We start from the raw sequence: 72,089 nt of genomic DNA on the forward strand, positions 1-72,089 counted from the left end.
CATTCATTAAACATATCTAAAACGGCTTGTGCTTTCTGCTTGTCAATCAGAGTAATTGTTTGGAAGAAAACATGGCCAGAGATAATCATGGAGCTTCTGAGAAAAGCAAGTTAAGTTTTATTACATATGCATTGCACGTTTTAATCCGTAAATCTAGCTGCATAGGTTTACTTAGTGTATAGAACTGTAAAATGTAAGGTATGGAGAAAATAATGGGTTTTGACATATTCTATTTACATACCTTAACTATGGCATCGGCACAGAGGTTCGACTGACTCATAGATTGAAATATTGCTTGTAAATTCATATAATATGAGGTTTGAGAATCTGGAATGCCTCATTTAAAGGGACAGCCAGCATATATATACCATGATGCTTTAATGTCTCCTTTAAATTAACGGTTTACTTACTCCTCACTTCTGTGACATGCAGGAGGTGCATGTAACTAAACCCATCTCCTGTTTAGCAGTCTGCTGGCTTGCGTGAACTTTATGGGGGGGTCTAATGGGACCCCCTGCAATTCATGTGTAGAAAGTGCTTCTACTGATTTAAATGGGAGTGTTTTCCTGCCAGTAGCTGTCCTGGGAGCTGCAGCATATTAGGAAGGCCATTTATTTTTATTACAGGAATTATAGAATGCATATTACAGTACTTACTAAGTGCTTTAAGCTGTGTGGTTTTTTTTTTATTTTATTTTATTTTTTAGGCTGTATGAGACATTATATTGACACTCAATGGGACATGAGAGGTCTTTAGATGAAAATATCCTCGGATATATTTGATAAAGTATCTTCCAAGTAAAAAGCAGACTTGTCATCTATGCATGATATGGTCATTTTAAAAGGTCTAGTTTAAAGATTGATTTATAATAACCAATTGGTTTAATTGCTTAATTAAGATTAATTAATCTGAATTAGTGAAAAAGAAAATGTTCAGGGATCCCTTTTTCAAAAATGTTGAAGATTTTATTATAAAATCCCAGCCTATCCTGCAGTTGTCATGTATATTATTGTCTAAAGAAATCTATGCTGGGAAAATCCCATGCATTCCAAATGATCCCCATAGATACAATGTAACTGGCTATTGCTTTCTAATAAATAACAGCTGTAAGCGACTTCTTTCTTTTTCAATGATGCTTAGCCAAGATAATTTAAAGTAGACCTGTCACCTAAACATGACATAAATTAGCAGGGCATTCGGATTCGTGTTGTGCTGACATTTATTTAATACACCATCTGAGAACCCCAAAAATTTGTTTTATTACCGTATAGGCTGAGATCTTTAATTAAACAATTCTCTATTACATGACATGTAAAAAAAAATAAACACCAAAAAATATAGGAGGTTATTAAACTACTGATGTAAACCTGCCATGTATAACTTAGCACTTGAAAGCAAGACAATAATTATTTCAGTACGGGGAGAGTGCAAATTTAACAATAATGTTAAAAATAATGACGTCGACATACTGGTAAAGAAGGAGAAGACAGGATTGAGTGGGGCTGCTTGTTTTGACTGTATCAAGGGGGATGTGGAGAGGTCAGGGGGGGTAGAGATCTCAAATGTAGGGAGGACTTATGGTTTCTTTAAGATGCTATTTGAGGGTATTAGGAGGGTAGGGAAGGGAGCAGTTAGGAGAGTACTTGTAGATAAGAGCAGATTTTTGGGTTTTAGTGTTAGGGGCTCTGTAGGTAAGGGTCAGACGTTTAACTTTAATTGTAGAGGCTATGGGCAGCCAATGGAGGGCAGATACAAATATTAAATGACTTCTGTTTTTTATCTTAACATTTTAGGATAGCACAACTTTACATGTTCTCTGTAATGATAGTGTAGCTCACCCATTTTCATGGGAACTGTCTCCTCTATGTCATTATACACTGTTTGCTCTGCAAATATTTTACTGACCAGACACTGTAGTTTCCTACCAGGGTCTGACCAGATGCTTAAAGAATAAAAAGCGGATTGCAGTGTAAAATCTGAGGGATGCCCATTGAAACAGTCAGTGTCATTGAATCCCTATATATTTATACATATATATTGATTTGAAATTGTAGACTTGAAGTTATGACTGAGTGGCACTGAAATGCAGGCATTATCACATCACTTCACTATTTCTTAAAACTACCATCTGCTGTAAATTAAGGTGCAGAAAAACATGTGCATTTATTTGTCTCTTTTAATCAAATTTTCTGTTATTACAACGAGGTTTATAAAACCAGTTGATATTGTTTATGTGCCAATAGAAATAGCATAGCATTCAAAAAGGAGACATTATCAATACGATGCTAAGAAAAAAAAACCCCACAAAAGACTAAACTGACAGTTATCATACTTCATAATGAATAGCGGGGTGAAATGGTTAAAACCACAGCTCTCCAGTTAGTGAATACGCCAGATAATGTGAAGAATGAAAGGGTGATTGTTTTCCACTATAAATTAATTTCAATTCACGGTCCTAGGTTCTCTGACATACAGTTCTGAAATACTCTTTCCTGCTGGAACATACACGTCTAAGCTGACACAATGCAGCGATTTCCATAAAACAGAATGTAATACACAACAGACAGCAAATGGTTCTTTGGTTGACCAGTTAATAGAGTAATTACTTAAGCAGAATCTGTCACCAATTTCTTGGGAGACATATCAGTTTAACTGTATTTGAAAAACAGTTCAAAGAATAAAAAAGGGAGAAAAGCAGTGCAATTTAATAGTGCAAAGTTTGATTTGTATTTTGTGAAATTAATCAGATCAATATTAAAGATTGAACTTGGGATGTAATACACAATATGATACACACACAATATGAGCAGGTTGCATTTTAATGACGTAAACTATTTTGTCATTGCGTATGCACTGATATACAACTGCAAGCATATGACAATATCCACATCTGACCTGATTTCGCATACTGTGGTCCACAAAATACCCTCATAAGCAGAAACAGCTTAAGTTACATACTTTACTAAACCTTGGGTTCCCTACCAAGTGTGTGGCTTTTCTGGAGGCTATGATACTCCTACTACAACTGTTATAGTACTACAGGACAAATGCTTTTTAAGATATTTAATGAGACTAGGCAGGGGTTCCTTGTTTCTCCATTATTGTTTTGAAAAGCTGTATAAGCAGAATTGACAGCATATTGGATCCTATGTAAATGTCTTGTCGGCCTCCTCAAGGCTATAACCTCTTAAGGAACATGTACAGAATCTCTGTGAGCAAGTCCTGGGGCAGCCTTAACAAGGGAATCATAGCTTTCCAAGCCATAGACAGCCCTTCCCAACCTGAAATCTAACATGTCCACAAAAAAAATATATGTAGCCTCCTACCAGGCCATTGCAGAATGCTAAGTGTAACTTAATTTTCTATCACTGGCACTCGTAAAAAATAATGATGCTCTATAGAGTGGACATTCACATCTTTAATACATCAATCTCCACGTTCTTAATTTCATTACAAGACCTGGTCCCACTGGTGGTCTAACCTACAGGTAGGTGAAATGTTCTTACAAGGACACCAGTGTCCATGGCAAAGTTTGTGAAGGTCTATGGAAGAACATTAAATTGTCCACTCCAAACCCCAGTAAATGTCCACCATGAGCAAAGTTGGTGCGTACCCCGTTCCTTATATGAAGGGGCACTCACCTGCCTCGTTCCTCTCCTCTTGAAATATCCCCAACCTTTTGGCCCAGCTTGATCTCAATTTACCATGAGGAAAAATGGTGCAAAATAACTATCTATCTGAACGTCTCTGACAAATCCCTGCTCGGTGGCTATATTGTAATTATTTACATGCACTTTTGTTTTTCATCCTTGTCATTTCCTTTTATAATTCCATAACTAAAATAAATGAAAAAGTTAGAAAATATAGAGAATGTTTGGGATAACATACAGTTTAATTCTCTAAAATGAAACGATCAATCTAGTAAATTCAGAACACTTTTAAGACTATTTGTCTTTGCTATTATAAAAAATATATATAAATATAGTAAATATAATTGACAATAATCTATCTTGCTGTTAATTTGGGGTCTGGATTTTATAGTTTGTGTGTTTACAAATACTTTTTAAATATATAAATATGATAAATATAATTTAGACATAATATTTATATGTGGGTTACCAAGGGCAACGATTTCTTGTTAGTGGAGTATCTCACAAATCATTAACCTGGGAAACTGGAAAGTAAATTAATAAAACTGCCCCTGAAAATGAAGGGAATGAATGGCTCTTCACTGCTGTTAAATCTCTATTTTTAATCTCAAGTGCATAATCGTTCACTGATTCAAACATATAAAAGCTCTTTTAGCCACAGTAATTATTAAACAGTGCCAATTAGTGATTTCAAACATTGTTGCAAACATGCATTTGATTGACGTAAAGAGCATTGGTTAGATGAAAATGTTTTTTTTGTCCTTTAAAAACTAGGACTAATTACTCTGTCCATATTTACATACTTTCAGATGCACGTGTTCGAATAGCCCACATTGTTTTTTTTACTCGGTCAAACACTAGTGCATATGATAGCAAGACGCCATGCAAAGCATGCTGGCTGAGTAAACAGACACCGTTTCCACCTTAAACCTACTATCTAAGAGTCATTGGAAGCAGTTGGCTGCCTACAGGGGCCTGATATACTTGGCAGCTACTCTGTATCCCATTAAAGAGCTAGTAATCCCCATATCACATATATAGCGCCAACAATTTACACAGCACTCCTTACAATACATATATTAAAGGGGTATGACAAAACTAGAATTGACAGATTAAGACAAACTCATAGAGGGCCCTGCAAGTGTACACTATAGAGGAGTTGATCTATTTATGTAAATATGGTATGTGTATATTTTTAGGATTATTGGTAGTTTTCATAGCAGACAGGGGACATTATTTTCTTATTAGTGCCTTTCATGGTCAGCGACTAAAATTTGTTACCTAGCTGTCTTCTGATTGGAAACAAGGAGCCAGTCAGCGCTTGGTTTTACTTTAAACTTCGGTAGCGTTTGGTTTGTAGCTGTTTTTCTTTTCAACGCAGGATCACTTGCAGCAGTGAAAGGTAGGTTATTAGAGTTTTACCCTTTACATGCTTATTTTTTTCTGCTACTGTGACATACAGCTCCCATTATGATGAGCCATATGCTTGCCATGCAATATGGGAGCTGGTAGTACAGAAACAGGTATTTTTTGGCTATGCTTTTGCAAACTTTGCCAATATGTGCATGAAGAGGTGAAAAATTTTATATACAGAATAGGGCAAGACATAAGAAGAAAAAAGTTTGCTTTGTATTAAACACTTAAGCACTGAACAGTGAGACACCAGAGGACAAAAGGGGTCACTTCAAGGTGAGAGACTGTGTTCACTCTCAGTAGAAGAGACTAAAAGGTAACAGTCACAAACACAGCTTTGGGCATATTTACCATATTAATATACTGCTATATATTTTTCAGTGTATTTTGAAAAATAGATTAACCTTTTAAAAAAAAATGTTTGAAAGATGGCAGCTATACAGAAGTTCGGGCATTCTTTCTTGGCAGCGAAACAACAAGGATGTTGCTGAAAAGACTGAAAAAAGTTCCCAGCAGATCTGCCTACTGCTGGGATCTTTGGAAATAACAATAAAGCACAAAAAAGTAAAAAAAAAGTTTAAAAAAAAAAAAAAAGCGGGAGTCCTTTACCTGGTCCAGAGGCTGCCATTGTTGTTAGTCATAAGATATTTTGGGTGACTTTCCCTGCTTAAAAATCACTCTGAGCTGATTGTTTATGGTAATGCTAATGAAGTCCATTCCCCCATGGACCTTAATTAGTCATAATATCTGGTTGAGTGATTAAAACAGAGCCATTCTATTGTTTACCATAGGTAGTATGACGAGTCAAGGGTTTTGGCTGCGATAACAGAGCTAGAACACATACAAATGCAGCTACCTGGAAAAAAAAACTTTATATTATTCAAAATCTAGTGATCTTTTAGAAAATAAAATTTTTCAAAAATGTATTACATCTGTTACTAGTAATAAAAATGGCTAGTTTCTTTTAAGATTAAATTGCAATGTTCTTTGTATGAAAAAAAATATTTACTGTTCTTTTCCCCAAAGGTAAACAGACTTTATTAGATTAATTATTCTAAAAGGTGAAACTACTCCTCATATGAAAGCTTAACTCAACAAATAGGGCAATTTTCTATCTCTCCAGAACAAAATTGCTTTATTTCACACCTGGTTTTACAGGGGGGGGGGGGGGTAGTCTGTACAGGTTTCACTTAGGAACCTCTATAGCTCTTAGTTCACTTTAAAGAATTGGTCATACCTGATAGTTTTAAAAATATGCAAATATAGTCCAGAACTTAAAACAAGTATTTGTCCTCTGTTTGTTGCTTATTTGTCATATTGGTTTGGGGCAATCCATTTTGTGGCTTTTTAGTAATCTATTCTGTCTGGAGGAACAAATATCAGCAATGTTAGAGGCTTGTTTGAATTGATGTGCCAGGTAATCAGATGGGAAAGGTATCGTCCCCCTGTAAACTCAGTCCAATGAAAGAGGTTATTAGGGCCAGGTGTTTGTAAGCCATGGTGAATAATGAAGCCTCATTTTAGTCAGCCCTGCCGAATATCAATCCATGGCCATCAGACTGAAGTTATTCCTTGGGGAGCACTTTGCATATATATATATTTTCAGCATGACTGCACTGTTTAAAAGAGAGACTGAAGTTATCGGCACACAAGGTCCCTAAACCAGATAGTGGGAAGTTCAAAAGCCATTTCTGGAAAATAGTTGATCTTGTGTAAGAGTCATAGGTTTGTAATGCTCCAGGTCTTCACCTTCAGTCATTTTAACCGAAACTGCAAAAGTTGGACTGTAGGAAATACTCCCAGGTCATGAAAAAAGCCACCTCTCTAGACTCAGATTGGCAGAGACCGAAAGGCGAGGTTGGCAGTTACTGTACTTGGTTATTCTATTCAAAATTTTAACCAGAATCTACCAAAGCACTTTTAATTGGAATAAAAATTCACATCAGAGACTTGACAGATTTTGAAAAATCTATTACAAGAATAATATCAAGTTACAGAAACAAAAATAGAAATGGAACAAGGAACCATTAGAGAATATCTTGTGATTTGTTATGTGTTTTAATATCATGTACATTACAACCAGGTCAGCTAATGAATTGTTACATAATCAAACATATGATACAGAAATCACAATCTATGTAGTAAACACTGTAATATGTTATACTTCATTTAACAGAAAAAAAACACAGCGGAATGCAGCTTGTCCATGTCTGGAACCCCATAAACATTCATTTAAAAACAGCAATGATAAACATTACGGAACAAACAAAGTTATAGAACAGATTATAAATGATACCAAGGAAAATGTTAATTAGTACAATGTATATTTTCTCCTTAACGCCTGCACATTAGTTCCCAATCACTATATGATGTTAAGGAATTACTTGGTGTATCTCAGTACAGTGCCGATAATGGTACTTGGGGATAGGTTCAGGAATCTAAGGTCTAGTGTGCAAGGATCAGTTAAATTAACTTTAATTGAATAGGATTTCTACAAATTTGGGGTGAAAAGGCAGGAGATGGAGCGAGTAAAAAACGTAACACCGGCAGATCACATCGTACAAGGCACATCGTTGTGAATTAAGGCCAACATGGTTTGTATCTAAATTCAAGGCCTCTCTCCCCCATTCACCACCCAATCTCATTCAAACCGTTGCAGCTGAGGTACAGCCATGGATTACAATACCATGATGTAGTTCCAGCAGACAGTACTGGAGTGCGATATGAAGCCTTAATGTGTCCAATATCCTGAGCAGCAATTTTGGATTGAGTGCGAGTCTGCACACTGTTCAATCCATGATATTTCATTTGTTTTTACATTCTTTATTTGGTTTATCTCATTTAAACAGTCCTTGGATTTTAAGGGGATTTTTGTTAAATTAGTAATAAAGAGGTTTATCAAACCTTACTACCATTACAGTGTTTGAAACCTTTATCTAATTGCGAAAAAAAGAACAGATAAAGAGACCCCCCCTCTCCTTAGGGAGAGAGATCCGACAACTCAAATGTACATGTTTGAAGACATCCTCTCCCTACCGCAGGAGAGCCGCACTGCCCTCCATGGAGTGGCTGGCAGAGATAAGTTTCTTTTGCTTTTTTAGAGCATGCTATTAGTTAATTTTAATAATGCAAGATGTGATAAAATGTTGTATTAATAGTATAATGGCTCTTTAAAAATACATTATTAAGGGACAAAAAACCTCAACCTTTACCATGTTTACACAGAAAGCCTTAGAGAGGGGAGGAGATAGATATAGTTTTTATGGGAAAGATGATGAACTAAGTTAAAATAAGAATCTTAGACTATGTATTAATATAGTTGACAGACATTCTAGTTAATATTCGTATTGCTCTTCAAAAACTCTAAACCAACTATGGTCATAGGAACTTGTTTTTTTGGATATATTTGGAATGACAATTCTTGGTAAGTTCAGGCGTATATGATGGAGTTATGTCGTGTGGGCATTTACACTAATGAATCAATAAGACAAATCTAGAACTGTTCTATATGCTACAAGGGCTGACTTGGTCAAATGCATTCAGGGAAAATGTACCGCCTCTTCCCCTTTCCCTGAAAATTAAACTTGAAACTCCAAATAACAAACCAAAATACCTAGAACTGAGCTACAACAGATTTACTGTGGTATACAACTAGTCTACTTCTGTTTACATCTATTGATTGTCAGGCTAATTGTATCTGTAACCCTCTGAACCATATAGAAAATTTGCTTAACCTCCTAAAACCTCCTTGGCTCTCCTCACAGATGTTTTAGGAATGGTCAATTCACTACCCTGCTTTAGCTGGCATCAGGTCGACCCATAATGTAACTGAACCACCAAGAGTAACGACCAAACTAGCATCTGAAGTAGGGGTAGACTTGGGAGTGCACATCCACTGCTATGAAAAACTATTGTTCATGCTATGTGCAATAAAAAGCTGGACTTGGAGGAACTCTCTGCAGAATCAGCATAGAGTCTAGACTTGTTTGAGATCTGCTGAGAAAGTATAGGGAAGTAAATTTGTCAGTGACCAGCTCGTGGATTCACAGTTTGCACAAAGTTTGGCCCCAATACGGAACCGTTTGTCCAGCCACAAGCTACCCGAGTAGCTATTAATAGGGTTCAGTAAATCAAACCCCCCCTACATCTGAAAGACCATTATAATGTGATGTTCAGCAGTTTGAGTGCTGGGGAGTAATCTAAGTAAACAAAACCTTTCTTTCAATCTGTGGAAATTGCATTTTTTCTTATTGTACTTTCTGCAGTAACAAGGCCAATGAACAGCTGGAGATGTCCTCGGGCCATGCTACTGTAATAAAGTCCTCAGGTAAGGGGCAGCACTCCTGCTAGTTGCACAGCTCCCAGCCAGCTGGTTTATCTTAATTGCTTTATATTTACAGGCTTTTAAAAAAATCTTATTTGTATGAATTTACAAAATATCTGCACTCTTGCCTTTTTAATAAAAACTCAGTTACATAGAACTCCTCACAGAAGCCTGATATAGATATATAAAATCTGATGTTTGATAGAAATCGTTTAACTACCCTTTGGAAACATTTCAATTGGCCACTATCTGGGCCACAAAAATGGTCGTTATTTATTTTGGTTTTCAGTGCAAAGACATCATTTTACCTACATTTATTGTACAAAAAAAAAAAGTGTTCCCTAATTAAATTACAGAATCTGCGCCTGGATATATTAAAGCCCCACTCCACCATTAATAAATTTGATTGTTAAAGTATGACAAAAAGGAAAACGTGAAAGCTGTCTGTAAGAATCCATAAGATTCTGAGCCCCCTTTCTCAAGTTAAATTTATCGGCCCTGTGTAGACAAAGCCTTCTTGCTTTGAAGTCTGATTACTGCTCCTCCAGCCAGGATGGGGCGTCCGCTCCTGGAGTTTTCAATTTGACGTGGAATTGCTTCAACGTCTGTTCGAGCTGCTTCTGGTTCCCAGCAAAATACGCAGCGATCGCGTTGTGGAAAAGGACGAGCTGATTGTGAAGAACCTTCACCTGCGGGTGGAGAAACAGAGGCTTTGTTACAAGTGTCATTATTATTATCCTTTATTTATATAGCGCCAACAGTTTACGCAGCGCTTAATACAATACATAAATTCAAGGGATATGACAAGACAAGAATTGACAAACTAAGACAAACCGATACATTTGGTGGAGAGAGCCCTGCTTGCAAGCTTACAATCTAGAGGGAAATGGGGTGACAAACATAAGGCATAGAGAAAGGGTGAGAGGTATTGTGGTGGTTGTATCGATGACAAGGAAGTTCTAGCAGCTAAGATGGTATGCTTCTCTGAAGAAGTGGGTTTTTAGATGTTTCTTGAATGTAGGGAGGGAGGGTGAATGCTGAAGGTTCCTTGGGAGTAGATTCCAGAGATATGGGGCAGCTCGAGTGAAATCTTGTAGATGGGAAAAGGAAGAGGTGATGAGTGAGGAGGAGAGCCTTAGCCCATGGGAGGAACGTAGGGATCAAGTATTTGCTAATGAGTTCAGAAATGTACGGAGGAACAGTATTATGGATGGCCTTATATGTCAGTACCAGGATCTTAAATTTAATTCTAAAGGTAATTGGGAGCCAGTGGAGGGTTTCACAGAGGGGGGAAGCAGAAGAGGAGCGACATGCAAAGATGAGCCTAGAAGCGGCATTTAGGATAGACTGTAGAGGAGAGAGTCGAGACAGTGGAGTGCCAACCAGAAGAGTGTTGCAGTAGTCAAGACGGGAAATGATAAGTGAATGAACCAGAGTTTTTGTGGATTCTTGGGTGAGGAATGGGCGGATACGAGAGATGTTTTTTAGGTGCAAGCGGCAGGATCTGGCGAGGGACTGAATGTGAGGCATGAAGGAGAGGTTTGAGTCAAGGATGACCCCAAGGCATCGGGCCTGGTTAGTAGGAGAGATAGTCGTGTTGTTAATGATGATAGAGAATTCAGGTAGTGGAGTGGAGATGGAGGGAGGGAAGATAATGAGTTCAGTTTTAGAAAGATTAAGTTTCAGGTAGTGTTGTGACATCCATGAGGAAATAGCAGACGAGCAATTGGTAATACGGGACATGAGAGATGGAGAGAGATCAGGAGAAGACAGGTAGATTTGGGTATCATCTGAATATAGGTGATACTGGAGGCCAAATGAGTTGATTAGTTTGCCAAGAGAGGAAGTATAAAGAGAGAAAAGCAGAGGGCCAAGGACTCTTGACAGTTGACAGAGAAGGAACGTTAGACAGATATGAGGAGATCCAGGAGAGAGCTGTATCTCGAATGCCTATAGAAGCAAGTGAGTTTAGAAGAAGGTGGTGATCAACAGTATCAAAAGCAGCAGAGAGATCCAGTAGTATTAGAATAGAGTAGTGACCTTTTGCTTTGGCAGAGAGCAAGTCATTGGAGACTTTTGTTAGAGCTGTTTCAGTAGAGTGAAGGGGTTTGAAACCAGACTGTAGAGGGTCAAGGAGGGAATTAGAGGAGAGGAAGTTAGTGAGGCGATTGTGCACAATCCGTTCAAGCAGCTTAGAGGTAAAAGGAAGCAGAAAGATAGGGCGGTAGTTAGTCAAACTGACAGGATCTGAGGAAGGATTCTCTAGAATTGGTGTGATTAGCGCATGCTTGAAGGCAGATGGTACAGTTCCAGATGATAGAGAAAGATTAAATAGGTGGGTAAGTGATGGACCAAGGGATGGACTTTGTGAGGTGTGAAGGGATGGGGTCGAGGGGACAGGTTGTTGGGTGAGAGGAAGAAAGAAGAGTGGCTCTCTCTTCTTCGGTTGTAGGGGAAAAGCCAGTTAGTATAGTAGGAGTGGAGTGAGTGGTGTAGGAGGGAGTTGTAAGGAAGAGAGGTCTTTTCTAATAGTCTCGATCGTCTCTTTGAAGTGGGTAGCAAGATCTTGGGCAGTGAGAGAGGTTAGTGGTGTGGGTGTGGAGGGACAGAGAAGGGCGTCGTGGGTTGGAAGAGAGGATATGAGAGTGGAGAAGTAGAGCTGTTTGGCGAGAGAGAGGGCAGAGTTGTAGGTGTGAAACATGAATTTATAGTGGGGGACACCTGCATTTGATACATTTTTTTTAAGCAATTTATTTTGGACATCATATTTTGTTTACCTAAACCTCCTCCCTATTAACCCCTGGACAGCAAGCTGCAACCAGACTAATGAGGAGCCAACAACCTCAAATATGTGCAAACAGGGAAAAGAAAAAACGTCGGTGCGCTAAGCTAGTCACAGGCTCAAATAATACAAATGTATAATACGAGGCCTACCAAACAGGTGTAAGCATGCTGCAAAAACAGTGTATTGGCTGTACAATGTATACAAAAAACAAAAACTGTCTGCGCTTTGTGTGCCCACTATGTAGGAGGTGAGCGTAGGTTCTCACCCTATTGAGAGTGTGCCTTGACGTGGCGGGTGAGCTTAATTATGCTTTGGCCAATTCATATAACCAAAACCTCTCATTTATATTATGTTTATATATTTGTTGCCAACTTTATTAGGGTAAGAAGCGCAGACAGTTTTTGTTTTTTGTATACATTGTACAGCCAATACACTGTTTTTGCAGCATGCTTACACCTGTTTGGTAGGCCTCGTATTATACATTTGTATTATTTGAGCCTTAGACTAGCTTAGCGCACCGACGTTTTTTCTTTTCCCTGTTTGACATAAAAAAAGAAAGCTTTTCCATGAAGTAACTAAAGCACAATGTTACTTCTTTCAAAGCTTGCAGAGCGTTCTGATCAAATGGTGAATTTCTAGTCCTTATAACAATGCATAATCACCAAAAAAAACTCCCCACCTACAGTAATTAATAAATAAAGGTGCGGGGAGCAGACAATTGACCACAAGAATAAAAGCAAGTTATGTGATTTTTTGGGGTAAAAAGGGGTGTGTAGGGAGTTTAACATTTTAACCAATGCAACCTCCCTCTTGAGATGTTTTGTCTTTATGAAAAGAATAAATGGAGGCCCTGCAAATTCTACCAGAACACTTTGTCTGAGGTTAAAATATAACGGAATACATTTATTTAATCGGCTTTCGGGATCATCAATACAGCCCTTCCCTTTCCCTTAATGTAATTAGGCTGCTAAGGACCAGTAAGCTTCTTGGAATGATCTGTGTGTCCAAAACAACTGAGTTTCTACGCTAATAACCACCGAGCTGCAGGGGGAAGCTTTGTTCTCACTGACCCTCTGCCTCTGCCTTTTGTGAGAAAAGAGTCGCGTGATGTCACCGTTGAAAGTTCACACTACCTCACCAAAATCGATTTAGGGGCAGAGTATGGATTAATCGTAGTAGTAACTAATGTTCTCTTTAAAATAAATGTGTGGTAGATACGCTGAAAGGGTTATAACTGCACCAGTTGAATTTACTATCACATTTTAAAAACTCCGGTAAAGTGGAACGGCTCTTGGATACCAAACGACATTATGATGTACAAAAGATACCTGCATCAGATATTCTGCAAATTGCTATCAATAATTTCAAGCAATTTATTTGTTTAATATATATACATATATTTTTTTATTCCCATGAAGCAGTTACATTAGCGCTAGGAGGTTCATTTACTGATCTTGCCTATAGCTTGTAATTTTGTGTTGCAGTCAGTGAAACTCTTTTGGAGATATTGATTTCATAGTAAAGCACTACTTCACCTCAAAGAATCTAAGCTTTCTGGCAAAGCTAATGTAACAATCTACTGTCGTGAAGCCTACCCGAGTCATTCTTCATCATCATGCAGATCCTAAAGAGTAGAAGTCACTTACAATGCTGAACAAATAAGGATGCTTTCCAATGTGCATTTTTTATAAAAAAAATCTGTAAATACCATTATGTAAGTAAGTTCATAAAATGGTAAAATACATGATTTGTGAATGTCACACCTCTAATCACAGAAAGTGGCTGACAAGACGGGCCCAGGGAACCAATAATATAGATGTTGGCATTTTAGAGTCTTTCTACAGTATAAGATCAGCCCCTGAAGCTACCGTCCCCGTCCCAGCTGAATGTTCTTTGACTGTACATGCGATGCCGTTAAGATGGGGAAAGTTAAACACGCAGGCTTCCTCTTACAGTGGAGTAACAACATTTCCCAATTTATTCCCCATGTTTCCTAAGGGGGTAACCCTAAAAAAATGATATGAGTGTGATTTACAATTCACACCCTGCTCATCAATTCATGGGAGATCGATGCATCAACCAAACCCATGTTTAGTGGAAAGAAACCTTTTTACAATTTAAAAGCACCCAAATGGGTCCAACGGATCCCCGAAGAAACCTGAAAGGCGAAACACGTCAGCCTAGCCTGAGCATCTATTTTTCCTTGTTTGATCTACAATTCTTTCAAGAACGATTTCAGAACCTGCTGAATGCCAATGTTTGTTTGTTTTTTTGTTTTAGACAGGGACTCCTAAATCTTAACATGTACCTTTTTCCATTAACAGGCATTTATAAAATAACCTAATGTTACAAACTCAAGATGGGTAAGCAGAAACCACTGAATGGAAGCATCCCTCCAGATTTTCCAGAACGAGCTCCTGAGCTATTCATTTGTTACAGCAACTCGCCAGCAAATACACAATACTTACGTATACATTGTCACTCACAATATAAGATAGGAGCTTCACGGCCCAGTCTGGCGGGGCTGAATTGTTAAGGCTTTATTTTAATGAATTAAATAAAGATTATATTGTTATTTATAGATAGGTAACCTTTCCCGATCAGTTTAGTTTTTTCATTCCTCTTACAGTGAACAGAACCGATCAATTGTAGACCAAGAGCTTATTTCTTTAGCATAATCATGGAATTTAACCCCTTCTTATGTGTGCTTGCCTTGTGACCTGCATAGACTGTGTGTGTGTGTGTGCACATTCATGTACAGCCACATATGCTGCATACATTTGGCCAGGGGTATCATTTCACGTGCTTGTCCCACCTTAAACTAGGCAACTATGAATAGCTTATCTTGAAGATACTAATCTTCTCAGAGAAATTGGTATTTAAAAGCTAAAATAAAAAAAAAATAAGTACAAAAAAATACCAGAAGTAAAAAGCCCTTCCCTGTTGCTGAACAAACATTTTATTCCAAGGGAGGACATTTTTTTCTGCAGCATATATTTAATATTTCAGCTATGTGCTTTTACAGTCTGCTTCACACGTGTTAACATTTTTCATTCCTGAGAGAATCAACACAGCACAATGTTTTCTGAAGATATGTGACTAACGTCTGCGCTCAAAGTGTCTTAATCGCAGACTTCCACGTTGTTTTGTGCAGTAAGGCTGAACGTGATGCCGATCCATCATAGCCTACATGTACAAAGCATACAATGTTTGGTCTTTGAAGATCTGAAATTTTCATACCTCTGCTTTGCCTGGCTTAGCTCAGATGCATGATTTTCTATGGCAACATTGGTGTAACTCTGCGTTCTCCCACAACAGTCTCAATCCCTCACATTTTTTGGTATCTACATCTCGTCACGTAAACAAAACATTCTTGGAAATCTGAAAGAGCTTTCTGTGCCGGCATGTCTTCCTATGAAGTTATTTGCTTATCCTTCATGAGGACCATTTCAAGAGCCGCTATACATTTGTTGGTGGGCATCTATGGATAAAACTGTTCGAAGGAATGCTTCGTGCAGAAGAATGATATATTCAAAACTGGAATATACATGTCTCTTGGATAAGTGGAGCTACTGTATTGTGATTGTAAGACTAATTCTCAGCAAATGGGAAGACACTGGGCATAAATTGAACTCCTGAGATGTAAAGTGAATCGCAAGTTAGCCTGCGTCACAATTACGGTGCAGTTTTAGACGTCAAACAGTGCAGATTACTTTGATCAGTGTTTATCAGTGTTCACACACTGTTGGAGGTCAATGTAAAGGCTACACCTGCTGAGTTTTTGCCAAGTGCCACCTAACAAGTGAACAGAAGTGACTGGTATTGAAGCTATAAGGGGTCAGAACCCCTATACATTACCATTTAGAACGTCAGCCAAAGGAGAACAACACGAGCACACTGCGTTTCAACCTGTTAGTATCATTTATTGAAAGCTGCCAGCTAAAATGACCCGAGGCAGATGGGTGTTGCTTGCTTTTGGAAGAATAAAAAGGCATACAATCACCCTAGTACTACAGTGAAACAATGTAAAAGGGAGTATCACCTAAACAGTGATTTCAATGTCAATGTAGAACACAAGAAACATTATCTACTGTCTAGCAATAATTGCAAGTAAATGTATAGATCCCGCATCGTCTCCAGTCCTATACATATTCAAGTTGTATTGTATCAGGTACTTCTAGCAAGGTCAGGGAGAGAGCAAATTTGAAATCTTGCGTTATAATGCAACCTAATTTCAAGCTAATTGGTCAGCTAAGTGCAGAACAGAGCAATGCTAAACACACAAAAGCATCTTGTATGGGACACACACACAATGTCAGGCAGCAGGCAGAGGGTGTTTTGGTTTTTTAAACCTATGCACAATATGGCAAATTACCTTGTTCTCCTCCAGAAACTTTAGTTTGATAGAAACATCACTTCGCATTCTGTCATACTTCTCCTTGTGCGCCTGGAAAAGCTGCTGCGACTGCTCAATCTTCGGCATCGTGGTGGCATCTCGGGGCCCCATATTCAGTTCTTCCAGGTCTGTGCGATATGCGTCATACTCGACCCTGTCATGTAAACAAACCGCAGACCAATCAATCTCTATGTTGGTTATAATCTGAGGGATTAGCAAATGAGCTGGCTATTCAGGTAATATAAAGGACGTGAGAAACGGCAGCTTTCATCCGCATGTGCCTTGGTGAGAAAGTTGTCAAACAAAAAGTTAATCAAGGTGCCTGGTTAAAACAATGTAATCTTCTGCCACTTACAGGGTTAATTTTATATTTATGTTCAATGTAGATCATACAGACATTTTTTCGTTTTAGTGAAATGACTGTTCTCAAGGTTGGATATACTGTGAAAATAACGCTTCACGTTTCAGGTTTATTTTCCCATTAATTACAGATTTAACGCTCACCTAGCGAGATGCACGTGTTAGGAGAGTAATACTGGTTTAATGTATGGGTGTAACAATGCTAGACTTAATAAAACTATAATTATTTGGCATAGTGAAGACAAAGGAAAGCTAATCATCCCACCTAGAGCCTTTTGTCTGTATTAGAGACAAAGCCGACGTCTCAGTCTCATAAGACTAACAAAGCCGTCTGAACACCGCAAACCGATGCCCAGAATTCACATTTGTGAGAGCGCAGCATTCCGAACCTCATTTCAATTTTTTTCTTTGTTCTATGCTTCCATATAAGCAACCCTTCAGTAGAAAACCTGTAGCTCTCCACAGATTCAGCCACCATGTTGGTCATCTTAAGCCAAAACCTAAGGGTGCGCCATTTGAAACCAATGGTTGAACCTGGTTGCCATGCCAACATTATGGGGTCAGCAGTATAAGATTTTAAGGGTCCTAGCTTCTCCATTCCCTTTACATGGGTCTTTTAATATATATATATATATATATATATATATATATATATTCTTTCAAATTAATATCTATGCTTGGACACGGTTATATCAATTAGCAGTCCGACTGACTTTTTGTTTGTTTCTACAAGTATATGCTTTGTTCCCAACAATGCTTTCTCAAGGATTTATTTACATAAAATAGATCTAAATAAACGATAGACTGTTCTTGATGTGTCCTTACCAAGAAACAATTATTTACATGAGAACCGAGCATGAAATCTCATTGCTCATTTGTAATTGTAGACCGATTAACAGGTTCTTGCTTCCTGTTACAACTGAAATTGACAAATGAAGCAGAATTTTTTTTTGTGAAACATGCCCAGTCTTCACACGCACACACCCAACTCATTTCCATTACCAATATAAAAATTAGGCTGATGCTAACAAAAATGCAAATATTGTTTACCACGAGCTGAATTAAAATCTGGAAGAACCACAAAAGTATCCATACGGTTCTGTTTTAAAGACTAAATATCATCGACGCGATCTGAATTCAGAATCCCTCTTACAGAATGACGGGATATGTCCTGATTCTTTGCAGAGGTCAGTGTTTTACTCATCTCCAGGTCTAGTGCATGAAGGTGCACGCCAGGCATTAAGAGCACACAAGCTGCTCCCAATGCATTTTCCGCTAGTAGCAGGGTCAACCATTCCACAAACACAATGAGACCATAATGTCATCTCAAAAGGGGGAAAAAAATCCCTCTCGACTCCAAGGCAGCCGGACTCACTCTGGATCAGCATTTCCATATCTACTTTTACTTGTGATAACCCTGAATACATTTCATATCTAGTAAAACATGCTAAGTTTTTTTGAATATATTAATTGAATTGGCCAAAACACTGTTCCGCAATTGAACAGCCCACTATGTTTACGATGAAAGCTCTTTTCTTCCAATCTTAAGGGATGACCACTAGTTGTCTGGATGGTATGAATTATAGAGACCTCCAAAAAGATCTCTTATTGACTTCGAACATTCTGTGAGTGTCTGAAAGACAGATATCTGTTACACAGTGAAGCACCTACAGAACTTACTGTGAGAGCACAAAATAACTATTTTAACCCCCCTCCCAGCACTGGAAACCAAAAATATAGACTGTTACTATGACGATTGCTGCCTCTATTTGTGAAACAAAATACAAAAGGGTTAAGTGAAACCCTTATTTTTCAAGCATCCCAAAGAAGGATTTATGATTGTGGCATACAAGCATTACCTCATCGAATTCCTACATAGAATCTTTACCTTTTGAAGAAACTTCACCGCCTATACCCTTAGAGTGTTGGGTATATATGGAAGATTTACAGGAGAAACCCTAAGGAAGTCATTTAGTGTTCAGAGTGGGCTTCTAAAAAAAAAAAAATCACAATTTCTGATGCCGCTTTATCTGAAAAGCTTTTTTTTCTCACAGCCCGGGCCGGCCCAAGGCAAAATGCCGCCTGGGGCGAATTTTAAAATGCCGCCCCCCCCTTATGTACCCTTCCTCTCCCTCCGTCCCTGCCGCCCCCCCCCTTCTTGTACTTACCTTTCAGCAGTCCTGCGGCGAGTCTCCCTGTTCGGTCTCGGTGCCGGCTTGCAATGCTGAGCGCCGGAAATGAGGTAATCTTCCGGCACTCAGCATTACAAGCCGGCACCTAGACCGAACAGGGAGACTCGCCGCAGAGGAGAGAGCGAGGGGCGCCGAGCGGGTACTGACACCGGCGCTTCTTTCTTTCTCTTTATAAAAAAAAAAAAAAGGCTTGGGGCGGCGAAGTTCAAGAGTGCCGCCTGGAGCGGTTGCCCCACTCGGATCCATTGTCGGGCCGGCCCTGCTCACAGCTAATGCGGTTTATCTGCATGTCTCCTTGTTGGTTATTTGGTGACAAAGATATGTCCATGTACCTCAGTAAGTATAGGACCATTCTTGTTATTGTTTACATTTAGTGCCTCTTTAACCCCTTCGTGACAAAGGCTGATTTTACTTTTTGTACCCTTCGTGACAATGGCCGTTTCTTCGCTACTCGTGTTTAGCTGTAACGTGCACCTACTAACAGAAATGCTGAAACAAAACTCATTCTTTTGTAGAAACAAGTTTTACTGAAATCCACTAGTGAGAAGGCGACGGTTCTGTGATTAACCCCTTCGTGACAAAGGCCTTTTTAACATTTCTTCGCTACTCGTGTTTAGCTGTAATTTTCTTCTTTCCCGTTTACTGAACCCACACACATTAGATATTGTTTTTTTTCAGGACAAGAAGGGCTTTCTTTAGATTTTGTTTTGATTGTATCATATTATTTACTATTAAAAAAAGTATAAAATATGGTGAAAAATTTAGAAAAAAATGACTTTTAGTTGAAAAATCTTTTACTCATCTATAAAAGGTAATGAAAAAACCTGCTAAATAGATTCTACTATTTTCCTGAGTTTAGAAATACCCAATGTTTTTGTTTTTTTTCTTTTTTCTACACATTATGGGGCAATATGCACAGGTAGCGTTTTGCTATTTCAAAGCCATTTTTTCAAAATCTGGTAATTCTTCCCCCCATGTGCCATTTCGGGTATCTTTGAAGCCGGCAAGTGCAATTTACCCCATCAAGTCATATATTTTTTAAAACTAGACAGCGCAGGGTATTCAAAATGCTAGTATTTTAACCCTTTCCAAGCACTAATTCTACCATCAGCCTTTAGCAAACTTTATGGTAGTAATTTTTTTTGCATTTGTTTTTTCACACACATTTTACTTCAGGTATAAACAGGTCCTGGTATATGTCACTATCATAAAACACCCCAATATGTGTTTAGCAACATCTCCTGAGTACAGCGATACCTCACATGAATGATTTTGCCTGGCTGTTTGGGGGCAAAAGGGCCACATTTGGGGCATGCGCATTTTTAATGTTGAACTTTGGCGTTTGGCGATCAACTGCCCATGTCCTATTTGGCACATCTTTGAGCCGGGCCATTTCAGTGTGCCCAATAAAGCCATATATTTTTGAAAACTAGACACCCCAGGGTATTTCAAATGCTAGTATTTTAACTCTTTCCATGCACCATATCTACCACCAGTCTTTGTCAAACTTTGTGGTAGTCATTTTTTGCATTTGTTTTGTCACACACATTTTACTTCAGGTATGAATAAACAGGTTCTGGTATATGTCACAATCATAAAACACCTCAATATGTGTTTAGCAACATCTCCTGAGTACAGCGATACCTCACATGAATGATTTTGCCTGGCTGTTTGGGGGCAAAAGGGCCACATTTGGGGCATGCGCATTTTCAATGTTGAACTTTGGCGTTTGGCGATCAACTGCCCATGTCCTATTTGGCACATCTTTGAGCCGGGCCATTTCAGTGTGCCCAATAAAACCATATATTTTTGAAAACTAGACACCCCAGGGTATTTTAATTGCTGGTATTTTAACTCTTTGCATGCACACATTTTACCACCAGAATTTTTTCAAAGTCTGCAGTAGTATTCTTTTGTGTGTATTTTTCCCCCACACACCTATGTTATGTATAAATTTACAGCTCCTGGTATATGCCGCTGTCACATGACACCCCAATATGTGTTCAGCAACATCTCCTGAGTACAGTGATACCCCACATGCATGGGTTTGTCATTTTTTGGGGGAACTAAGAGGCCACATTTGGTATTTGGTGCATTTTTCTAATTGGAAATTAGATGTGTGGCCATCCTTCCCCCCGTGTTAATTGGGACATTGTTGTACCCGGCCAATTCAATTTACCCCATCAAATCATACATTTTTTTAAAGTAGACACCCCATGGGCATTTAATATGCCAGTATTTTAACTCTTTCCATGCGAAAATTGTTTTAAGCTAATATGCTAATTTTTTATATATATATTTTATTTTTTTTGCCTTTTTTTTAAAAAAAATTTTAACATTTTTTTTTCAACTTGAAGGTTCCCCTGATAGTGACATCAGTGGGAAATTTTTAAAATTTTACTGTTTTTTTACTATTTTTTTCTAATTATTATTAATTTTATTTTTTAATTTATTTTTACTAATCACACTGTGATTAAAAAGCTGGGCTCCATTGACTTGCATGGTTGAATGCAGTACCTGTATTCAACCTGCAAGTGCAGCCAGAGTCTGGCGACCATCTAGCGAACTTTTTCATCTTTATTGTTTTTTTTCCCGGGCCGCCGCCATCTTGCTGATGGTGAAGATCACCGGCAGCGGCGGCTGTGACCGCTCTCCGGAGCGGTCACAGTCCATCCCGAGGTAAGTGTTTGGTGTCACTGGATGCCTCCTGATCAGACAGACATCGTTGATTGCCTCCTAAACGCTTTTAAAACAGGCGGATGTTGACGACCAAGGGAGGGGCCAGAGATGGCCCCTTAGTGCCGATCGTGGCGTGGCTGAATGCCTCGAGGTCGAGACATTACAGCAACGCCGTTTGGGTGCAGAAAGCGAAAGTAGCTCGCTTTCTGCACCCGTTTAAAGGCGTGCCAGTCCTGGCACGTCAATTGTCGTAAACGACATGTTTTTCCGTGAGGTGCCCGGACCGGCAATTGTCATCAAGGGGTTAAAGGGACAAGTCAGCCATCATATACACTTATGCATATATATATATATATATACACACAATGCATATGATAGCTGAGAGGTCCCTTTAAGTCCATGGTGGCCACCTTGCAGTACATAGGGGATTCTGCAGGGCATGTAATGGATGGAGTTTCAAGCAGCAAATCAGCTGAAAAAATGTCAGACAACGGAGAAGGCGGGAGCTGCAGCTTCTCTCTGAGCCAAGTATTTTTTCATCTTTTTACAATGAAGAAGAAAGTGCGTACAAAGTACTTTATATATATATATATATATATATATATATATATATATACACATATACACATATATATACACACATTCATTGTTCTGGGGCTCCCTGGGACACCAGCATGCCTTGTGTGATGTATCTTATGTTTTATCAAAGAAATTGATGTACAGATTTTAGGTACAAAAAATAAGATGTCATACTTTGAACAAATGCCTTATTTTAATGCATGATACTAAAAAGACAGCTGTGCTCCATCGCACCATACATTTGCATGCCCAAATATATCTGCACGTGATCTGGAGATGCCATCAATCACAGATACTCAGGACTGTGACTGTGTCAAGATCAGACTTGAGAGGGCAATAACATATTTTTACAACTACGAAGCACATCAACATTAATTATGGGAACCTGTTACATGGTTTCACAACATGCTATTAAACTTTACCAGAACCAGTGCCAAAAACATTATTTTGTATTATTTGATGTATTAAATGAATGGGATGTGGGTTGAAGAACACCACACTGAAATACCGGTATATATATACACATTAAGGCAAAGCTGATTCTTCAATACATCGAAAGAAAACAGGGAATCGGTTCTAAAGTATGCACAGAAGCAAGGGTAGCTTAGTATACAGCACTAAAAAACCCACACAACTTTTTACACTGATATTCAGTGAATACTATAAAGAGATAAGCGCTTATAGCTACAGCGTCTCCAAGAAAGTTTAACAGTTATGACAACGCAACTTGTCGGATGTCATAATGCACGGCGTGTGACAAATCTATGCTACAGCCAGGAGAGAATATATCCATAGAGATCAATATAAAACAGCACAGGCCATTAGGTGTCCTACCTGCATGGGATTTGTGCAACCTTGACCAAGGGTCCAAATGTGACATTTGACAAAAATCAAATACTTGTTCAATCCAGAATTAAGCGTTGGACAAGGGTCTTAATCAGGCTTCAGAATTGGGCCATGAGAAATTGTTACTTAACCAAATAGTGGTCCAATTGGCACTTTACTGAAAACAGAAGACATCACAATGATCATCATCAATTTTATCCTTATTTAGAGTGGGATTACTCCAAATAAAGTGGTAAAAATGCTTTGTTTTTCAGGGATTACACTTAAATGGGACCCTAAAAAAGTATCTCAGGATGTAAAAGAGGGGTAAATTTACTGATAAACAAATTGCTAGGAGCTAAAAAAAACAAAACAAAAACTAATTGCCTTGTTCCTTATGCAGCATTAACCGCTAATGGGAATGGAAACAAAAGACTTCTTTTCAGATGTGATAACGCATAGGGAAAAACTGATCTCATCAATGAATTAAAAGGAATCTAATTAGCTAGATGGTGGGTTTCAAAGCTTTTGAGTTCAAATTCAATACCAATTTAGGTAACAATATCTTAACATATCTTAACAAGATTCTGCAACTGGTATACCAATTGACCCAAAGGTGATATGATCTCCAATAACTACAATATGCTGGAGTCTGCAAAAAATTACCTACTCATCAGACTAATCTCCTTTTTTTAGAGAACAATTTCACCCTTGTCGCCAAGGACATTCACGACGCAAGGCAGGTACAAGTTAGCTGTAAATGCTCTTCTTGTTACTGCCTGCTCCATGGGGGAGACATCCGCAGCAAAAGCAAACTTTTTTTGGTAACTACAATGTAATTTCACTCCTGGCTAAAGCTTCGTTACCTTGGTTAGAAAAAGCTCATCTTTAAAAGCGGTGAGTAATAATAAAACGGTGGCCAATATTATGCGTGTTTAATGGCATAATTAGATCCAGAATGCCTATTATAGTCTGGTTTTATGTTGACCTGTTTTAACCAAGCATTCTCGGCTTAACTAGTGAAAACCTTCTCTACGTTACAACTCTGGGATCATTTACATTTCTTAAAGTTCTGTTGTATCCATTCTCATCAAAGCTGAAAGAAAAGATTGCTAAATATCTGGATGTAGTTTGCAGGATAAAATATACCTGTGAGGAGCGGAAGTCTTGATTTCATTAAGAAATTTGACACTTTCCCTAACAGAAGACTTTGTTGCAGTGTTGAGCTGTTGAATGGATAAGGCAATGGTTGGGTGATCCGAGGCAGACGATTCTAGTTAATGGAGTATATTCAGAAAAAGGACTTGTTACTAGCGGGCTACCTCAGCGATCAGTACTAAGACCCATACGTTTTAGTATTTTATTAGCTATATTACAAAAGATCTTAATGGCATGTCAAGCAGAAGTGGTAGAGGCTAATACAGCAAGTGAGTCTTATCTGTCAAATTAGGCATCTATCTGCACCTGAAGCGATTAAATCATTAGTTTATACTACTTATATTTTAAAAATAAAATTAAAAAAGACCAAAAAAACTCTCAGCTGTCACTTCTATCAGGAAACAATTTATTTTGAAATCCACTTTTGAGCAAGTTGTTACAAATCCTACAACGTGGACGCTTAGATGTACAGAAGGCTTATTTAGGATTATCCATGCTTTTATCTTCCTGGCGGCTTTCCATATTGTTCTCCTCTTGTAAACATATTAAAATAATGAGTAGCATAGAGCGGAGCCAGCAAGGAGGAGGCACAGAAAAGGTGCATTTCAGCTCCCAAAAATTGAAACTATTATTCAACCCTAAAAATGTCCACATTGTATGTAATGATTATAAACTCAGGCCAACAGTTTAAAGTCTCTGTAGAGCAATTGTTATTCCTTTAATACCTGGCTATGTGCAGAGCACCTTGATTTAATTTAGGCAAATATACAGATAAGGACAGAGTGCTTCTGGTTTCATACTGTGAGAATGTTTCATTATGTACTGCAAATGTTCTACTACTTGCATGAAATCCTTGAAAGAAATGTATAAACCTCTAGCTCTGTTTACATTGAGGGTAAGAAATGTACCCGCTGAAAGCCTTTTTTTTGCGAGAAATGTCATGGAGGCGCAGAACTAACATTGGTGATCAGCAACCTCTGTAGCTCAGCTAATAAATGACAGTTCTCACGGGAGATGGCTGCCTTATTAATCTTCCAGCTTTTACAGGAAGTCAAAAAGTAAGAAAATTGATTCTTTATTCTTTCTGGTGCCCTACATAAACCGCACAGGGGGGGAACCAGGGGAAGTTTAATCATTGGTCATGTTATGGTGCATCAGGAAGGCATATCTTAATCAACCACCTGAAGAGTGACGTCGATAACCCGGTGAAGGCTACATTTCAGTAAAAATAATGAACCCACTGCTCTACCCATCGATTTCTAAGTAGATAACCCAACAGGCACGTGCACCTACTAACAGAAACGCTGAAACAAAACTCATTCTTTTGTAGAAACAAGTTTTACTGAAATCCACTTGTGAGAAGGCGACGGTTCTGTGATTAACCCCTTCGTGACAAAGGCCTTTTTAACATTTCTTCGCTACTCGTGTTTAGCTGTAATTTTCTTCTTTCCCGTTTACTGAACCCACACACATTAGATATTGTTTTTTCAGGACAAGAAGGACTTTCTTTAGATGACATTTAGTTGACATTACTCATCTATAAAAGGTAATAAAAAAACCTGCTAAATAGATTCTACTATTTGTCCTGAGTTTAGAAATACCAAATGTTTTTATGTTTTTTTGCTTTTTTCTACACATTATGGGGCATTATGTACAGGTAGCGTTTTGCTATTTCAAAGCCATTTTTTCCAAATCTGGTAATTCTTCCCCCCATGTGCCATTTCGGGTATCTTTGAAGCCGGCCAATGCAATTTACCCCATCAAGTCATATATTTTTGAAAACTAGACAGCCCAGGGTATTCCAAATGCTAGTATTTTAACCCTTTCCAAGCACTAATTCTACCATCAGCCTTTAGCAAACTTTATGGTAGTAATTTTTTTTGCATTTGTTTTTTTCACACACATTTTAATTAAGGTATGAATAAACAGGTTCTGGTATATGTCACAATCATAAAACACCTCAATATGTGTTTAGCAACATCTCCTGAGTACAGCGATACCTCACATGAATGATTTTGCCTGGCTGTTTGGGGGCAAAAGGGCCACATTTGGGGCATGCGCATTTTCAATGTTGAACTTTGGCGTTTTGCCATCAACTGCCCATGTCCTATTTGGCACATCTTTGAGCCGGGCCATTTCAGTGTGCCCAATAAAGCCATATATTTTTGAAAACAAGACACCCCAGGGTATTTCAAATGCTAGTATTTTAACTCTTTCCATGCACCATATCTACCACCAGTCTTTGTCAAACTTTGTGGTAGTCATTTTTTTGCATTTGTTTTGTCACACACATTTTACTTCAGGTATGAATTAAAAGGTTCTGATATATGTCACCATCACAAAACACCCCAATATGTGTTCAGCAACATCTCTTGAGTACAGCGATACCTCACATGAATGATTTTGCCTGGCTGTTTGGGGGCAAAAGGGCCACATTTGGGGGATGCGCATTTTTCAATGTTGAACTTTGGCATTTGGGGATCCACTGCCCATGCCCTATTTGGTACATCTTTGACCCGAGCCATTTCAGTGTGCCCAACAAAACCATATATTTTTGAAAACTAGACACCCTAGAGTATTTTAAATGCTGGTATTTTAACTCTTTGCATGCACACATTTTACCACCAGAATTTTTTCAAAGTCTGCAGTAGCATTCTTTTGTGTGTATTTTTCCCCTACACACCTATGTTATGTATGAATTTACACCTCCTGGTATATGCCGCTGTCACACGACACCCCAATATGTGTTCAGCAACATCTCCTGAGTACAGTGATACCCCACATGCATGGGTTTGTAATTTTTGGGGGGAACTAAGAGGCCACATTTGGTACGTGTGCATTTTTCTAATTGGAAATTAGATGTGTGGCCATCCTTCCCCCCGTGTTAATTGGGACATTGTTGTACCCGGCCAATTCAATTTACCCCATCAAATCATACATTTTTTTAAAGTAGACACCCCATGGGCATTTAATATGCCAGTATTTTAACTCTTTCCATGCAATAATTGTTTTAAGCTAATATGCTAATTTTAGGACTTGCTCACAAAAATATATTTTTTATATATATATTTTTTGGTTTTTGCCTTTTTAAAAAAAAATGTAACATTTTTTCTCAACTTGAAGGTTCCCCTGATAGTGACATCAGTGGGAAATTATTTTTACATTTTACTGTTTTTTTACTATTTTTTTCTAATTATTATTAATTTTATTTAATTGTTTTAATTTATTTTTACTAATCACACTGTGATTAGAAAGCTGGTCTCCATTGACTTGCATGGTTGAATGCAGTACCTGTATTCAACCTGCAAGTGGTTAAAAGCGTGCCGGTCCTGGCACGTCAATTGTCGTAAACGACATGTTTTTCCGTGACGTGCCCGGACCAGCAATTGTCATCAAGGGGTTAAAGACTGTTCCATGAATAGAACATGGATCAACCGCTGCTCAACGTGCTTCTCTACAACCCAAAAGACAGTTCAAAATCAAACCAAAAGGGATAGGAACAGCTGTTGGAACCTTTAATTCCTCAAATTGATTTCTGAGGTATTAGTAAATCACTATTTAAGGGGACACTTTAATACACATCACAGCAGCGAGGTCCATTTTTCAAATGCAGAATCCCCCCAAAGTATTTGTCGTTTCGGCTGGATGCATCTCCATGCACGTGATATACTCACCTCCAGTTAGATCCAGCGCTGGTTCTGCTAAATACAGCATGCCGGGGATTGTTTAGACCCCACCATGCATGTATGAAGTCATCCCATTGATTTAAACGGGAGCACTTTCCTGCCACCAAGTGGCAGCTTAAGCTGTCAATCAGTGAAAAGACATCCTCCCCATTGAAGTACCGCATTTGCTCGATTATAAGACGACCCCCAAAATCTGAATATTAACTTATGAAAAAAAGAAAAAGCCTGAATATAAGACGACCCTATAGGAAAAAAGTTTTACCAGTAAATGTTTGTTCATGTAAACTATGTGAACAATTGTTTGTTAATAAAAGCTATGATTGAGAAAAATATTTTGTTTTTATTTCCTTTTTTTTTTTTCAACCTGCCCCCCCAGTTATGCACATCTGCCCCAGAAATGCCTTATACCCCATATATGCCACTGTGCCCCATGATATGCCTTTTAACCCTCTAAATGCCACTGTGCCCCATGATATGCCTTTTAACCCTCTAAATGCCACTGTGCCCCATGATATGCCTTTTGACCCCCTATGTGCCACTCTGCCTCCAGAAATGCCTTATACCCCTATATGCCACTCTGGCATTTAGGGGGTTAAAAGGCATATTATGGGGCAGAGTGGCATATAGGGAGGTAAAAGGCATTTCAGGAGGCAGAGTGGCATTAAAGGGGTTAAAAGGCATTTCACAGGGCACTCTGCCTCCAGAAATGCCTTACACACCCCATTTAACACTCCCCCCTCCCTCCTCCAAACTTACCGGTGCTTCTGAGTTGGGGGGCGCATAACACAGGAGGATCCAGGTCCCCTGCATCTGAGCCCCCGGTGCTTAGTCCGGGCAGCATGTAGAGCTCCACGCGAATCGCGTAGAGCTCTACACGCTGCCCAGACTAAGCACCAGGGACTCAGAAGCACCAGTAAATTGGAGGGGGGGGGGGCATAACACAGGAGGATCCAGGTCCCCTGCATCCTCCTGTGTTATGCCCCCCCCTCCAACTTACCGGTACTTCTGAGTCCCCAGTGCTTAGTCCGGGAAGCGTGTTGAGCTCTACGCGATTGTATCGTGTAGAGCTCTACACGCAGCCCGGACTAAGCACCGGGGACTCAGAAGCACCGGTAAGTTGGGGGGGCATAACACAGGAGGAGCCAGGTCCCCTGCATTGCTGCGGGGGATCTGGATCTTAGTCTCATAATCAGACCTATTTGAGGTCTGATTATAAAAGACAACCCTGATTATAAGAGTGGTATTTTTCAGAGCATTTGCTCTGGGAAAAACCTCGTCTTATAATCGAGCAAATACGGTACTTACTACCACTGATTGACAGCTTAAGCTTCTGTGGGAAAAAATTCAGATCATAGAGAAACACATAAGATTTTGCAGTTTGACAATTCTGTCAGTAGGGTTTTTTTTTTTTGTTTTTTTTTTGGAAGAATGCATATTAAAGTACTCAGAGTACTTGCATATGAATTCTTCTGTAGTGGGGTTTCAAGGATAGCAGCCCACCCCATTAAGTTTCAGCTTTATTGGTTAAACCATATTCTTGCTAAAACTAAAGGTGCACCCCGTGGGTTTCTGTGCACCAATGACGAAGCTAAGCCTCTTCGCAGCTGTAGTATTGGGGGCTAAACAAACCTATAGCACAGAAAGAAAACAGATCTGCTAATTCAAAACTCTGTTAGGGTAATCAGTAAAAGCATGAAATGTATCTCAAACATTAATCTTAACATGCCTGTATGAATGTATAATGTAGTGAATGCACATCCTCTAGATTGTAAGCTCTTTTGAACTGGGACCTCCACACCCGTTTCTGCGTGTTATCTTATGTTATATACTAATTGTCATGTCCTGTCTACCCTTTGTACAGCGCTGCGGACTCTGATGGTGCTATATAAAATATTAAATGATAATACTGGCGAGTTCTATTGTCGTTGGGTTTGTAAATCGCAATTCTATGGCTTTATCACCACAATAACCTATGTAATGTTCTTGTTGAATGGTATATCGCAGAAGAATCAGTTTGCATATTAACACTCCTATTTACACAACCTTGAAAGTATACTACTGAAATCTCATCATCCTTGTCTCGCGAGAGAAATCTTTTTTTAATTTAAGGTAGAATCGCCAAAAAATATGTAAGTTTATAAACCTAATGTCCTAAAACAGTTCATTACCTGGCTGTTTCATACTGCTTGACAGTAACTAGTGTGTCTTCTATGGTCTTGTTTACCAGGGTGTTTACGCTATTGATGAAGAAGTTGATGGCTCCAAGAAGCGTTTCCCCATTCTTTGCAAGTAGTTTCTGCGTGTCTGCGTTGTATCCAAACTCCTCCTGCAAGAAGAGTCAAATTAATAAATGTAACAAGGAACTATACACTACTTCTAATTGTGATATGGATCACTCATTTTACACAACTTGGAGTGCCACAAAATCAGAACAAATAAACCATATAGATTGCAGGAATATGTGTGATACTATTTTATATACTTGTAATATATATAGTATTTCATAACAGGAATAAATGGAAACTACCAATCAGGACAAGCTACAATTGCCTTATGCATCAAAAATAGAATGAAAATGTTGCAAGCGAAGGTCTGCAGCTGGTATACAAAGGCAGCCAAACTCACTAATTCTTAATTGATTACAAATGGAAAGTAAAGATTTAATATTAGTATCTATAAATCGTCCTTGTAAAAGGAACTTATTGCGACAAAATATTAAATAAAATATAAAGATAATATTGCCACAGTTCATGAAGACTAATATGGAAGGGACATTCCGTTATGCCATACAGCCACAAACACTTAGCTTTTAAAGAAGCTGCAGCTCCAGAGATTGCTGGCAGCAAGTATAGGACTAAACAGGAGAAATGTTTGGCCAAACAAGTCTCCTGCCGGCCAAATAAGTTATGGGGCGTGAGAAGGGGACTCCGATGAACCCCTCCATATAGTCGCCAGGGGAAAATATTTAAAGGGGATGTTCTTTTTCATACATAGATAGCTGGACTATCCCTTTTATTCAATACAAGGATCTGTGTTACAATATGTTACTTTGGCAGTAATTGATTTAGTATTATTTTGGCAGCACTCCAGACTCCTTGCATTTACCATCTGCAGACATTCGATTTCTACGTTTTAATTCTTCATTGTATCTACACACAGAAAAATCACTTTTTGCAAAAAGCAGACTAAAAGGATCCTAGGAATTTCTGTGCTGTGTCAGACCAAAAGCAAGCAGGTGGACTCTCTTTCATGTCAGGGACTAATGCATGTACAGTCACGTTCAGGCCACCCACCACACTTTCCTTCATGTTTCTGTCCAATAAAAAGAAAGCCAAATCTGTGTATTTACAAAGTAAAAATGCCAGTGTGTTATTTTGTCAATTTGGATTGAGGCGGATAGTAGTCATGTCTAAAGTATCTGATTAACTACAAACCAGTCCTGCTACAGAAAATACACTATATGGACAAAAGCATTAGGACAACTGACCATTACACCAACACGGACTTTTATGCCATATGATTCTAAATCCACAGATGTAGTTGGTCCCCCTCTTTGCTGCTATAACAGCTTCCACTCTTCTGGAAGGCCTTTCCACAAGATTGTTAAGTGTTTATGTGGGAATTGTTGCCCATTCATCCAGTAGAGCATTTATGAGGTCAGCAATGATGTTGGATGAGAAGGCCTGGCTTGCAATCTCCGTTCCAATTCATCCCACGGGTATTCAATGGGGTTGAGGTCAGGGCTCTGCGTGGGCCAGTCAAGTTCTTCCACACAAAACTGGACAATTCTATGCTTTCACCTTAGTGGGGAAAGTTTGGGGAAGGCCCTTTTCTATTCCAGTGCACAAAGCGAGGTCCATAAAGACGTGGTTGGATGAGTTTGGTATGGAAGAACTTGACCGGCCCGCACAGAGCCCTGACCTCAACCCCATCAAATACCTTTGGGATGAACCGAAACGGATACAGAAAAACTCTCCAAAATCTGGTGGAACCCATTCAGAGAAGAGTGGAAGCCGTTATAGCTACAAATGTCCCTGTTGGTGTAATGGTCAAGTGTCCCAATACTTTTGTCCATATAGTGTAGCTTCAGCCATCACTGCTCGATGTGGAGGAGGTCTCTCTTTGTATCCATACACAGAAAATCCAGAGAGTCCTGACTCACTGTCTATAGCTGTTTATCATTCTACATTAAAGTCTAATGACAAAGCAAATTGGCGATCGTCTGCAACCTGTGTTCCCTTCTTATTTTGAACAGTTATGAAACACCAATAAATATTACTCTAATTAGTCTTCTGCAGATTTTAGGTCTGGACAAATAGAAAATGTCTGTACATTTCAGTTGGCTGCACAAAACCTGTAATAAGCTCCTGAGAATGTGGCAAAACATACCGTATTTAATGTGTCAATTTATTCTCTACTCTTCATGAATGTATAGTATACAATGATTACGTTATGTGTAGGGTAATCACTATACATGCTACTACTTCTGGCAAGAGTAACATTTCTATTCTCATATAAACAATTATCTTAAATGCTAAATAGCTCAACACTAATTGCTGCAAAATTACTGGGTATAATAGAAAAAGATTTAACTTCAGGATTTAGAGAACCCCATAAGAGCACAGAATCCCATGGGAAGAAACATAAAAGAGAATGTTCCTATTAATAAAGACGGGTACAGTGTCAGTCAACATTTGTACATTTAATAGAACTTGAAATGTTACACAGCAAGAAGATCAGAGACGCTGATGTCATTTGTGCAGTAACACGGAGTGAGAACAATAACAGGGGGTGGGCAGGCGGACAATTATACGTGATCAAAGCGAAGCTCAGATGTCAAATAAATCATTTCTTAAAGCCTAAGGAAAACAAACCATGACAAGAGCTTCAGGTACAACAGGAGTGAAGGGAGGCACAGTGGCTAGCTGGCACATAGCCAAGGCAACGAGGGAGCTCAACTACTAGAACAGGATCTTCCCAGCAGGTCCCGAGGATAAGGGTGGGGGCCCAGGAATATCCATTTAAAACAGGGGTGTGGAAACTGGCAGAGAATGGAAAGATTCCCAAAACTGGAACACAATAAATTGTAGCCTGACAAGAGCAAGGCACTGATACACTTTAATGCCAGCATATCGTATGTCTGCTCATGCCCTGTAGGACTGCAGACTCAAGTTGAGATGTACTCATGGGGGCCACAGCTTCAGGCCTGATTCGTTGTGTCCTGTCTACCCTTTGTACAGCGCTGTGGAATCTGATGGCCCTATATAAAACAATAGGTTGCACTCTACTTTAACCCCTTCGTTACAAAGGCTGATTTTACTTTTTGTACTCTTCGTGACAATGGCCTTTTTAACATTTCTGCGCTGCTCGTGTTTAGCTGTAATTTTCTTCTTTCCCGTTTAGTGAACCCACACACATTAGATATTGTTTTTTTTCAGGACAAGAAGGGCTTTCTTTAGATGACATTGTTTTGATTGTATCATATTATTTACTATTTAAAAAAGTATAAAATATGGTGAAAAATTTAGAAAAAAATTTCAACTTTTAGTTGAAAAATCTTTTACTCATCTATAAAAGGTAATGAAAAAACCTGCTAAATAGATTCTACTATTTGTCCTGAGTTTAGAAATACCCAATGTTTTTATGATCCACTGCCCATGCCCTATTTGGTACATCTTTGAGCCGGGCCATTTCAGTGTGCCCAATAAAGCCATATATTTTTGAAAACTAGACACCCCAGGGTATTTCAAATGCTAATATTTTAACTCTTTCCATGCACCATATCTACCACCAGTCTTTGTCAAACTTTGTGGTAGTCATTTTTTTGCATTTGTTTTTCACACACATTTTACTTCAGGTATGAATTAAAAGGTTCTGGTATATGTCACTATCACAAAACACCCCAATATGTGTTTAGCATATCTCCTGAGTACAGCGATACCTTACATGAATGATTTTGCCTGGCTGTTTGGGGGCAAAAGGGCCACATTTGGGGCATGCGCATTTTTAAACGTTGAACTTTGGCATTTGGGGATCCACTGCCCATGCCATTTCAGTGTGCCCAACAAAACCATATATTTTGAAAACTAGACACCCCAGGGTATTTTAAATGCTGGTATTTTAACTCTGTGCATGCACACATTTTACCACCAGAATTTTTTCAAAGTTTGCAGTAGTATTCTTTTGTGTGCATTTTTCCCCCACACACCTACTTTATGTATGAATTTACAGCTCCTGGTATATGCCGCTGTCACACGACACCCCAATATGTGTTCAGCAACATCTCCTGAGTACAGTGATACCCCACATCCATGGGTTTGTCATTTTTGGGGGGAACTAAGAGGCCACATTTGGTACGTGTGCATTTTTCTAATTGGAAATTAGATGTGTGGCCATCCTTCCCCCCTTTGTTAATTGGGACGTTGTTGAACCCAGCCAATTCAATTTACCCCATCAAATCATACATTTTTTTAAAGACACCCCATGGGCATTTAATATGCCAGTATTTTAACTCTTTCCATGCGAGAATATTTTCTATATATATATTTTATTTTTGCCTTTTTTAAATTTTTTTTAACATTTTTTTTCAACTTGAAGGTTCCCCTGATAGTAACATCAGAGGGAAATTATTTTTACATTTTACTGTGTTTTTACTATTTTTTTTCTAATTATTATTAATTTTATTTTATTTTTTAATTTATTTTTACTAATCACACTGATTAGAAAGCTGGGCTCCATTGACTTGCATGGTTGAATGCAGTACCTGTATTCAACCTGCAAGTGGAGTGAGAGTTCTCTAGAGGGTCTGGAGACCTTCTAGCGAACTTTTGCATCTTTATTGGGTTTTTTTTCCGGGCCGCCACCATCTTGTGGATGGTGAAGACTGCGTGCAGCTGCGGCCATCCTAGGGTAAGTGTTTGGTGTCGCTGGATGCCTCCTGATCGAGGCATTCCAGCGACACCATTTAAGTTTAGGAGGTGATCGTTGATCGCCTCCTGAACGCTTTTAAAACGGGCGTCCGCCGCCATACATTGTATGGCGGATGTTGACGCCCCGGGGAGGGGCCAGACATGGCCCCTGGTGCCGATCGTGGCGTTGCTGAATGCCTCGAGGTCGAGGCATTACAGCAACGCCGTTTGGGTGAAAAAACTGACGGTCCTGGCACGTCATTTGTCGTTAACGACATGTTTTTCCGTGACATGCCCGGACCGGCAATTGTCATCAAGGGGTTAAATAAAAGATGCTATGTATAAATGGGCCAGTTTGAACAGAGACTTTTAATGCCCCACATAGGGCAAACAAGCCCAATAGTAAATATGCTCGGGTGATGACACCCCACAGATTTGGTCCAAAATTAATGCATTGTAGGAGTAGCAGGGGCAAAACAGGAGTTTCCATAAAGCCAAACCCATATGCTTCCTGCTCTGCTCATGAAAAATACTCAAACCCCAAATATAATACAGATTTCTCTTCCTTTTTTACATACACAGAATGGGGTAAATTATAAAGCCACTAAAAAGTTACCATGTTTATTATAATTCACATATAAAAGGTAGTTTCTGCATTTTCAGAATTTTTCACATCTATAATAGATTTTCCAAGTTGGATATCCCTCTACATGTGCTAGGGCTCAGAAATAACACTTTCTTATATCTGTGTTCTTTGCATGGCTCTGTATTTTTTAACACAGTCCTTCCAAATCGTAAAAAGCAAATTAATCGTAGCAGTGATTGGAGAAGAACTATAAAACGTAGAACCGGTTTGGCAACTGAACAGCTAATCACTGGAAGCCCGTAATTGGCATTAAGAAAAGCGATTAAAATCTTGAAATGCCAGACTTGAGGAGCAAAAACATTGTCTGGTTCATACTTTTTTTCTAAAATATTTGGCTGTCTCTACTATACTCATGGCAAAATAAAATGTAAAATTGGAACACGCAGCAGGTAACGCTAAAATAATTATGTAATAACCCGGTTCATAAAAAAACTAATAGAACGAGATGGAGCTGCAGTTCTGCCTATTACTAACACTAAACGCAATATTGAAGACATCATTTTTTGTACTGTTGCCCAAATCGTTAACCAAAAAGAATTCTTTGATGATAAGTTTTGCCTCATTTATATTTTTACTGGGGACATTTAATTATCATGTGACACAAAAGCAGGCATTGATTCTTGCCACTAGTGTCGCCGCAGGAATTGTGGTGCACAGCTGTCACGGTTTGTAAATGGTTTGTAAATTGTGAGCCAGTCTCCCACAGGATGGTCTCTCTCTATTATTTTTTGTAGGGGGTAGGAATCAATCTCAGTTTGTTTCAAGAGAGTTGACAGCTTTATGTGTCAGAACTCTCAGTGGCATTTTGTCATGGTGGGCTTTTATCAAAAAGGGGGGTTACAGACTCATTTCTTTGCTGCCTTAAAAGTTCTGCCATTTTATTCCGGAAAAAAAAATAATCTCTGAATGAACGTTGACTTAATTCATTATGACGGAATATATGCTTACATGTAGTTCTAAAGACTTTAAGCTGAGGTCTGAAAAAGCATCTCCAAGTTGCCTCTGGGTCTGCACCATCTGATAGAGCTGTGATGACAGCGTCTGGGCCAGCTTCAGTATATGCTCGTACTTCTTCTTGTTGTCCCGAAGAATTTCTATCTGAGCCTCCAGCTCTAAATCCACTGTTCTTGAGCCTCGTCCCAGTTTTTCCGAGATAATCTGGCGGGTGCACTGCACATGGGATAAACACAGGAAAAACAAATAATGTAATTAAACCAATATATCGCAGCTCAGCGTCTCTGTATTCATGCGCAGGGTAAAAGCGATCAATGCATCTTCAATCGTAAATCTAACCACTCTGCAAACATACAGAATTTAGACGAATTCCACTCTTATCTGTCCTGCGTCAGACCCCAGGAAGTAACGTGTGAGAAATACCAAAAAAAGAACCAAAAAACACTGAAAGCCAAACTTGTAAAGGGCAATTCTGGAACAAAGGAAAGTAGGCAACCAGCAAGTACATTCCTCCGTTTCCATGGTGATCACACCAGACTCAAACTTAGCACCAGAATTTTGCTTTGGAAATCTAAGAACTAGCGTTCTCGCTAACTGGCTGAAGAGAGAAGGACATCAACTATTCTGGAATTTGCAGTTTATAACAATTCTCTTTTTAAGTGGGAATTACTTAAGGGTTAAATCATTGCAAAACACATTAACTGTAAATGATAACATTGCGATAAATACACAGCATGCTTAGACGCAGGACGTGTATCTCTGGCTGAGGTGTTTAACCACAGAACATTTTTGGGTGCAAACACTATCATTCCTGCATGCCTTTATCTTACAAGAACGTGCATGTTGTGCGTGGCGAGGAGAATCAATACCAGCTCACGCTTTCTGACAACCGTTCTCGAATTTTCCTTAGGCTGCATGTTTATTAGCCATCAGGGTCTGAATCAAGCCTCAGCAAGCACATTTTGTTTATAATTAGATGGGCTAGATAGGTAGCGCGGTCCCTTGGGTTAAGGATTAAGAAGAACATCTAGTGACGGCCATGGGAGGGGGGGGGCCCATTACTGACTGATGCCTGCAGATTTAAAATGTTCATAGATAAAACGAATGCATTCAATGCTTCGTGTAACGAGATTTTTTTTCATAATTGATATATGAACAAATAACAGAATAAAAGTAGATTAAAAAAGCATTAAAGTAAAATGGTGGGCGAGCAAACAAAGTAAAAATTTAAATCTATGCACCGGTACAAGATACCTACACTTAGTTGTTTCAAATGGTAATCTTGCCATATGACATTAGCTAGAAAGACTAATTCCAGGGCATCTCAGTGATGTTAAAACACACACACACACACACCTCACGGTGGGTCTGGGTTCTGGTAATTTGTTCCTTGTTTTTAAATACAGCATATTCTCACATCATGGCTGTCGCAGCCTAAACTTGGTATTAATTAGCATGCGCCATACTTACCTTGTATGTGTTTAAACTCCATCTTCTTACTAGCTCTAGCTTTTCAATTGCTGTACTTTTTTGTTCATCAAAAAGGACAACTGGGCCACTTTTCTGTGGTTTTCCCCCTAATGGAAGATACAAAATTATAAAATGTCACAAAATGTCAGAATAATGACCCAAAAAGGATTGATTCAAGTACTTCTGCCACCCATTTCCAATTAAGACAAAAAAAAAAAACCATACTGACAATAGCTAAAGCAATAGTTTTGAAAAAAGATTATACCTGAACATAGAAACTATGGAGTCTATTCACTAAACCACAAACGAGGGATCTGGCAGGACAACTTTGACCCAAAGGGCAAGAGAGGTACTAATGTATCGCCGCCACCTGCTGATCTAGACTTCTGCTGTGTTGGTTTCATCAATTAATCACTAATTTTGGATACAGACTTCTTGTAAGTGCACCCTCCATACTTGTGGTTTAGACAAGGGAGCTCTAGAAGCGTGAAGTAATACCAGATACACATGCTAGCATTGGGCAATCACATTGGATTACATTGACCTGCAGTTACAGCTCGGTTAGAATGTGTCCATAACACAATAATGTCTTCCATAACCATCAATCATCGTTAGGTGTACTAAATATGTAAAAACAGATGATTACCATGCATATTATAAAAATCAAAGAAAAACAAACATTCCTTCATTGAAAAAAAATTAAACATTTGCCTGATGCGAAAGCATAGATGCATTAAAGGGACTTATCCCATTTTAGAAGCATTAGGATAAAGAGTAAGGAAAGAAACTAGGAATAATAAGCAAGTTTAATTTACATGGGATAAAGGGATACACACAGGTAGAATATTTCATTATAACTTCCATTTATCACAGCTTGGGGCGTGTGAGGGTTATGAGAGCAAGAGTTCACCAGGCTCAAGACGTCGCCAATAATTAACGCTCCATATTTTGGAAAAAATTATTAGACAGTAAGTTAATTAACTTGTAAAAACATATATATGACCATGCTTGCCATAGTAGCCAAACCAGGTCCCATTCTCATTAACTATTAAAACTGTTACCGTCGTGTTTTATTTCTAATCAATTCAGAAGGGTCAACGGTCATCTGCTTTTTCCCCAATCATCACCTTGAGCTTACAACAACTCAGTTTTACACAAAAGCAGCCACTTTTAGGACCAGAATAAGACTTTGTTTGGTGTTTCTTCAATGGCAACAGGTGAAATACTGATTCAAATGCTTTAATCAGTGAATGCTTAATTCATTTTGGAACAGGATTAATTTTCAGACGTGCAAAAAAACAAAGGCGTGTTAAAGAAAGGAAGAAAGATTAGTGCAGAGCCAGCAGATCCAGGGGAGTTATCCAGTGTGCGTGGCTGGTACCTGGGGGAACAATTATATCATCTCCTTGTCCAGCCAGTCTGCTAGCTGCTGTACTACTAGGAGATATTACAGGAGACCGGGGTGTGGAGAGGGAACCTGGAAAAAGCACAAGAGTCATAGACAGACAACACGTTACTCTTAAAGGATGGGAACCCGTGACAGTTTATATATGCTGCGTAGACATTTATACATTGGCTGCCTGCTGCGGTAACTTGACTTCAGTTCTACGACGGAATGGCAGCATTCGATAGTTACCTATTGGCAGGTGCTGAGAGCTGTAGGATTTGAGGATTACAAACTAAATGGGGTTGGCAATATAGTACATTTTAGATATAAAAATATGGTATATCCCATATATAAACACACAAGTGCATATAACATTTTTTAAGCATTAACAAATAAACCTTACCATTCTAAAACTGAAGGGGTTATGAAATCTATATTTGTACTTAAAATACAGGAAACAAATTAGTTCAAACCATGTTTTTGAACTCTAATGTAAATTACTTTATAATGCACAACATTAAATGCTGAAAGAAAAAAACATTTGTTTTAGCCACGTCTTAACTATATGGTAATTCAAACTGAATTGTAAATGGTTTTATTACACCAAACTAACAATGCACTCATACTTTTAAAGTATTGATTTAAATTGTTTTAGCTCCAGTGACAAACCAATTACCAACAACTGTAGAAATTTTAGGAACATTAAGAAAAACATACTGCAGTAAAGTGAAAAAAGATGGCAATTAACAATTATATGCAGATATTTTAGATCTTTAGAGTACGATTTTCAAGTCTAAAATGAAAACCATAATTCAGAAATAAAACACTAAAAACAATATATTTTAGTTGTGTCCTGAATTTCCTTCTCATGTCTATATAGTGTAATTTAGTTGTTGCAGCCCTAATCGATAAAATTGATTATCGATAATGAAAATCGTTGCCAACAAATTTAATTATCGATCAGTTGAATTGATTTTATTGAATAAGATGAGGGTTTTTTTTCAGAGCAATTGCTCTGTGACATCTGGGGACAGAGTGGCATATCAGGGGGGTATAAGGCATATCTGGGAGGCAGTGTGGAAAGCCTAGGCTCAAATTTGCATAACTGGGGGGGCAGATTGGGAAATTAAAACAAGAAATGTATTTTTATCAAAGATTTTTTATTCTGCTGTTTGTTTTTTACATTCAGTTTGTTCTAGGGAAGAAACAACGAATCGATAAAATCGATAATCGATAACGGAAATCGTTGTCGACGATTTCCGTTATCGATTAATCGAGTGATCGATTCGTTGTTTACTTACCTCCGCGAGCGTTCCCCGCTTCTGCAGTCTCCGCCTTCTTTTAGTTACGTGACGCGTTCCGGAGGTAAGTATTCTTCATGTCTGCGCGAATCGCTCTGTGCGAGTGGCTCTGTGCGAGTGGCTCCATTCTCACAGAGCGGTTCGCTCTGTGCGAGTGGCTCCAATCGCACAGAGCGATTCGCGGGGGTGGGGGTGGGGTTTCAGGGGATGCAGGGCAGGGTGTGAGTGTGGGTGCAGGGCAGAGTGGGGGTGGGGATGCAGGGCAGGGTGTGAGTGTGGGGGCAGGGCAGGAGACTGGGTGCAGGGCAGAGTGGGGGTGGGGATGCAGGGTGTGAGTGTGGGTGCAGGGCAGAGTGGGAGACTGGGTGCAGGGCAGGGTGTGAGTGTGGGTGCAGGGTGTGAGTGTGGGTGCAGGGTGTGAGTGTGGGGGCAGGGCAGAGTGGGTGCAGGGTGTGAGTGTGGGGGCAGGGTGTGAGTGTGGGGGCAGGGTGTGAGTGTGGGGGCAGGGTGTGAGTGTGGGGGCAGGGTGTGAGTGTGGGGGCAGGGCTGGGTGCAGGGCAGAGTTGGAGACTGGGTGCAGGGGCACAGTGCAAAGTGCTGGGTGCAAAGTGCCAGGGCTGGGTGCAAAGTGCCAGGGCTGGGTGCAAAGTGCCAGGGCTGGGTGCAAAGTGCCAGGGCTGGGTGCAAAGTGCCAGGGCTGGGTGCAAAGTGCTGGGTGCAAAGTGCTGGGCGCAAAGTGCTGGGCGCAAAGTGCTGGGCGCAAAGTGCCAGGGCTGGGCGCAAAGTGCCAGGGCTGGGCGCAAAGTGCTGGGTGCAAAGTGCCAGGGCTGGGGCAAAGTGCTGGGTGCAAAGTGCCAGGGCTGGGTGCAAAGTGCTGGGTGCAAAGTGCTGGGTGCAAAGTGCCAGGGCTGGAGCAAAGTTTCTTGAACAGTAATAGTCCACCTCTTTTCAGAATGTTTGGGGTTATTTTGTTTCATAAATATTGTGTTTGGGTTCTTGTACTTTGAAAATATTGTTTTTTATTACATCATAACAAAATAAGAATGTTAATGTAAATTTTAAGTTGTTTTTTTAACATCCAGTTCATTAAATTTTAAATAAATTAATCGGAAAAATAATCGGCCAACTAATCGATTATTAAAATAATCGTTAGTTGCAGCCCTAGTTTGTTCAATAAATTATTGAAAATAAACGAAAAATTAACATTTATCCGATTAATTGAAAAAATAATCAGCCAACTAATCGATAATGAAAACAGTTAGTTGTACGCCCTAGTGTAATTTAAAATTGCATTACGGTGACCAAAGCACACAGCAGGAGGAAGAGGACACAGGGAGGGTTTACCAAGCTCCAAGTGAAGGACCTCATTACACATACATCTTTCTATTTTGACTTACATTACTCGACTCGGGACACAGATGTACCTGAAGTATCATTCCCGGTAGCTATGGATCCTGGTTACATGTGGTTTGTCAAGGCTTGCCCTTGATGCCTGTAGTCTGGTCATAATCAATTCTATGACAGGCTGTCTGAAATTCATTAGTTGTCCCAATACCCTCATGTGCTCTAACCTCATTTAGCAGCCTTGTGTGGGAGGCAAGAGTTAATGTTTAGTAGTAGTTTCAGGACGACATGGAGCTTTTAGACTTGTCGGTCTTTTGAGTTTAACAAAATGATTGAAAGTAACATAAAAGATCTCCAAAGAATAAGCCCTTATTCTACTATAATTTCCATTTGACAGGTAGATCTTTTACAGTCTAAGCTGATGTCATACCCACCCATACAACACAGGAATAAAATGCAAAGCTTTAAAAAGCTGTAAATGTAACTTTTTTATTGAAATATATGTTTATGAAGGATTACACAAATCTTTAATGAGGCAGATATACAGCTTCAGAGTACTTATGTGGTAAAAGTTAGTAGTGTTATAAAAAGGAACCAGCATGAGAACAATGTTATTCATTTATCTCATATGATGGGAAGAATTAAACTAGAACATTATTTTATGGTCTGTACGGTATAAGGATCCCTTGCATGAGGAAGATATGAATCCAGGAAAAGAAAGTATAAGATAGCAGGGTCAGATAAAATCTGAAATTTGATTTTCTTTTCTAAATATTTCAAAATAATATTTCAAGAACTATGTTGCATTTATTGCTAATGGATCATGAAAACAGTCGTGGAATACTCATTCTTTCCAAGTCTATGTTATAAGGCAACATGTCTGTGTGATGTTCAAGAACAGCATTGTAGATGATCTCAGTTTTTTATGAATAAGAACCTAGTCTGATAGGGTTCTACAGGCGTGGAAACTGGTGCTAATTTGAGAGCCCATGAGTCCACACTCACTTTATTAAATACTGCAATTCGGTTACATCTCAAGTACAGAAACAGGTAATTGAAAAATATTGTTTAGTATTAAAAACAATTTCATCACTTCTAGATCCATACAAACATAGCATGCAGTGGGCCACTATAAAAGGGTGAATGTGAACAAGTGGTGAGCGCTGTGCTATAATAATTACCGCATTTGCTCGATTATAAGACTAGGTTTTTTTGTTTTTTGTTGAGTAAATGCTCTGAAAAATATCCCTCGTCTTATATTCGAGGTCGTCTTTTAATTAGACCTCAAATAGAGGTCTGATTATAAGACTAAAATCCAGATCCCCCGCAGCGCTGCAGGGGACACGTATCCCCCTCTCTGGCAGCATCTGCTGCTGTCGGCACTTCCTCTGGGGGGCTTCTATGACGGAGCACCGGCATCACATTCCGACAACACCTTTCGGTGCTCCACCATAGAAGCCCTGGCAGAAGTGCTGGCAGCAGCCCAGCCGCTGCCCCACTAGACACCAGGGAGTCTGAACCATAGGTCACAAGTAAAGGGACGTACTAGTAAGTCGGGAGGGGTTAAGAGTGGCATGGGGATGGGGTTCAATGGTTTTCTGGATGCAGAGTGGCATATAGGGGGTTAAAAGGCACGCCAGGGGGCAGAGTGGTATATAAGGGAGGGTAAAGTGGTATATAAGTGGGTATAAGGGGGCAGATGTGCATAACTGGGACTGAGTTTTTATTAAATATGAAAAAATTGTTTACATAGGGTAGTCTTTTATTCAGGCTTCTTTTTTTCCTAAATTTTGGGGGGGTCGTCTTATAATCAGGGTCTTCTTATAAGTGAGCAAATATGGTAGTCAGCAGATATTGTTAATAGATTGTTAATACGCCTTTAAGGAAATGCCAGCTCCTTGAAATGCACAGATTCATAAACATTTTGATCATGTTTCAGTAATGTGAGCTTTGGCATACTGCATTAAACCAAGATAAACTGGAGATCATACAGACGTGTAGATTATTATACACTAACCTACTGCAGTAACTACTCATTCTACCCAAGTGTTAAGTTGATCCAAATATTTTATATACAAAGCTGCGTTTTGCTTTACATGCAGTACAAAGAGTAGCTTGGTATAAATAGGTTTGGCCCATAGTTGATGTGTTCTAACAACGTAATAATTACACATTACTCAGCCTGGGTGTTACTCGGGGGCCTTGCTAAGTACATTGTTCAGCTTGCCAAGTAACCATAAAACGTGGCAGATGAGACAATGATGTGAAGTGGACTGACAATATAAAATGTATGTTATGCAATGATGTGCAAAAATGGAAATTTTTTTACTCACCGTAAATTCTTTTTTCCTTAATACAGTGGCAGTACGAACGGGTAAAGCCTCTTCCTGGACGAGAAGACGCTACGGCACAACAAAGGGTTAACAGAGAGGAACCCTCCCCCCTACCCATAAAGCCAGGCTCACCCTGAACGAATCAGTAAATAACAAGAACACCAAAACTGAATGCAAAAAAATAATTTATTTAGGGAGGGAAATTCGTACTGCCACTGTATTAAGGAAAAAGGAATTTATGGTGAGTAAAAAATTTCCATTTTTCCTGCCATACAGTGGCAGTACGACTGGGATGTAACAAGATCCCTAAAGAATGGGAGGGAACCAACTCCTAGGTAACAACCGCCTGGAGCACCTTACGCCCGAAATCTGCTGCAGAGGATGAGAAGACGTCTAGCCGGTAGTGACGAACAAAGGTATTGAATGATGACCACGTAGCCGCTTTGCAAATATCTTCTGGTGAAGCAGAAGCCTTCTCAGCCCATGAAGCAGACACAGCCCTGGTGGAGTGGGCCGTGACAGGAGACAAAAGAGGAACGTCAGAGACTTGATAGCCCATACGAATAGTTCCCGTGATCCATCTTGCTAGGGAAGCCTTTGAGGCAGCTTTCCCTGCCGAACGACCAGACCAAGAAATGAACAATTGGTCAGTGGAACGGATGGAGGCAGTCCTAGAAATATATAACTCAAGGGCTCTCTTGACATCTAACATGTGCCATTTGACTTCTTCCGGAGAGGTGGGAGATGGAAAAAATGATGGAAGAACCAGAGGTTGATTTATAGCAGATTTGGATAAGACCTTCGGCAGAAAGGAAGGCTGAAGGTGGAGAACAACTTTATCCTGATGGAAGATGGTAAACTTCTCCGAGGAAGAAAGGGCTTGGATTTCTCCCAAAAACACTGTCTTAAACGATAAGATCTTCAACGGAACTTCCTCCAAGGGTTCAAACGGAGGCGAGCAGAGAGCGTGAAGAACCACCGTAAGATCCCAAGCTGGAAAGTGAGCCCTTCTTGGCGGACACTGAATGGTGATGGCCTTAAAAAATCGTCTGACCAGCAAATGAGAAGCTAGGTCTTCCAGAAAAAAATGACTAAGGGCCGAAACCTGACCTTTAAGGGTAGAGACACTGAGGCCCACGGAAAATCCATCCTTCAAAAACAGCAAAATGGAGTTGACTGTAGGAGGAAAAACCGAAAAGTCCCTAGAGGCATACCAGAGAAGGAACTTCTTCCAGATCCGAAAATAAATCTTTGAAGTAGAGCCTCTAACTGATTTTAACAGCAAGTCAGATAAATCATCCTCAACACCTTGAACCCGCAGAATCATCCTTGCAGTAGCCAGGCCGTCAACTTGAACATCTGGAGCTGATCCAGATGCAGAGCCCCATCGTCCAGCAAGTGATCTGAATGAGGCAGTTCCCAACACGTTAGACTTAGTTGTTTTAGGAGGGAGAACCAGTTGCGGTTTGGCCAATATGGGATGACGGCTAAGACCCACGCTCTGTCTGAACGGATCTTCTGGAGGACGCGGGGAATCAATGCGACAGGAGGAAAAACATAAGCCAGACGGAAATCCCACTTCATGGACAGAGAATCTTGCCTGTTGAGAGAGGCAAAAATTGGAACTTTCCTGTTGCTTCTGGACGCCATCAGATCTATCTCCGGGAGGCCAAATCTTGACATCAGGGAGGCGAAGGTCCCCTTGGTTAAAGACCACTCTGCTTGTGACCATCTTAGCCTGCTGAGATCGTCCGCAATGGTATTGTCGCATCCTCTTATGTGTGTAGCTGATATGTCTTCCAGATGCTGCTGGGCCCAACTCATCAGAACAGAGCACAGGACCTAAAGGCTCCTTACCCGAGTACCCCCTTGCCTGTTTATGTATGCAACCGTCGTGGCGTTGTCAGACTGTATCCTCACTGCACGACCCTCCAACAGGGTTCTGAAGGCTACGAGGGCAAGAAGAACCGCTTTTAATTCCCGAAAATTGGATGAACGACGCGAATCTCCTGGAGACCATACGCCTTGTCGGAAAAGACAATTTAAATGGGCGCCCCATCCGATGCCGGAAGCATCCGTGGTATTACCCATTTGGGGGAACGAAAAGAAAGGCCTCTGGAAAGATTCTAAGGTGTTCTCCACCAGGTAAGGTGGGATAAGACTTGACTTGCGATCGCAACATCTAGATCCAGGTCTTCCTCTCGTCTTGACCAATTCCGTAGAATATCCCATTGAAGGGGCCGCAGTTGAGCTCTTGCCCACTTGATCGCCGGGATGGATGCCGTAAGGAGACCAAGGATGCTCATGGCTTTCCTGATAGTGCAAGTTGGGTGTAATTGAAGGGACCTGATCTCCTTTTTGATCTTCTTGATTTTTGATAACGGTAGAAAAAATTGTTGAGATATTGAATCCACTCCTAAGCCAAGGAACTGAATCCTCGTGGAAGGGATGAGGTTGGACTTCTTGCGGTTGATAATCCAGCCGTGATTTTCCAGAAACTGCATCGTGGTGGCCAGGTCTGCCCGGAGTTTCCTTGGAGACTCGGCCTTGATGAGCCAGTCGTTGAGGTAGGGAACTATGTAAATCCCCTTTTCCCGCAGCGATGCAGTCAACGGACACAAAATCTTTGTGAAGATTCTTGGGGCCGAGGATAGACCGAACGGAAGTGCCTTGAATTGGAAATGATGAACGACTCCACGAATTCGGAATGCAAACCTCAGAAATCTTCTGGAAGACTGTACAATTGGGACGTGAAGGTATGCGTCCTTCAGGTCCAAGGTTGCCATGACGTCTCCTTGCTGAAGCAACTGGGCGACCAAAGATAAATTCTCCATCCGGAAGTGGCGATACGGTATGCAGCTGTTCACTTTCCTTAGATCCAAAACGGGGCGAAAGGATCCGTCCGGTTTTGGGACTAGGAAGAGTCTGGAATACACTCCTTGGAAGTGTAGTGAAGCCTGAACCCTCTCTATGACTCCTTTTGAAAGGAGAGACAGGCAAGCCGAATTAAGTGCCAAATTTTTTTAATTGGGATGGGTATGAGGAAATCAGGAACTGACTTCTGGGAAGTGACGAAAAACTGATCTTGTATCCCTCTGAAATGAGATTCCGAATACACTTGCTGCGCGTCGTCTGTTCCCAAACATGAGTGAACTGCTGCAGCCTTCCCCCTACTTTGTCAGAATTTTCTTTTTTCTTGTTTCTTGGGAGCCACCGAGGATAAGCCCATATTGCGAGCTGAAATCTTCACCATTTCCTGAGATGAATCCGTAAGAAGACTATTGGACAATCTCAAATTCTTTAGTAGTTGAGAAATTTCGGAGTCTTGATCGTCCGGGTAAGCACTCTTCCAAGGCCTGTAACCAATAGCTTTGAGCCCTGGAGACCGAGACTCCTCCAAGGGGAATGGTTGTTTTTTTCGACAATTGAGCTATTTGGACGTCAACCTTGAGGGGCTCATCGCAACGCTCATCACTCTGGAGCTTGAAAAGGTGTTTAAAATGCCTGGATATAAAAACCCTCTTCCCCGGGTATTTCCATTCTCTTTCCATAAGTTGCTTCAGCTTGGGAAGAACAGGAAACCCTTAACTTTATTAACCTCTTCGTCCGATACAATACGAGTCACCTCTTTGGTGAATTTCCGAAGTCCTTGGGGAGGAAAAACGGCCTCCTCCTCTGAACTGAACGAAGTTGTAGAGCTTGAGGACTGAGAGATTTCACCAGATGATAGCTCTGATCTGGAAGATGACCGAGATCTTTTGCCCTACTCGAAACCTTTGACTGGGCTTGAGCTGCAGAAACCTGAAAAGCCTCAAAGGTCTGCGCTAGGTTTTCCTGGAACCATCCCAGGAAGGATTGCAAGTCTTTCTGCTTTTCTTTAGAAAGTTGCTCTGCCGCGCAGGCATTACACATCTTTTTCCTGCATCTGTCAGGAAGAGGGGTAGCACACTCAGAGCAAGCTGCATGCTTTGACTTAAAAGTGGCCTTCCTCAGAGTGGGAGCAGGTTTCTTGTCTTTATCCCCCGGAGAAACCGGACTAGACATCTGGTAAAAGACAACAAATAGTGAGTGTAGAAACAAAGCCAAATTTTTTTATTTTTTTTTAATATATATTATATATATATATATATATATATATATATATATATATATATATATAAAAATAAAATCTTCTGGAGAGAGAGAAAAAAATGAAGGAAAAGATAAATAATCTTACCTCCAAATCCTCTGAACCGTGTGGGGGGGCTGGTGACACGGTATCCTGTGCTGAACAATGCCCATGCAGACAGACAGGATGATTTCAAACCTTTTAAAGGTTTGAATTTGGCGCCCTCCAGAAGATCCGATACGCGCATGCGCAGTAGCGCGATCGGATCTTCAGTGGAACGCAACGCCACCCAAGCGTGCGTTCCACTCACTGCGCACAGCCGGAAGAATAAAGCTGATCCGTCCAAACCCCTCCGTAACTCAAACGCTACGGAGGGGACCTCGCTCTGCTCACCACCCGAGGAGCAATCGGAGGATGAAGACCCCCAGGCAGCAACCCGTGCGCCTCACCAGACTGAAGATCTTTGGGGAAACATCCCCAGCTGTAGGAACCGTCCATCCCTGTAACGGGACAAGAAGAAACCGATTCGTTCAGGGTGAGCCTGGCTTTATGGGTAGGGGGGGAGGGTTCCTCTCTGTTAACCCTTTGTTGTGCCGTAGCGTCTTTTTGTCCAGGAAGAGGCTTTACCCGTTAGTACTGCCACTGTATGGCAAGAAAAAATAGGTAAGCCAATACATTGACAATTTAAGGACAATAGCTAGAATGTTTAAATAAATGCTCAGCCTGTACTGCTAACATTTTACAAAATGAGAAAATTGTGAAGAAAAAAAAAAAAAGGGCAAAACAGTCCAAAATTTGCAGTTCCATCTGGGCTAGTGTTAGAAATATTAAACATGAAACAATACTGCAGAATATGTTAATATGTTACTCTCTTATCACAGAAACATAGCAAGATATTTTAGGGTACCTATGTAAACGCCCGTAATTTACTTTGTGTAATACAAACGTATGATTTGTCACCTTGTTGCTAGGTGTTTTTACATTTTAAAAACATACAAACTGTTCTGCAAGAAGGAAAAATGTATAGGCATTTATGTGCGAAAAGTCTAGTACAGGACATTTCGTCAATCCTCCGCTTGCCTAAGGGGGCATACTGACAGATAATGTATTTAGGAAATAACGCATGTCGGAAATTGATCAGATCACCCTAATCCTAATATTGCTTTGTCAGGGAAACAACAGACATAACGAGAACAATAAAACAATCCAAACAGGTGAAAACATAGTTTCAAGAAGTCTGGTTATCCTCCAAAGGTATGATTCAATTTTTCTAATCAAAACCCGGGTGGTAGAGGCACATGCAGAAGAATGGACGGATCATACCTTTGTACTGGGTCCATTTTATGGTAAAGGAAAAAATGAACACACATTCTTTGTTTACTATGGTATATCTTGCAGCTTAGTTATATTGGGATGGAAAAAATAATGGCATCAGAGCAATCTACATCATGCGCGAAACATTAGAAAGCTGTCCAATTGTCCATACACTTCATAACTAAATATTTCAATGACTCAGTCAACAGTTTTGGGGTGAATACTATTTAGTAAATCCCATAAAACAGTGTCAGTTTAATTCATATGATGAGGTAATCATTTACTAGACATAATGGTTAAGACCTCTTACCTTGAAGGGTACCAGCCTCGATAATTCCTTCATTATTGCCGTCTAAACTACGGGACGTGATCTGTGTTTCCGAAAGACCAAGTCCAGCAGGTATTGATCTCTTTAGGTCCTGGAGAAGAGAACAAAAAGCCATGTCACAATGCTACTTTAAAGTACATTTGAGCGTTATGTTATTGTATTTTACATTTTATATACACTTCATACATTGAATTCATAATTGAGTTCATAATACTGATAAACCCCGTTGGACGTGAGCATCACTATATGCATTAATAAAACAAATGGTAGCATTAAACCGATCATAGCTGTGATCAAAGCTATGATTAAACCGATCATAGCTGTGTGTGGGACAAAAAAGGAAACATGAGATCTATAACAGAGGCTATTACTACAATTTATAACATTATCTGACCACCAAACATGTGCTGGCGTTTCCATGAGGCCCTGTAACGCTGTGGAAAGTTCAGGTGCCCTTGATAAGGATTCATTTCAAGCGCTCATCTCTGGGGTAACTCCTCTAACTCGGGTTGCTGCATGTACCCCCCCCCCCCCCCGGCTTCAGGCAAAGCATGTAGTAAATACGCTGGTAAAGCCAATGGTGTCCTAGAGTTTGTATATTAGACCAAATTCTTACAATCAAATAAGCAACAGGATAAAAACTCTAGCTTTCTTAAGATTAGACCGAGTTGAGGATTCATTATTAGTTTCATAGCTCTTACAGATAGAAAAATACTCTGTTCTTGCAGTTCTATTAAGATTCATTTGGGAATCTATCACATGGTTGGCCACTGATGGCTGGCTTAACACAGGCCTATGTATGACTGGAGAGCAAACTAATCACTGAAGATTATGGATATCCACTTATTTCGTATATTTAAAAAATACAATCTTGGCAGAGTATGCCGTTTACATCAAATACTTTGAAGGTAACTGTAGACCAATACACTAAAACTAAAAACCTGCACCCCTAAAGTCAACTTTGTTACTGTATGCAGCAGCCTTCATCTCAAAAGTGGAAAAAAAAAGGGGGGGTAAAAGCATTAAAATGTCATTAAGTTACTTTTCCCACACTATTCATGCTGAAGAACACGGAGGAGAAGTTTAAGAGCTGCAATTAAGGGAATAAAGCACAAAGCGGTCTAATGGATTTCCTACTTCAAATACGCAGACACAGCTATTCCAATTAGTCATTCCTGCTGTCCTCTCTTGCTATCCAGCGGAACAAAAGAAAGGTCACTAAACTAGGGAGCAAGGGGATGGCATAATCACCCAACATCTGTGCGTACACACACACACACACACACACACACACACACACACACACTGCAGGCTGGCAAAGCCACCAGGACTATGACTAGCAGCGAAAGGAACACACTAAAGACCTAATAGAGCAGACTTAGGGTAGTGGGGCAGAGGCTTTTTTTTTCGTTTTTTTTTTTTTTATTACTTTTGAAAGCAGGGAAAGACTTGTTTCCTAGACCTACGCTTTTGTGTTCTGAAAAAATAAAAAAAAGAGAACGTTTGGAAGGAAAAGCACACACAGTATTTACGGCCAAGCACAATAAAAGTAGAGAAAAAAATGCTGTTTAAGAAACCACGAGTATAAAAATATTTTACATCCTTAAATCTAAATTACACAAGTGCCTGTTCTATTCAACAATTTAAAGCCTATTACACGGCATAACAATGGGACCTTCGGTGTTTTTCTACGTACAAGGTCAAGATTGGTGGTGCAACCAGATTATTAATACAATTATTCTTGATTTTATACTTGTAACTAGAAAAAAAGAATAAACAGGAGGCAACTTCTGGAAAGAAAAAAATTAAATACTAATGGAATCTTAGCTGACCAAATCACACACGTTATGCCACAAGCACCAAATCACTGATCCCGGTAAGGCACAGATCAGGTGGAAAGTTGCCTTCTTGGTTGAAATAAAGCCATACCACGAGATTCTGACTGGACTGTGATCGGGGGCAATCAGAGTCAATCCCTTATACAGTGGGGTGTCAAGGTCTGTATATCTGTCAATTACACGGCGTGAGTCCCTGTTGCCCAGCTTTGTATCACATACTGAGGATCCCATGCAATACATTGTAGATGAGCAATGTAAAGCCACTAGGAATTTACCATATATCACATAACGTTAGACTTATGTCAGCAAATGTCTCAGCAACTTGGTATAAGACTCCATGGAACGGTTTTATTGTGAACACTTATGAACTGGGGTTTTGTAGTGGTTTAAGTCACTGTACAGGATACTTATGAAGTATATATAGGAAAAACTGGAACACACATTAGACATTGACCTACATAAATATGGTAAAACAAAATTAACCGGCACATAGCATAGCTATCTAAACTCGGAAGGTTGGAAGGCATATCAGTAATATTTTCCTCTCCTATGGTAATGGTATGGTATGGTATGAGTAATTCAGTTTTATAGCAAAAAGATTTTAACACTGGTGGTTATTATAGTTTGGTGGAAGAACCAACATGCATAGCAGATAATGACATTTTAGAGATTAAGCTGGTTGTGCTTCTATGATTCATGTTCTGCAGCATATGACCCGATTCCAAACACTATAATCATCTTCCTCGTAAATCACATACCAACCTAACCAGCTGAAAGTGAAAAAGAAAAAAAAAAACTGCCTACCTAATCAATAACAAAGAAAAACGTATCCTAAAAAAAAAAAAAGGTCCTCCTATGATGCATTAGAACCACTTCATGGGGCCACCACGATACATGACCAGTCCTGACAGCTGACGACACTGCAAGTTCTTCTACACAGAAGGTAAAGGAAGTATTTTCTTCTCTTTACTTGGCAGACATAAAAAAAACTCTGTGCTTCACTCAGCATAGTTATTATTATCTCTTATTTTTGCATCGCCAACAATTTACGTAGCGATTGCACTTAGTTTCTTGGGCTTATTTTAAATACTGATCCACTTTATGTAGCATTTATTATTTCGGTCCGTAGCAATGCCCTGGTCAAAAATCATGGGATGATCAGTGACATAACTACCGCGGGTGCAGAAAAACATTTTGCATCAAACCCAAGCAAGCCTTTCACTTCTCCCAGCGCTTGAGCAATCTAATTAAAAGAGAACCTACAGGTTAGTAATTTACAGGGAAGTTGAATGTGCCCGAAGGCTGATTAAGAATTTAAGTTAAAATGACAGGTCCCTAGGATTGCCTCATTGCCAGATTTGCTGCACCTACTATTTTGCTGCAGCCTCTCCCTGCTGCCTATAAAAATAAACCTGTTGGCATACTTTGCTCGTATAAAAATACCCCAGCCCTCTTGTTTTGTAAGGTTTATCCAAAGTTTTATTTTTCCTCCTAGGTGACTGACAGCAATCCGTTTACGCGCTGTACTGAAACATGAGAGGTTAATTAAGCGATATGGAGTCTGAATGTCTGAAGAAACAATGTTTGCCGTAGCTTGCAGACGGCGATTAGTGGGTGTTATAGCGTACCTATACATTTCACACCTTGGATTCTCATAGTGGCTTTAATTGCACAAGCATACCTCAGCCCAGGACAATGCACTTTCTATCGTTTACAGCTTCATAAACAGTGCCTCCTGTCTGAATTACTGTATTGTTGCATACTTGTGCCACTGAAGGTTATTAGATCTTCAACCAAAACCAAATATTATTTAAAAGACAATGTAACTGATGAAACAACACATAGCTATGTTAAATGTCATTCGCTTATTAAAGTTAATTATGCACCAGCCACTGGCCTCGTGTGAAAAAATAGATGCTCATTAGACTCAAAACCTAGTTATGCCAACGTTAGCAACAGCAATAAAGTGCTTCCCGTAGTTATTGTTCGGTCTCCCGGTGCCGCGGAGGAATTCTGGCCCGGTCTTCCACGTATGTCTTATGGTAATAACTGGAACAGGAGACAAGCAGGAAATCTAGTTACCAAGTTATAGCCGTGTTCTTCTGGATCGTCAATCTCTCCATTGCTGGTAACGGGTATTTCAGCAGCTGTGCTTCTTGGTGAGTCTTCAGCCATTGTAAGCTGCTGCAAAAAGTAAATAAGAATTAGATATCAAATCATTGGCTGCTGCAAACTCCACTAAACATATTTCTTACTGTGAAATAGTGAATGCCTATTCCTGTGAAATAGTGAATGCCTATTCCTCGTGGGGGTGGGGGGGGGGGGGTTGGTGTGTGTGTGTGTATGTGTGTATTATATATATATATATATATATATATATATATATATATATATATATATATATATATATCTCCACATCAGAGGTGACCTGTATCAGGACATAATTCCACTTCTATGAAATGATTTCATAGTATAGAAAAGAACACAATTGCTTAAACATGCAAAAAAACAAAACAAAAGAAACATTTGAGAAACTAAGCTATGCCCACATCTGCAGTTCTGCTATCGCCAATACAGGTGCATGCATGTTTATATATAAAACACTATTTTGTGTATACGAAAACCCTTTACATAATATATATATATATATATTAAATATTACATGTGACATTTCTGCACAACTTCACAATAAACGCAGGTCTATACGAGGGGTAGCCAACAGGTAGTTACCCACCAACACTGGATACACATTAATCATTGCAGAAGATCAATTACACGCGATCCTGTATATGTTGGCACTAAATGCACAATGTTCAAATAAACAACAATAAAAGATTGTGAAGTATGCATACATGCTATACCAAGATATACAAATCTCCCTCATAGTTACACTTACATAACTGACTCCCGATCCAGAAACTTTCAAATCGTTTTCATTCAAGGCCCAGCAAACCCAGTATAACGACGGTTTACCAGTATTACCACCATGTTTGGACACATTTGTGTATATTACAAAGGGCCATTTAAAGTACCAGCTTGATTTTGTTTGGATACATAAAAACGCTTTTTTATTATTATTTATTTATTTTTTTTAACAAATAATAGGTTCATTCAGCCAGTCACAGATCACTGGTCATGTTTCACAAAAATATAAAATGATAAAAATAATTCAAACACATGCTCTTTTCTGTAGTAATCACGGTAACGTAGCCCAGACCAAATTCAGTATTAGCCCTAAACTCCATGCAAAAGTAGCCTATAATTTCAGTATAGATCATAAAACATCTCCTGGGTAATTATTAATTCCAGAAATAAAGCTGCAAACCAAGAGAACGTGTGAAAGAATCACATGACGACATTCTCCCTTATTATCTGCTATCCTAACAGCAGCATCTGCTGGCGGCCGTCGGCAATGACAAAGAATGAAGGTTTACCAGACTAAACGCAAAGGGTTGAACGTTTCTCACTACCAGAGATAGGATCGTTATTCCGAGCGACCAATGGAAATTCGTGCAAGACTATTTGAATTTTGGTGTATTCAGGTACCGCATTTCCTTGGATCTTAATAACAGCAGCAATGATTCAATGGATAAGATGAATAATAAAAGGGACCGTAATGTCCATTTTTCCTTATTGCTCTGGTTTCTGTGAAACAAGCAGCGTTTCAGTTAGACATAAAATTCATTCACTTTCCTGGCAGCTGATATGCCTGTAAGTAGCACCAGAAAACATAACTAGAAAATTCTCATTTGGGAATTGTTTACTTTATCCACTTGAAAAGCTACAGTAAATGCTGTGGCACCAGCGAGTGGTCACTGCCCTGGGTTAGTCACCCGTGTAATAGCCACAGATGCAAGTCCAAATATTTGTGAAGGTTATACAGTAGGTTCCTTTCGGACACATGCTTGTGTCAACGGACACAAATATATATATATATATATATATGTATATATATATATATATATATATATATATATATATATATACACACACACACACAACCCACGATTGAGGCTGCTGCCTGGGATGGCTGGTGCTAAGAACAACCCTGGTACTGCTTGTCAGCACCACACACAGAGGCAATTTCACAAACACCATTCTTCACCACACTGACACATATTCACCGATCACTATTAATCCAACTGATACAAACACATTGACCATTCTTAACCCCTTCAATCCCCTATAGATGTACCGGGACGTCCAAAAAACGCCCACAAAGAAACCCCTATGGACGTCCCGGTACGTCCAGCCCTTCGTGCAGCGTCAGGGACACATCCCTGCCGCTGCACGGGAGACCAGGCTGTCGTTTGACAGCCTGGACTCCCCACTGACAGCAGAAGCCGGCTTTGCCTGTCCGATCGCCTGTAACAGCTTCCGGCATGAAAGCCGGTAAGCTGTTACCGGTAAACTGCCCGATCGCGCGGTTGCAAACGCGCGATCGGGCATTCCCTTCCGGGTTACGTCACTGCTGATATCCTGCCCTCCGATGAGGCACAGAGACGCTGCGATCTCTATGCAGGTCTGTGAGGACCTGCATAGAGATCACAGTGTGATCGGTGCAGGGGGATCGCGGGGAGGGGAGTGAGAAACCATCTCTCTCACTCCCCCTCCCGGCCTGTAACAGAAAAGCTGGAAAAAAAAAACGGTTAGTCATTTAAAATTAATATTAAATAAATCATTAAAATAATAATATAAATACTAAAAAAAATTATAATATGAGCTGTGATGTCACTGTGACATCACTGGTATGTTCAGGAGGTCCCTAGGAGGACCTCTAACCATTACTGTGTAAAAAAAAATATGTAAAAAATACAAAAAAATTAAAAAAAATTAAAATAAAAAAATATATAAAAAAAGATAATAAAAAAAATTCTTAAAAAAACCTTACATCCCATTGCCCTAGCATAACATCTAGCCAGTATAACCCTCCTGCCCCCGTTCACAACCCCCAAACCCGTTAAGCCATAGGCATAAAAATTATACAAAATTGTACACCTAATAGTATGCTCCCTGGTGCTGGGAAAGTCTGGAAAATCTATATAAATTAGGTATTTCTGAAATCAGGACACCTGAATTGATAAACTTGGAGGGGATTTTCCATCACTTTACCTAATTTTGTGAGGATTCAGAGGGAAAATGTAAAAAAAAATTAGTTTATTTTTCTAATCTTCGCTAGTTTTTACTAAATTTCTCATTCTAAATTTTCAGCTAATCATCCAACTATGGTATCAAACGAAAGCTCTATCTCTCCTTGAAAAAACAATATATAGTTTACATGGGTACACTATTCACAGGAAAAGAGAATCATCGCTAAACCGACATACCCCAAAAATGGCAAAATTGCTCTGGGCTTTGAGGTACCAAAAACCCCTGGGATTGAAGGGGTTAATCACACTTGGCCTCACCAAGTTACACGCATACTGACCACTCTTCACCACACTGATGCAAAATGAAACACACGGTGTGTACTCTTCCCAGATATTGGAGAAAAAACACGGATAATTCCCCTATTGATAACCAAGACTGCTAATGCTGCTGGTGGGATTTATGGAATCAGAACGGCAACTTCAGGCCCTGTATATATTGCATACACACACTTTTTTGAATTTTTCTAAACAAAAAATCCCCATAGGTATAGGAGGTGGAAAACTTGATCAATGTTCTTACCACATCTATAAAGATAGAAAACACAAATATGGTTAAATATGGCACCTATGGGATGTCACAGTCAAAGCATTGTTTATAGGGGTTTTCAGAAAATATACTTTACTTATGTTGATTGCTAGAAACAGGGTGAAAGACTAGTATGCCTACACCCACAAAAGCAGCGAGATCTCTGCTCTTATTAGGTATAGCTAGCGAACAATTATATGGTTTGTGTTCATTGAGCCAGCGATTGGTGCCGCTGCCCGCAGAACACAATCACGATTGATGCTAGAGTAGAATTTCATAAGAAAGAACAGGGCTTCTGTTTAAGGGCTCAGTAAGAGTCTGACACCAGCTGGATGCCGCATATGATCTTCTCTTCGATCAGACGTGACTGGACCAGTAAGAAAGTGTCAGTAAACAGTGCTCTAAGGAGAAATTGTTGCTTTTATGTAAAAGTTATACTTGGAGGTCAGTGGACTCTGCTGCCCCTGCTGGATGGATGTAGTAGCACACACCTACCATATACATATCTAAATGTAACAATCCATACAGCAGATCAGAGGGTATACCTGCTAAAAAAAATCATAGATTATTGTATTAACTTTTTTTTATATAGCTCCAGTGATTTATGTGGAGTGAATGATTGGTTTTGAATGAATGGTGCTGGAGATAAAACGGTGACCTGCACCACAATCATTAATTGCTTGACTGCTTGAATCTCTGCTATGAAGCATAAATTAAAAAATAATTAAAATAATTCTAATCACGCCACTAATGCAATCTTAGTTAATCTCTGTATGGAGCTAAATAACAGACCTCGGGGTCAGAAATAACATCTTCAGACTCGGGTAATGTCGCATCATTAGGAGCAGACTCAGTGGTGTTCTCAGACATATCTGAAAGTAAAACAGATAAGGTCAGCATGCAGTTTTACTGTGAAGCCCATAACACCTTTTCCCTAACACCTCATCATTTCATGATGGCCACTGCCCGGTTCTCCAGACCTAGGGGTTTATTCACTAAACTGTGTTTAAAAACACTTAACTTGATCACTGCGAATTTGCCCATCTTTATGAACAGCACATTCATGAGTTAATTCCTCGGGTCTATTCCGGTTTAAAGATTTCTCATGGGGGAACTTTCCCAACGACTAAATCAGCGGCAGCTCGCAGATAGTCCTCCAGACTGTAGCTAGCTGAGCATCATGGGAGTTATAGTTCAACATCTGGCCACATAAAAATGTGAAATTATCTGTCCCAGAGAGGGAAAAAATAGCTAGGATGCAAACGCTATCCACGCAGCTAATAAAACGTAGATTGTGAGGAGAACGGTTTGAAAGCCCAACCCCACCAAATGGATCTCTAGCCCCGGAAACCACCGGAAAGGCTGTGAGCGCATTACATGCAGTCAGCCATGAATACAATCTTGATCAATAACAGCTCCCTGAGTTATTCTTCCGTACACGCGGCCGCATGAATCGCCAAGTCAATTATAAAAGCGCTTATTAGCTCACAATTCATTTTCCTTCTGGGTAGAGTTAGACAGCAGCCTGCGGTAAGAAATTCAGCTTATTATTACACTATTAAGTAATGAATGAAGAGGGGCAATGGCTGCCTAGTACAAGAAGAAAAAAAAAACCTCAATTCTCTCAGAAATGGCTGGCCAATGTCAAACACTGCCGCAATATAATTTAACTGATAACAGGAGAAACAAACCGCTTAACCGCACAAAGCACCAAGAGGACTTCTTCAGCTCTACTGGGAACAAGGCAGCAAATCACAGAAACCCAATAATTGCATTAAGAAAAGGGCAACTATGATGGAAGCTACTGAAATGAAGCATGAAAAAGTGCTAAGTATAGTCACAGTTCACGGTCATTCGTGGCCACCTGCTTTACTTTACAGGCCTACTTGCCTGAAATCGATGACTGGCTTACGACGCAAGTCACTGAATCACGTATATAGGAAAAAAACATCAGAAAAGAACAATAAACTCCGCATTATTCCGTTACACAGCAAACAAGTATGTCGAAACCTCCAGCGTGATATTCTCCTAAATATTTCATCCATTCTCCAAACCCTTGGTTGTTGGAATATAAAGCGATAAAAGAAAGCTGCTTGTAATGCACGCCAGTAATCAGGTGCTTTTTTGTTTTGCTTGCGCAGGAACAATCATAGATGGAACATGAAAACGCCATTCTGCCAATGAACGAGTGTAATGTTTTCTTATAATCCGTCACAAGATGAATGGACTATTGATTGCATCCATTTATACGAGACCTTTCACCTTAGAAAAGTAATAGAAGCATACAGTGTGTCGCAGATAACCATTTGGTCCAGCCAGAATCATTCCACGAAAGCTCAGACTGATGGCGGCTTGTGGCAGGGCCAGCATTACCATACATTTTCTGTCCTAAAGTTCTCTCCTTTCTTGCCCCAACTTAACAACACAGCAGGAAAATCTTAATGGAGGGGGGACGCTTAATTTAGTAAATATGTAGAGTATAGTACAGATACAGATACAACTGTTCTAACATTTTCTTTGTTTTTAAGCACTGTGTAGTAGCTCAACAAATAAAATAAAAAAAAAAAATTAAGCAAAAAAGGGGCTCTTTTAAACAAAAAAAAATTTAAGCAAGAGTGTCACGGCATGATTAATGGAACCAAAAGCACACAAACTGTCAGAAAGGCATTTCACAGGGATCTAAATCACTGTTCATATTTGTAGAGTTCATCAAAGTTCCTTTATTGTGTCTTTACTAACCACGACGAATTCCATTAAAGATTCTAAAGTCATTCAAATGTTATTAATTACACCTAGATTAAAAAAGGCGCTTACACCAATTTGTCTGAATCCCACTGCAGCAACTTCAACACGATCAGCATTTCTACGTTCATATGTGCTTTTATTTTCACTGAACAGAAAAGGTAAAGTCATGGAAAAGAAATACATTTATAAAATTTCTATAAATATATATATATATATATAAAAACGCGGAATAATCCAGTCCGTAATTACACGACGCAGGCCATATTAAGCAGGCAGTGCTTCAGTCTGCGTCTGTCAGCTGCGTCACCTCCTCCTCCTCCTTCCTCTCTTCTCGTTCCTTTGTTCCTCCCATGATCAGGATGGGAGTGCCGGACACGTACACGGCAGCGGCGATGGGGCTGCAGATGTGTCCCAGGGCCTAGGACACACACCGCACACACACACACTCGCACCGCACACACACACACTCGCACCGCACACACACACACTCGCACCGCCTGCAGGCAGACACCAACCTATGTCTGCAGGGCTCTCTATCCACACTGGTCACAATGAGTGTTTGCAGCTATTGTTACAGATTACACAGCACAGTGTCAGGGTGATGTGTTTTAAAGCATTCAAAAGGCCAACTCTCCAAATCCACAGAATAGAGATCATGGCAAATGACTATGGAAAACCCTATATAAAATACATAATCTGGGGCTAGCCGATAGTACACCGACAGAAGCAGTTTTTGTTGCCAGACGCGTTACTTTTTTTTTTAATGGTTAAAAAAAAAAAGTTTTAAAATGACATCAAGTCACAGAGCCTAAATATTACATTCCTGATCGAGAACGGATCATTGTTATAACTACAACATGTTAATAATATAATATCAAAGCCAGACTCAGCAACTTTAAATGCATGAGTCCTTTAATACACATTCTTCATAATACATCACGAGGCAGGAGATGTGTTGTGTCAATCAGATGGCTGGGGCAGGTAAAGGGGAACGTTACAATTGGCGATAGGGGGCATTTACCATCACATACATATGATACCTAAAAGCACATATGACAGCTGGAGCGTCCTTTTGGAGCACAGCCGAATATGACGACGCTAAATAAATAAGAGTAATCATATTCTGTTGAAAGGCCAAGGCTCAATAATAATCCCCTAATCCCAGCCACTGACTGTAAGTCATTTGTAAAATGTTACAGAGCAAGAACCCGTTCACCAGCAGCCCTGCGCGATAACTTTCCCGAAGTCTTCTCTGCAAGTGGATAATTGTAAAGTTACTCATAGGAGAAGAAGGATGGGCTCTGATCTGCACCATTACCTGATTAAGATGTTATCGCTTCTTAAACACAGAAAACCCAACTGACCTGTAACAGATTCCATTACCTAAACATACACCGCCTCCTGCTCCCCACTCAAAAACTGACCGAACGTAACAAACGGTTTTTATACAGCACTGGAAGCCTTAACATGTGGGGTACGTGAGGAGTGTTAATGGCATTTAATAGAATAGACAGCTATTATTAGAATTATGGGTACCCATTGCATAAAATGTTAGTACTGGGGGTAAGATCATCATTATTTTTAAGCAGGCACCTTGTGCTTCCAGGCTGCTTAAATGGTACGTAACCCACCAAAAGCAAGGCTAAAATGATCCAAATGCAGGTTTATCCGGAGCTACGTGCTGCACCGTGCCGGGACGGGTTCCTATAGAGCACATCCATTCTCGAAAACATAAGCGGGAGCCTTCCAAATAAACCGGATGCACTTGCTGCCTTATCCAAAGTCTAATCGTAACATTTTATCGACAACATCGGAAAAAGAAAACAGAAGATAGCAAATAAGAACTTAAGTATCCATTAAAAGTACACGATGTTTGTAGCAAAAACCATAAAGCTAATTATTTGGGCAGGGCAACGATCCGCTCCGGAGAGTAAAGGGAAATTAGTATACTATTCTGTTCCTCCGGCAACAAAACCATTTAACCTTACTTTGCACGGTACCGATTCACTACGCGATGGCCGCCCGGAGAAACGTTGGCAACAGGCATGTCGTTTTATAGACTTTATCAAAAAATGCGACTGCCACAATTTTTATTCTGCCTTCAAACAGTCAAAGTCCATTCTAGTTGTTTGGCTCCTAGAAGCTTTGCCTACAGCATCAAGAGACAAGAACGTGCGCAACCAAAGAGGGCTTACACCATTTAAACCGGGTGTTCTATAAGGGTGGACAACGCCAGATAACATGGGGGTTTGTAAATCTGGGGCAAATTTGGTATTTATCACCAAAATGCAGAAAAGGTTTAATATTCTATCACCCACGCTCCTCACATCATAAGATTCCACACTTAGGAAACAGCCGCCAACAGAATGCTGCAACAAGCAGGACATTAAGGTACATTTTCCCTCGTATCTTTTCCTAGCCACATTGTAAACATTTGGTTTATTTATAAAGGTAATTATTGAGCTTGCAATGGTGCCATCAATGGGGCAACAAACAGGCTCGGCATAAGTTGTTATGGGAATAAGACCATCACCTATATTCAAGTAAAAAACTAGAAGAAAAAAAAATATTCAACAGATAAAAACTATAACTAACCTAATCGTTAATATAATTCTCTCATAAGTCTTTAAAACAGCATAATGTTAATAAACGGTAACTTGATTTAAAAATAATGAATAGCATCTACGGGCGTGATGTCACTTTTTCTTTTAGTAAAGAATATGAAGATGTTGCGGTGTTCCTGCTATGGTAGTCCCAGGAGTTGTGATCCAGCGTAACCTCGCATCCTGTTTTATGCTATCGCTTCCTATTCCTTATCTCGCGGCTAGCAACAGGTACCGAGAACGACTGTTTACTCACGAAACAATAGAGACGCAGCGGTCTATCTGTTCTATCTACTACTCGGGAAGCCAACAGGCAGACAACACAGCCAGCTGCTGACTGATAACCATACCTGGCAACTCTCGGGATGCAGGGGCAGAGTCCCTGGGTCACACAGCCCGCTGCTGACTGATAACCATACCTGGCAACTCTCGGGATGCAGGGGCAGAGTCCCGGGGTCACACGGCCCACTGCTGACTGATAACCATACCTGGCAACTCTCGGGATGCAGGGGCAGAGTCCCGGGGTCACACAACCCGCTGCTGACTGATAACCATACCTGGCAACTCTCGGGATGCAGGGGCAGAGTCCCGGGGTCACACAGCCTGCTGCTGACTGATAACCATACCTGGCAACTCTCGGGATGCAGGGGCAGAGTCCCGGGGTCACACAACCCGCTGCTGACTGATAACCATACCTGGCAACTCTCGGGATGCAGGGGCAGAGTCCCGGGGTCACACAGCCTGCTGCTGACTGATAACCATACCTGGCAACTCTCGGGATGCAGGGGCAGAGTCCCGGGGTCACACAACCCGCTGCTGACTGATAACCATACCTGGCAACTCTCGGTGTCACACAGTCCGGCGCTGACTCCTTCCTATTCTATACAGCTGTCACCCTATATAAGATATACCGCTGCAAGTATGTTATGGCTGATCTCCCTCTATGAACGCAGGTGACTCAATTAATGAGGACCAGTATTAGAGCCATGTGGGTAACATATTTGGAGAGTAACTACGTAAAATCTTCACGATGGCCTATTAAAGGTTTAATACTTCAAGTCTCAGAGTTAAATTATAAAGTTCCCAGGTATGCCGATAACCAGCTTTACGTAGCAAATCTTTCCACCGTGTTCTACCAAGTCAAATAGCGCACCATTAAACGAGATGGTCCCTCCCTACAAGACCTCGTCTCCAAACACAGTCTCAGGGGGGGATTATTCATTCCCAAACCGACATGTAAATATCAGTGGAACGCTGCGGTCTCCCCCAGAAGCCGCGGATAACTTACGACCTGCACACCGTTATGTCTATCGCTTCGCCTGCAGGAGGGGACAGAACGTCCAAATTCATTCAACCGAATACGCGGAGTAACTAGAGAAGACGATACGTCAGAGCCGATGCGTGCAGCTCTGCCCGTTGTATCTGTACACAATCACAACGCGACAGCCAAGAGAAACCCCATACAGGGAAGTAACATTAACAAAGTTACACCACGATAAGTATCCGAACGTACCATAAAAAGGAAGTACAGAAAGGACTGGATTCCCAGCCGCCTGACGCACAAGTGACAGGTAGAACTACCGGCGCGGCCGTTTCCCATCCCCCTCCCCAGCTTCAGTGCTCTATAAACTCATTCATAGTTAAGCTTTAAAAAGTAATTAACATACAGACCGCTATGACAACGTAATTAACATCATAATACGAACTCACGTGAGCCAGAAGTCACCGGGTCAGCCAGGTTTATAAAACATTGCTACAAAAAGGCAGTAGTTCCCAAACTAAAATACAGAGTCAGCTGCGCTTCTCTACGAGGAAACAGTTTATTTCAAAGGACAGAAAAGAATCATACAGTCTTATCCTTCGTCACGAATCACATTCAGGATAGACTGATGCCAAGCATATTCAAATTCCCTTACTGTGTTAGCCTAGCCCTTCTGCTTGGAGGCTGTTCCACTTACCTACTACTCTTTCGGGTAGGGAGACCCACCACTGAGTATCTGAATAATCAATGAGAACCTTTCTATCTGTCAGTGAAGTTATATGTGTCTGCATTAACAGCATTGGGGTGTCTCACTTGTTGCTGTAACCTCCATATAAAGTTACACGTACACGCGCGTTACTGTACCTTCCTGCAGCCAGGTGTACACACATCCCTGCATGCGCTCACACCTGTTGCTGCACATTACATATACGAGACACACACATACGGACAGACGGACTCACAAGTAGCCGGCTTCTCACCTGTTGCTACCTGGTTTCCCCCACACCGGCAGGCCAGGTAAATGCCAGTTGTGCAGCCGCCGTATAGCTAAAGCCAACAAGTTCCCTTCCTCTTGCATAGACAGCTTCGGCACCCGGAAGTGGAGGAGATTGCCAAGACTACGACGCTCTAGCAGCAGTTTTGGACTCTATGATCCTGTGTTCATTGCAACACCATCGATGAAGCCGGCAAAGCGCCTTCTCCTTCCACAGTAATATGGCGACGTAATATTACAGCTGATAAATACTGGCGCCCTCTACTGGGTGGAGGAAAGACAGCAACGCTGCAAACATCTTTTAGTTGTATGACGTTACCTGTTGGATCACACAGCTTAGTTTATGGAATCATTAATTTATTTCACTCTACTATAAATAAGTGTAAAATATAAATCTCCAGAAACATACTGAAATATTAGTTGGACAAGAGATTAAGTATGTTCCTACTTACATTAGTTGTAGATTTTTTTCAACTGCATTATCAGTAAATTTATTTATAACGCACAATAATCCGGGTTTGGATAATCATTTTGGCCAACTTTGTACCTTCTTTTAAATTGCATTTTTTCCAATATCTAGGTCTTTTCACATTTACAATATGATTACTTTTTCTTTACAACAACAACATTCACAGATGTCAAAAGCAATTAAAACAGTGCGGCCGGGGGTTGGATTCTACATAAATATGTTTATTTTGTTGTTAATTAATAAAACAATTTGCCTTAAACCTTATTTGCAAGACAGTCCGGTATTCTGGATCATTCCAAATTGTCTTGTTACTCAACATTTCAGGCACCAATCATATACATAAATACCGTATTTGCTCGATTATAAGACGACCCTGATTATAAGACGACCCCCCAAAATCAAAATATTAATTTAGGGAAAAAACAAAAAGCCTGAATATAAGACTACCCTATAGGAAAAACGTTTTACTAGTAAATATTAATTAATGTAAACTATTTTTTCATATTTAATAAAAGCTATGATTGAGAAAGATATATATTTTTAATTTCCTTTTATTTGCCAACCTGCCCCCCCCAGTTATGCACATCTGCCCCCAGGCTTGCCACTCTGCCACCAGAAAAGCCTTATACCCCCCTATTTGCCACTCTGCCCCTTGATGTGCCTTTTAACCCTCTATATGCCACTCTGCCTCCAGAAATGTCTTCTACCCTCCTATATGCCACTGTGCCCCATGATATGCCTTTTAACCCCCTATATGCCCCTCTGCCCCATGATATGCCTTATACCCCTATATGCCACTCTGCATATCAGAGCTGAGTGGCATATAGGGGGTTAAAATGCATTTCTGGAGGTATATATATATATATATATAACTGCTAACAGCAATCACACTCCTATCAAGCCAAGGCAGCCAGTACATGCTGGAACCTGGGGATGATAGTAGTGTAATTACAGCCTCCCTATGCCATGCTACCACCACCACCACCCTTACACATCCATGCTATCACACACATTAATCATAAAAACCCTCCCCCACCCCCTTACCTGAACTGCAGATCTCCCACTCGCAGACTTCTGCAGGGGACCGGCTGTGCGAGCAACTTCTCTGGCCCCGCCCCCAGAGGAAGGAGGGGGGAGGCAGAGTTATGTGAGGACTGTGCTAGCTTCCTGTTCTCCTGCAGCTAGTAGGAGCGACGCTGCTCGCGACCAAAGCCCGGTAAGCAGCCTGGCCCCAGCAGAATGAGGTCTGATTAGAAGATGACCTCGATTATAAGACGAGGGGTATTTTTCAGAGTTGTAGGTGCTAATTTTAGGGCATTTTGTACGGCGCTATGTGATATGAAGGTGCTATATTATTCGAAAAATAATAACATAATGCCTGTACGTATAAAACCCGATTTGACCAGCTTTGGTACCGTTGTACCTATTACTATTTTAACCCCTTCGTGACAAAGGCTGATTTTACTTTTTGTACCCTTCGTGACAATGGCTGTTTTATCGTTTCTGCGGTGTTTGTGTTTAGCTGTAATTTTCTCTTAACCCATTTACTAAACCCACACAAGTTATATATTGTTTTTTTCAGGACAAGAAGGGCTTTCTTCAGACACACATTTTTTTCATATGATGTAATTTCCTATAATAAAAATAATAAAATATGACGAAAAATTGAAAAAAAAACAAATTTTCTCACTTTTATTTGAAAAATCTTTTATTCATCATAAAAAACTACTGAAAAAACCTGCTAAATAGATTCTACTATTTGTCCCAAGTTTAGAAATACCCAATGTTTTTATGTTTTTTTGCTTTCTTCTACACGTTATGGGGCAATAAGTACAAGTAGCGTTTTGCTAATTCAAAACCATTTTTCTCTGAATCTGGTAATTCTGTCTCTATGTGGTATTTGGGGCATCTTTGAAGCCAGCAAATTAAATTTACCCCACCAAACCATATATTTTTGAAAACTAGACACCCCAGGGTATTTTAGATGCTGATAGTTTAACCCTTTCCATGCACTAATCCTACCACCAACCCTTGTCAAAGTTTGGGATAGTAATTGTTTTTGGTGTTTTTTTCACATACTTTGTACTTCAGGTGTGAAATTACAGCTCCTGGTATATGTTGCTGTCACACAACACCCAGATATGTGTCCAGCAACATCTCCTGAGTACATTGATACCCCACATGCATGGGTTTGTCAGATTGTTTGGGGGCAAAAGGGCCACATTTGGAACATGAGCAATTCAAATTCAGTAGGAATTTTACATCTGGGTAAAGAAAAATGCTTGTACCCAACTATCAGTAGGGACAGGTTACAAGAAAGCCTGGCCTATCTCCAAGAAGGGATTTGATCTAGCACCTTAAGTGGTCCCTCATGCCACGGAATGGACACAGGGGTCACTTGACAGTGCAAATAAAAACGCTTAAAAATGGTGGAGCAAATAAAAGCTAAAAAACTGTAAATGTAACAAAAAATTAAAAAAAAATACAAAAATGGAGCAGGAACAAAAAAAAAATTAAAAATGGGAAACTGTGTGATACAGCTTGAAGCAGTCACCGACACAGAGTGCAGGTTTTCCAGGGCAATCTGGACAGTAAAATGTGGTGTCCTTTCTTTGCCCCCTGCTGTAGCATACCCTGCATCTCTTTTGGGGATTCTGCTTCTTTGCTGTAGGGGGGATTTTAAAAATAAAATGGGTAGCCCCAATTCTGTTGGTTCCCATCACTACTTGGGGACCAGGTGCATCACGGTACAAGATACCTGAAATTACTTCGAGCTGAAACTGCAAAAAAGACAGCTTCAGCCCAGTGTCTGCTTTTTTGTGCAGCAAAAAAGCGTTATAGGTTGCAATTTGCATTAGATAAATTGCAACCTTCTTGTACCAGGCCTTTGTCTTCCTCATAATGAGGTAGGGCTGTAGGAGTTGATCTGACAGATCAACTCCACCCATGTGCTTGTTATAGGCCCTGATGCACACTGGCTTTGTAGTGACCCCAGCTCTGCCACGGACAGAAACCTCCACGGTTCTCTCATCGTGGATGGTGCTCAGCATGCACACCTCTTTTCTGTCCTTGAACTTCAATGCCAAAAGCTCCTCTTGGCGTAGAGCTGAGGTCTCCCCCTTTCGTAGCCGGGTTCGTACCAGGCGTTGTGGGAAACCCAAGCGGTTCTTTTTTATAGAACCGCAAGCTACCGTATCGAAACAATACAGCAGCTTGAACAAAGGGACGCTTGTATAGAAGTTATCTACATACAAGTGGTAGCCTTTGTTCATAAGGGGGAATATTAGGTCCCAAACAATCTTGGCACTGGTGCCCAGATGATCTGGGCAACCTGGAGGGTCAAGGTAGCTATCCTTACCCTCGTATACCCGGAAGGCATGAGTATATCCTGTCTCGCTCTCGCAGAGCTTATACACCTTCACTCCATACCTGGAGCGCTTGGAAGGAATATACTGCTTGAATCCCAACCTTCCTTTATATTTCATTAGGGATTCATCCACGCAGATATTCTTTCCAGGTGTATAAACCTCTGGAAACCTGGCAGCGAGATGGGTAATCAGGGGGCGGATTTTGTACAGCCTATCAAACTGGGTGTCCTCCTTAGGGGGGCACAGGCTGTTGTCGCTAAAATGCATGAAACGAAGAATCATTTCATACCTTTGCCTAGTTATAGTTTGGGCAAAAATGGGGGTACTAAAGATGGGGCTGGTGCTCCAGTAGGAGCGGATGGAGGGCTTTTTTATAATGCCCATTAACATTGTGAGTGCCCAGAATTTAAGAAATTCTGGCACGTCAATGGGAGTCCATGGCTGTTTTGCCCAAAAAGAATTAGGGCTAGCAGCACGGTGCTGCTGGGCATAAATGTTTGTTTGTGTGACAATGTCTCCCAAGACATCGTCTCCCAAAAAAACCTGCACAAATTGCAGTGGAGTGAATCCTGTAACATCAATATTGATGCCAGGAATTCCAGAAAAAGGAGGGATAGCTGGCTTGTACCTATTAGGCGCTACCCATGCCTCTGGTGCACTGCCACGACTACGTGTGGTAGGCGTCCTAACAGCCACAGATACATCACTAGATGTATCTGTGAACTGACCAACGTCAAAATCTGACGCTGTATCAGTGGCCTCAGAATCTGTGGCCAAAAAGGCATACGCCTCCTCAGCCGTATACCGCTGCATGGTAAGAATTGCAGCAAAAATAGTGGGGAAGGAAAGGGTTAATGGCTATAATAAAAAATAAAAAAAAACCTAAAAAAAAGTAAAAAAAGTAAAAAAACATGTAAAAAAAAAAAACAACCCAAAAACAATTGCCACTATGCAAGATCACTGTTTATGCAGTGATCAATGGCAATGAAGGGGTTAATATTATATGGGTGGCTCTTATAAGAGCCTTTGGATCAATATATATATATATTTATTAGGGAATACCTGAAATACCAGAACACACCGATCTGTCTCTCTCCCTCACTAGAAGCAAGTGAAGGAGGGGGGCAGATCCAATACTGATCAAAGGCAATGTTTAGAAAACATTGCCTTTGATTTATCAAATCATGATCACTCTTATGAGTGATCTGACCACTAGGGGTGTTATTCACTGGATGTCCATGACATCCAGCAACACCCCCCCGATGATGTCAGCAGGCTCCGCCCCCCGGCTTGATGGGCGCCGCCATCTTGAAACACCGCGTGTGTTTCGAAGACACCGGCACCGGGAAGGTAAGTTGAGCATTTAGGAAGCGATCGCGAGTCGCTTCCTTTGCTAAACAGGTGTTGCAAAGATGCCTCGATACTGAGGCATCTTAGCAACACCAGCTAAGCAAAGGAAGCGACTCGCGATCGCTTCCTAAACCCGTTTTTCGGCGGCGGGCGCCGCCATGTTTGAAAGACGTGCAGTCTTTCAAACATGTTTTTTTTTTGCTCCTAGGAGCGATCGGGGGGGGGGCGGGAATGTTTTTTTTGGTGTTGCTCAATGCCTCGATGTCGAGGCATTAGAGCAACACCGTTTGAGTGAAAAAATCGATCACGGATCGATTTTTTCACCCGTTTAAAGACGTGCCGGTCCTGGCACGTCAATTGTCATAATCGTCACGATTTTCAGTGACGTGCCCGGACCGGCAATTGTCACGAAGGGGTTAAATTCTCTGTCCAGAACCTACCATCGCCAAAATGTGTCCATTAGTATGTTCACCGATACTGTATTTTTGTTCCGATTTAATTAAAGTATTTGAATGATAAGTTGCAATATTTCTGGAAAGAAACAAAGTTTACTAACACAATGTTTCTGGTAGAATATGAAAAGTTATCACCTTGCTTTGTAAAAGCTTCAGAGATTCTTTTACTAGGCCCTATAACACTGTCCCTTGCAGCAGATTTGCAGGACAGGTTTTTCTTGTATTTCATCCCAAGATACAAAGAAGACAAGAAGTTTCACTGGACATACTTGTGGGTTATTATGGGTGTTAGTTGGTAACACTGTGATAGCAGTGATATGGATATTATGGGCGTCTCGCCTTTAAAGTAACAGCCAGGCAATTTGTTGACATGAATTTAATTCAATTAATAGGTAGAAAATCTATGGTTCTGGACAAGAGATAAGGAACATTCCATTGGTTGATTTGGTTAAAAGACCACTCTTCAACTCCAATGGACGCGGACAGTCACATCATAAGACAATAATAATTAATAAAAAAAACAATTATTATTATTGATTAAATTATTGATACAAAATGTATTGGTTTTTTTAAAATACATAATTGTTACTAATTACTACTGGATCTCTGATTAGTGACACTTTAGGTTACTGATTATTGATCCTTCTCACCAATGTCAGTGGCCTAAACTTGTTATATACAAATGATCTGACTTTTTTTTTTTTTTCATTTTACAACATATATTTAATATTTAACATTTTTTTACCATAATACATTGCTATGTGATGAGAGAGCCCTCCCTCTTTGGGTAGTCTGACAAAGTGGGGCTGATCATATAGTGACACTGTGGACGTGGCTAGCCCCAAACACCTTATATTTGTATGGGAATAGGAGGGGAAATGGTTGTGGGCGAGGAGTGGGGTGTCTCTAAATGTTGCAGCCGCGACCCTGAAATTTTAGGCTGTGACCCACAGAGGTAGCAATTCACCTCTATATTGTAAGCTCCTTTCAGCAGGGAGCTCCTCACCTATTGTTTCTGTAAGTCAAATTATTATATACTACTTGTTATGTCCTGTTTACCCATTGTACAGCAATGCAGAATATGATGGAGCTATATAAAACAAGAAATAACAATAATTCACACAGTGCTTTTGGGCAAAACTAGAGATTTCCCAGGTATAATGATCATTGATTAATAACCCCTTAGGTCA

General features: G+C 40.2%; 1 protein-coding gene and 1 non-coding gene across 5 annotated transcripts; both read right to left on the reverse strand.

Moving 5' to 3' along the window:
* Positions 1-9,920: 9,920 nt before the first annotated feature.
* LOC149287386 (arfaptin-1-like) lies at positions 9,921-54,153 on the reverse strand. 4 transcript variants are annotated; one of them, XM_089492879.1, is made up of 8 exons: positions 54,061-54,153; positions 50,123-50,231; positions 39,407-39,502; positions 38,026-38,132; positions 36,550-36,771; positions 30,216-30,373; positions 16,548-16,722; positions 9,921-10,076 (listed from the first exon to the last, which is right to left on the reverse strand). In XM_089492879.1, exons 1-8 carry the CDS (start codon positions 54,151-54,153, stop codon positions 9,921-9,923), a joined length of 1,116 nt encoding a protein of 371 aa, XP_089349005.1. The 4 variants fall into 4 exon arrangements, with proteins under 4 accessions (XP_089349005.1, XP_089349003.1, XP_089349006.1 ...); XM_089492877.1 differs by having other exon boundaries at positions 39,401-39,502; XM_089492880.1 differs by lacking the exon at positions 39,407-39,502 and adding an exon at positions 44,271-44,279.
* Positions 54,154-68,006: 13,853 nt separating this feature from the next.
* LOC149287387 (small nucleolar RNA SNORA35) lies at positions 68,007-68,136 on the reverse strand. The gene has a single exon (XR_016277500.1). It is a non-coding gene; the product is annotated as a small nucleolar RNA SNORA35 (small nucleolar RNA).
* Positions 68,137-72,089: the final 3,953 nt, after the last annotated feature.

The sequence above is a fragment of the Sceloporus occidentalis genome, unplaced genomic scaffold (assembly GCF_023333645.1).
Source record: "Sceloporus occidentalis isolate IW3139 unplaced genomic scaffold, rSceOcc1.0.p SCAF_61, whole genome shotgun sequence".
In the NCBI taxonomy this organism is placed as follows: Eukaryota; Metazoa; Chordata; class Lepidosauria; order Squamata; family Phrynosomatidae; genus Sceloporus; species Sceloporus occidentalis.

Excerpts from the sequence above, each read along its gene's own strand:
- LOC149287386 (XM_089492877.1), bottom strand. The coding sequence starts at position 54,153 with ATGGCTGAAGACTCACCAAGAAGCACAGCTGCTGAAATACCCGTTACC. Across the intron at positions 50,232-54,060 it reads AAGAACACGGCTATAACTTG|GACCTAAAGAGATCAATACC; the intron begins GTAACTAGATTT and ends TCTCTTCTCCAG. Across the intron at positions 16,723-30,215 it reads AAGCAGTATGAAACAGCCAG|GGTCGAGTATGACGCATATC; the intron begins GTAATGAACTGT and ends TTTACATGACAG.